The 65,022-nt window shown below is 31.2% G+C and overlaps 5 protein-coding genes across 10 annotated transcripts in view; 1 reads left to right on the top strand and 4 right to left on the bottom strand.

Moving 5' to 3' along the window:
- The window catches only part of LOC114914877 (silicon efflux transporter LSI2), a 4,305-nt gene extending 3,665 nt beyond the window's left edge, over nucleotides 1-640 (bottom strand). Inside the window, exon 1 of one of the 2 annotated variants that reach the window (XM_083060070.1) lies at nucleotides 248-640. The gene's annotated coding sequence lies outside the window, so the exon portion shown is untranslated. The other variant, XM_083060071.1, reaches the window with a different exon arrangement.
- Nucleotides 641-7,688: 7,048 nt separating this feature from the next.
- LOC109793217 (uncharacterized) lies at nucleotides 7,689-11,505 on the bottom strand. Its single transcript, XM_020352683.3, has 2 exons — nucleotides 11,235-11,505; nucleotides 7,689-9,459 (listed from the first exon to the last, which is right to left on the bottom strand). The coding sequence occupies exons 1-2, from the start codon at nucleotides 11,424-11,426 to the stop codon at nucleotides 8,065-8,067; spliced, it is 1,587 nt and encodes a 528-aa protein (XP_020208272.1). The 5' UTR covers nucleotides 11,427-11,505; the 3' UTR covers nucleotides 7,689-8,064.
- Nucleotides 11,506-20,183: 8,678 nt separating this feature from the next.
- Nucleotides 20,184-25,165, top strand: HCF106 (Bacterial sec-independent translocation protein mttA/Hcf106). Its single transcript, XM_020368388.3, has 6 exons — nucleotides 20,184-20,600; nucleotides 20,683-20,804; nucleotides 22,673-22,732; nucleotides 22,824-22,956; nucleotides 24,622-24,765; nucleotides 24,861-25,165. Exons 1-6 carry the CDS (start codon nucleotides 20,384-20,386, stop codon nucleotides 24,917-24,919), a joined length of 735 nt encoding a protein of 244 aa, XP_020223977.1. The 5' UTR covers nucleotides 20,184-20,383; the 3' UTR covers nucleotides 24,920-25,165.
- A 308-nt stretch (nucleotides 25,166-25,473) lies between these two features.
- EMB1691 (Methyltransferase MT-A70 family protein) lies at nucleotides 25,474-33,198 on the bottom strand. Of its 2 annotated transcripts, XM_029270530.2 has the most exons (7): nucleotides 32,994-33,198; nucleotides 30,458-32,913; nucleotides 29,942-30,025; nucleotides 29,716-29,820; nucleotides 29,477-29,585; nucleotides 27,064-27,215; nucleotides 25,474-26,151 (listed from the first exon to the last, which is right to left on the bottom strand). In XM_029270530.2, exons 2-7 carry the CDS (start codon nucleotides 32,831-32,833, stop codon nucleotides 25,708-25,710), a joined length of 3,270 nt encoding a protein of 1,089 aa, XP_029126363.1. In that variant the 5' UTR covers nucleotides 32,834-32,913; nucleotides 32,994-33,198; the 3' UTR covers nucleotides 25,474-25,707. The 2 variants fall into 2 exon arrangements, with proteins under 2 accessions (XP_029126363.1, XP_082916195.1); XM_083060069.1 differs by having other exon boundaries at nucleotides 30,458-33,198.
- A 1,767-nt stretch (nucleotides 33,199-34,965) lies between these two features.
- On the bottom strand, nucleotides 34,966-43,747 carry LOC109816322 (protein DETOXIFICATION 35). Of its 4 annotated transcripts, none has more exons than XR_002241248.3 (9): nucleotides 40,667-42,215; nucleotides 39,448-40,073; nucleotides 38,767-38,823; nucleotides 38,327-38,565; nucleotides 38,111-38,229; nucleotides 37,687-37,773; nucleotides 37,215-37,417; nucleotides 36,643-36,759; nucleotides 34,966-35,162 (listed from the first exon to the last, which is right to left on the bottom strand). XR_002241248.3 is itself a non-coding variant. In XM_020381291.3 (9 exons), the coding sequence occupies exons 3-9, from the start codon at nucleotides 40,940-40,942 to the stop codon at nucleotides 37,340-37,342; spliced, it is 1,482 nt and encodes a 493-aa protein (XP_020236880.1). In that variant the 5' UTR covers nucleotides 40,943-41,030; nucleotides 42,947-43,031; nucleotides 43,591-43,743; the 3' UTR covers nucleotides 37,079-37,339. The 4 variants fall into 4 exon arrangements, 3 of the variants coding, with proteins under 3 accessions (XP_020236880.1, XP_020236867.1, XP_082916194.1); XM_020381291.3 differs by lacking the exons at nucleotides 34,966-35,162; nucleotides 36,643-36,759 and adding exons at nucleotides 42,947-43,031; nucleotides 43,591-43,743 and having other exon boundaries at nucleotides 37,079-37,417; nucleotides 40,667-41,030; XM_020381278.3 differs by lacking the exons at nucleotides 34,966-35,162; nucleotides 36,643-36,759 and adding an exon at nucleotides 43,591-43,747 and having other exon boundaries at nucleotides 37,079-37,417; nucleotides 40,667-41,030.
- Between the last annotated feature and the right edge of the window lie 21,275 nt (nucleotides 43,748-65,022).

Raw genomic sequence — 65,022 nt, 5'->3', positions numbered from 1 at the left:
GATAGAATTAAAAAAACGAAGAAAACTTGGCACCATTTAGCAACTCATTCAGCTAAGTTAATTTAAAGAACAAATATCTAAATACTGTACATTTGATCTCAGAAAGATAAATGCAAAATCCAATATCTCTAACATTATTTCGTTTTGTGCCATTAGGATAAATGTTTTATGCAAGTTGTAAGCTAAGGTATCAACTCATACAACACTTTTTTGCAACTAAACACAGACGTGAAACCAGGCATCTTACCTATTAAAGTAAAAGTTTTCATTCATCTGTGGCTAACATGTAAAATACCCGGATTGGCTTTGTGTATGTCTAGCAAGCAACTTGTGTTTGTCTTTCTTATGACACAGTATCTTGGTAGCTATAGATTGGATTACGTTGACAGAATATCTTGGTAGAGAATTGGAGCATCTTCTGTCTTTTCGAGGCACGCTAACGTCAACTCATACTTTATCATACCCACGTGGTGAAACCTTACCCTCTATTCTATTGCTATTAGGCATATTATTTGCACCATAGAGATTAAATCGCAAAACCAACGTTATTAGTAGCTGCTAGTGCTAATACTACCTTCCCAAGCACAATTCTAAGAATCAATAAAATATTCTTTTGTTTTCTCTGGTCGGTCTTCAAACTATAATTCTTTGACACCCTGATTATAGTTTTAACAATCTTGGGCTTCAATAATTTCTCTACTATTATAGTATTACTTAGGAGAAAGTCTTGGTAGGGCACCAACTCAACCCATCATATGATCCATACGTTTATTAGTATAACTTGGCTTTGACTAGAGACAGAAAAAGATAATATATATATTTGGTTGGATAGTTGGATTAAACATGTTTTGTTTAATTAGTGGACATTGTGAGTAGATGCAAAGGCGGTGATAAACAATTTAAAGAGAGCTCCGTGATGGATTGAGCCCTATGATGCACCGATACGATACGCGTATCGGATACGACACGTATCCGATACGGCGATACGATTATTTAAAAATATATTGAATACGATATTTGTAAGATACGTGTTCATCAAGGACCAATAATTCTATGTTTCTATATTAAACATGTTTATATATCTTATTTAGTTATAATGAATATTTTATAATTTTTCAAAAATTTGAACACTTTATTGATACGTATCACTAATAAGTATCGGTGAAGTATCTGAAAGTATCAAAATTGAATACAATTTTTATAATATTTTAAAAAACTAGGATACTTCATTGACACGTATCGGTAAAGTATCCAAGAGTATCGTGTCGAATATGTATCGGATACGGATACGTGAAGCAAATTGAAGTATCCGTGCTTCATAGATCGAGCCTAATGTTTAGTTAGAATATAATACATTGGAAAGTTGTGATGTGCAGTGTGTGAAAAGATGGACTATAAGCGTCTGAGTGTAGACCATACAACATGTCGTTTTCATATCATTATCACGATTCATGGCCAGAGATTTTAACTCTATCTGCTTTTCTGGGCTGTCCTTCACCAAATTTTGGATGCTTGGAGTTAATAAAGCAGAAGCTTTATGCATAGTCATCGTCAGCTAGGAGAGGACATTTTTAATGGCTTCAATTAAGTAAACCTGTATCTACCATCGTTTCATAAACAATAGAAACTCCACTTTCACATATTTTTGGGTATTCGGGAGTGATCATATGATTTTTTTTCCTCAACTTTTTGGGTTAATGGAATGAATCAGTCTCTTATTAGGGCGTTATTCTTTTTTTTTTTTTATTTAAAATTTATCAAAAGAAAGGCAACGTATTCATGAAACGATATAAAATCTAAAGTTCAAGCACTACGAGCAGTGGGTGCTTGGTGCAGCTGATTAAGTAACAGATAACATTCTATACACTGACAACATAAAAATGTTTTATTATCTAATCATAAATTGTTGTTTTATAAAGTTCACTTTAAAGTTATTATATGATATGCGATTGGTTTATCAGCACATATTCATTAAACTTATTCTTTTAAACTATAAAACATGGTTTTAATAATTAAATATGGTTAACTTTTTCGTCTCGTATTTAATTCTTCGTAAATTTAAAGATTTTATAAATAATTTTCATCACTATTGACACGAGTCAATGCTACTTTAGAATATACCCATCGATGTGATAAAATTAGATGTCTATTATTTCGAATTTTTTACTGGAATAATATTTTTTTAAAAAAAATTTACAAGAATGATCACTGTGCAGGATTATTTACCAAGATAGAATCATTTACTGTTCAAGCTCAGAATTCGGTTCCCTAGGAACCGAATTCTGAGCATCAAAATGTAATTTTTTTTGTTTTTTCAACTCAGAATTCGGTTCCCGGGGAACCGAATTCTGAGTTGGTTTTAATTTTATTTTTTTTTTTCGTGTCTGGGTAAATGTGGACTGATGTGGGAAGCGGAACGGCCCGTTCCAAAAGCAGAACGGGCCGTTCTGCTTAAAGAAACAGAGTGCAAATTCTGAATGTGAAACGGCCCGTTCTGCTTTTGGAACGGGCCGTTCCGCTTCCCACATCAGCCCACATTTGCCCCATACACGAAAAAAAAAAAAAAATTAAAACCAACTCAGAATTCGGTTCCCCGGGAACCGAATTCTGAGTTGAAAAAACAAAAAAATTTACATTTTGATGCTCAGAATTCGGTTCCCGGGGAACCGAATTCTGAGCCCGGGGAACCGAATTCTGAGCTTGAACAGTAAATGGTTCTATCTTGGTAAATAATCCTGCACAGTGATCATTCTTGTAATATTTTTTTAAAAAAATATTATTCCAGTAAAAAATTCCTATTATTTCAACAACAAAAAATAGATGTCTATAGTTGTCACCGTTTTAATAGGAATTATTTTAAAAAATTTATAAGTAAAACAAAATAAATTAGAAGACTAATCAAATTTAACTATATTTAGAATAAAAATAAATTTAATTATTTTTAACTTTGAAATATATTTAAAGATTTTTATACTGTTATTTATTTATGAATTATCATATATAATAATATTAATTTTTATAATAACTATTTTAGATGTCATATTTAAAGTAATTTTTAATTAGTTGATAATGTAAACAAATTTACACTAATATTTTTTTAAATTACTTTTTTTTTTCTTTTTCAGCCATTCCAATATTTAAAACTACTAAACCAACTAACACATTTACTATATTTGAAGTCATATATATATATATATATATATATATATATATATATATTAAAAAATATTAAAAGGAATAAAGTTACTTCAAGAATCTTCATATTTTAAAAGAATATAAATTACTCTCCAATGGATACCATACCACTAGCTTAAAAATCAAACAAATGATAAATTACTAAAAGAAAAGGAATTTTGAAGATTAACAAATTTGATTAGGTAGGCATTAGATTTAACTTATTTTAAAGAAATAAAAAGAAGACGAGTAGCGAATGCAATTTAAGATGACTTGAAGAGAAGTGCTTGAGATAAAATGGAGTGTTGAAACTTGAAAATGATGGTGAAGCATGGTAAATATCCATGAAGTAAAGAAACAAACAGAACCAAAGACAAAAGATTCAGTTCATTAATTTATTTATGAATGCAGTCATTTGATCCATTGAATTTATATATACCAAAATGATAATACAGGGAAAATGTGAGAAAGGAGAGAATTGGATTGAAGCTTACCTCACCCATGCACAAGTGCAAAACCAATGAATCTGGATTACTTTTTTCGTATTCTTCTTCTTTCTTTTCTCTAATGTGCGTGTGTGTCAGAAGCTAAATAGTGTGGGATAAGTAGAAGGTGCCAAAGTTCAATAGTGATTGGCGTACTGTTCTCACTGCACTAAAGACTGCAATAGTCAACAAAGCAATTTAATGCACTGTTGTATAGCCTGGTAGACTGAGATTCACAATACATAATCAGAATACACAATGAGATCAAAATGTGGTTTTTTTACTAATATAATTCTTTTATAAAAAAAAACCAAAATAGATCCCCAATTTATTTATACAGAATTCATTACTTTTTCCGTTCGAAATTCAATTTTCCGACCGAATTCTATATTGTTATTTTTTTTACATAAAAATTATTTTATTAATTATATAAATTTATATATAAAATAATTTATAATTATAAAATTTAATATATTAATAATTTATAATATTATAAAGTAATAAATTTAATAATTTATAATTTTAATAAATTATAATTTTATATATAAAATAATTTATAATTATAAAAATTAATATATTATTAATTTATACTTTTATAAAGTAATAAATTTAATAATTTATAGTTTTAATAAATTTAATAATTTATAATTTTAATAAGTTATAATATTAATAATTTATAATTTCAATAAGTTATAATATTAATAATTTATATTTTCAATAAGTTATAATTTTAATAATTTATAAATTTAAAAAAAGGGTCTTGTTTTTATATTTTATAAAAAATAAAAATTATATTTTATTTATTATATAATTTTAAAATAAAATATTATTATTATAAATAAAAAATCTGTATATAAAATAAGGTATAATTGATGGTTTTGCTTTCTGCAAATCAATTGTTCAAATGGATAAAACATTTTTATATAGCAAATACAATGGGATGCTATTGGTGGCAGTTGAGCAAGACGAGCGCAACATAATTCTCATTGCGTTTGCTGTTGTTGAAGGTGAGACAAGCAACGTATAATTTTTTTTTTCAAAAATTTAAGGCGGTATATAACATTGCAAGACAAGTTGTGCCTCATTTCGAATCGTAACGAGGCTATTAGAAGTGCATACTCCAGAAATAGAAGTGGTTGGACAGAAAACAATTTTGTCCATGTCTATTGCATTAGACATATTGTACAAAACTTCATGCGACAATTCAAAAATGCAGCACTAAAGAAAGATGTCGTTAACATGGATAATTTTATTTTTTCCTGTACTCTATATTATCATTAATATTCTTAAAACTTTCTTACTTAGTTTTCATAATTTAATTTAATAATTTTTCTTGGAGCATATAGAATGATTGAACCTATATTATTTTATTATTACAATATAATAATAGAAAATAATGCTGAAGCAGCACAATGATTGGACTGCAACCCAAGGGAAAAATGGACGCTGGCATGTGATAGTGGACGACGCTGGGGACACATGACAACAAACCTAACAAAGTCTATTAATTTATTCTTGAAGAAAATAAGAAACCTGTCAATTTGTTCCATGGTAATAACAACATACACTCGTTGTAACAAGTTCTTCGTCGAGAGAGGCAAGTAGGTGGATGCAATGATTAATGTTAGACATGTCTACTCGGAGATTGCAACTAAAACCATTCAAGATGCACAATCAAAGACAAACATTCATAGAGTCATCACCTTTGACAAATCAAGCACTAGATTTTTAGTGGAAGAAACACAACATCCGAGAGAAGTTTGACCCGCTGGGAGATTTACAGTAAGGCTAGATGAAATGTGATGTAATTGTAGCAAGTTCTAGAAAGTTCATATCCCTTGCTTACATGTATTTGTTTCATGCTTACATGTACTTGTTTCATGCTTACATGCATGCCACGACTTCGAAAGCAGCATATCTCCCATATATACCTTACAACAAGTTTCAAAGGTATAAGAAAGACAAATTGGAGAGTTCCGACACAAAGATTATTGACCTACTTACATTGACTCAACTTTGTGGCCAAATCCGGAACTCAAAAGAACTTTCAAGGATTGGCCCAAGTCTACCAGGATTAGAATAGAGATGGATATTAGAAAATAACATAATTGTGTAAAAAATTGTTCCTATTATCACACCCCTGATCACACTAGGAAGACATGTCTAAATATTGGTTATGCATTTAGTTCCCGCCACCATTATTTTTTTGTTGTTGTTGTTGTAATGAGTTTTAAGTTTGATAAATGTCATTGTTTAATTTTAATATTAACAAATATATTTAATATTAACTAACTTATTAAATTTTATCAATTCTATTTAAAAAAATTATATAAGCATAAAATTATTATTATTTTATTTAATTTATAACAATATTATTTTTCATCTTCTAACTTATAAAAATTACATAAAAATATAAATTTTATATACATAATAATATTATTTTTCATTTATAACTTATTAAAATTATAAAATTTTAATATTTTAACTTATTAAAATTTAAATTTATAAAATTATTTATTATTAAAATTATAATTAAAAATTATTAAATTATAACTTATTAAAATTATAAAATTTTAATTTTATAACTTATTAAAATTTAAGTTTATAAAATTATTTATTATTAAATTTATAACTTATTAAAATTATAAATTATTAAATTCATTAAAATTATAAATTATTAAATTTATCACTTTATATAAGTATAAATTATTATTACTATAAATTATTAATATATTAACTTTTATAATTATAAATTATTTTATATATAAATTTATAACTTTATAATATTATAAATTTATATAATTAATAAAATAATATATATATATATATATATATATATATATATATATATATATATATATATTCCGTTCGAAATTTGATTTCCGGAAAATCAAATTCCGAACGGAAACAATAATCAGTTCCATATGAGTAAATAATTTGGGAGGGGGCTCTGTTTTGGTTTTTTTTGTAAAAAAAAATTATATTAGTAAAAATTTTTCAAAATGTAGACTAAGCACTTTTGTGACTTTAGAATCCTTTTAATAATTCTCAATTTTATAAAACATTGTCTACTTCCTATAAGTATATGTGAGCATGAATAATTCACGAATCTAAATTAACTCGAACGGATTATATATTTTTTATCCATAATCCAATCCAACCTGATCACATATAAGAATAATAACAAAATCACTTTTAAACTCTTCCAACTAAAATCTAACCATGTACTTATCATTGGCGATACAATCATGTGCATGTAAAAAAGCCCGTCTTGAACAGGTTAGTTAAGTTCTTGTTTTCTTCGTGTACAGTATACTGTAACTGAATATGATATTTGGGTTGTTTTAACAGTCAGCAGAGCTTAACAGTGCTTGTTGCTTGAACTGCATACTGTTTAAGCTACAAATAAGGCTATTCACAACCATCGGAGATAAACTCAACAGAGAAGTTAAATTCTGTAGGTTGTAGAAAGCACACAGGCAACCACCTCTCATTTTGGCAATGAAAGCGTAACATTTTTCCAGTAGTAGGGAACACTATTTTTGGACCAAGAAAGAGACTACAAAACAAGGAGAAACAACAAAGACAAGTCCAACATCTAGTACATAGGCATGGCACCACAAAGGGGTCCCCTCACTCGTGCCATCAGATAAAACCACCTCATTTTCCTTTTCTTGGGGTTTACAAGAGAAATCAATTTGGAGTTTGAAGTTTGAACTAACCACCAAATGATGAGCCTGAACAACTTGTTGCAGCCTTTCAGCAGCACATTGGTTCATCGAGGCCATGCTCTAATTAGTGGCAGATGCGTACCATACTGTTCTTTTTCTTCCTCATGTCCTCTATATCTTTTCGGGTGCAAATTGTGTTAGCTGAAAGTCGAACTTCTCCATCCCACCATTAATTAACGGGTACAAATATTTTGGGTAAACATGTAGAAACAGCTGTATGTGGGGAAACTGCACATGAAACTATTGCAGAGCATGCAACTAGGACCTCCACAAAAATGCTAGTTTTCAATAACCTCAGTGCAAAAGAAATTATTTTTATATTATTATTGAATATTAAATGTCAAAACAATCCACAATACAAATACCTGTACCTCACTATTTCTGTATACTTGCAACTAAGGTAATGCTCTATCAGAATTTAGAATCCATTTTACTTGTCCCTTCCAACTTTGCCCCTTAAATAATCTACTTTGGATTTTAAGGGACTAATACAACGGTTGTCTCACCTATGTCCCTCACTTACCTATGCATTTACTGCCATTTTCCCCATGGCTTAATAAACTGCACTAAGAAAGGTGTCTTAAGATATTCATTTAGTATGCTAATGGTTCTGCAATGGAAAGCCTTCTGTTCCAAACCATACAGGTCAAGTTGTAATGCAATGAACTAAATCTTTAAATGATTTCTGACTGTAGCATTGGGAAGAAAGCCCAACTGTTGCTTGATCTACCTTCCTTACCAACAATCTTCTTGTTAGTCCACCATTCGGAGCTATTGGTAGGATTATCAGAAACAACACCTTTTCTGTTGTCAAAGTTAAATTCTTTGGAAGAATTAAAAGAGTGATGCCTTCGACAGCACTGCTCCTCTCCTTCTCCAGGAGAATTGCTAGGCTTATCATTTGAATTTTTCCTTGAACACAAATCGCAACAACTACTGCAGTTCTTTTGTATCCATTCTCTGTCAACAGGGTCTTCAGCCAGTGTACCCTGAGAAGACCCTGACATGTTTCCATGCAATGAAGACCCTGATTTATTTGCAAGACATCGTGCAACATCCTCCCCAGTTAATTCGAATGAAACTCTGTGATTGACTAATGCTGCATTTGGTTGACATTCATTCTCTGAATTCGCAACAGATATCTGTTTTCCAACATAGATGTCATTTCTAGCAGGTGGCGCCATACCATCTGGTGTCAAAGACCCAGAACCCAACCTTGAGTCTTGACACAAACCATCAGGTGTCAAACACCCAGAGCCTGGTTGCGAAGCTAACTTATTAGCATCAGGTGTCAAAGATCCTGAGCCAAGTCTTGAACCTTGACCTGCACTGTCTGGTGTCAAAGATCCAGATCCAAGCCTTGAATTCCATTTACGTGTCAAGAAGTGTTCAAATCCCAAGAGCTTTGATGCTTCCCCTTTGTGGAATTCAAGAACTGGGTGTCTGTCAGGGAAAGGAGTAGAACTGCCAGAAGTGGAAATGATTGATCCAGGTGATATGAGTTGAGTGCCAGGACTTCCTGGATACTGTTGGTATAGCTGAAACTCGTAATTGGATAATGGAAACTTCTGATTTGTACCGTTATTTTTACAATCCCGGTCTAGAGAAGATGCCAACAATTGAGCAAATGGCACCTCAGGGGATGAAGGTGTAGTCAGCTGCAAAGATTCAGGAGGTGGAGTGAAAGGAGTAGATGGTTCAGTTGTGAAGTTAGAAAATACAGGTGGTGAGACTAACTGGGTCTCATAGGCATAAGGGCCTATGGCAAAAATGGATGAAGGTCCACCAGAAGCACTGACGGTGAGAGAACTGAGAGAGAATAATCCAACAGGTGATTGTGTAGCAGATGGAGGATCAGACTGGAGAAAAGATGCAGGTGAAGAGGGAGGGACAATGAATGGCATTACAATGGCAGTTGAAGGATTTGGTGCAACAGTAGCAGGATGAGATCCAACTGGGACTATTGGCTCAACAGGTTCAGGAACAAGGACAGCGTTGCTAATTCTCTTGCTGTTTTTATGAGGTCCAAAACACCAATATAAGCTCCAGCAGCTTCCCCAACGTTTTTTCTGCAGTTAATGAAGAAACAAAATTAGAAGTTGAAACCAAATAAAAACACTAATTCATTTGTCAATAGGATAATGTAATCTAAATTTTTAAACAGGGCTAAGATACATTCTTTTGCTGTTAAATGTTGATTTTTTTCATTAAACATCGAGTTTGAAAAACTTGTATCGTTCCAAGTTAAATGATCCTTTCATGAAAGGTCTTTCCTTTAAATATAGACCCTAGGTGAAATGACTCCAATCCATTGCAAGTTAAAGAAGAGTTTTTTTTTTTTATAAAAAAAGGATACTTTAGAAACACAATTAAAAATAGTACCTAAATAACAAAAGAGAAGACATTGCACAGATAAAGAAATATCAAAAAAAAAAAAATAATTTTATGATAGCAAACCAACATACACTAGAGTAATCTAAAACTTGTCACAATGTCACCTTCTACACATTGCTATAGTACCTAAATGCATATCACTAAAACATTGTAAGAAAAACCATGGGAATATGTTCTTTTCCCTATGTCCGTCAAAGTATCAAGCATATTGACTAATAAATACCAGGCATTGCATATACACCAGTATCAAAGGATCAATAAGCATCCCAAACCCAGGTGTGAACAACCATCTTCTGACAGTATATCAGTAAAACATCAGCAGATGTTAGAAGGAAAAAGGGATAAATAGCACGGGGAAAAGCATGGCTTGAAGCCTTGAATAAAAAGAACATCCCCATATCAGCCAATGACAACCGTAAATTTCATCCCATCCCATTCTGCGATGCTAAATAACCTAAATTCAAACCCATTTTAAAGCACCACAAGGAAGACTATGACTGCCAATTTCAAATATAAACTCAATTCACCTATCTCTATTGGTTTTCCAAACGTAAGTTTCAGAGAACTAACAAGAAACCACAGCCATAAGGCTGAGAAAGCTTACTGGATGTGCATCAAAGGCTTAAACATGTATAGATAGCACATAGCAGTCAGTCCCAAGTAATCACTATTGACCATGGTTTTATAATCTGTCTTAAAATAAAGAACTTGTTTAGATACAAGTTTATAAATGTTTTTAAAATCTTCTCTATCAGAAAATACTCTTTATTTCTAATAAAATGCACTTTTGTATCTAAACATGTTCTAAGTCATATTCATGACACAATCTCCAAAATTAAATTCAAAATCTTCAGCAAAGGCAAGGTAAAAAAAACTCGTGGAAGTAATTTTATACGTTTATACTTTATACTACCAAGTTGCAGATCAAAAGGTCACAGTGTCAAATCAACTTCAAGCAGAGCACAAGTCATAACAATACTAAGTACCAATTGAACTAAACAGAGATACTACAATTATGTAAGATACATGTGGCAAACTAACTAGATTGAGGTCCTCCTCAAACACATTGAAAAACCAAGCTGTTCAAAGTGAAATTAAAGTTACCAGGATTCATAATTAGATGGCAAAAAAGGCACACATTAATATCCTACTTTTTGAGAAGCACAAAGAAAGAAAAAAAAAAACTACAAAACTTAAAAAAAGAAAAAAGGTAAATAAAATTTCGACGCCAGCACCAAGTCAACGAAGACTAAACGTTCCTTCGGTTGATTCACCAGTATGGAAATTGGAAAGTGAAAAAAGAGAACACAAAGCCCAAGATCTCAATTTGCACGCCATTTCTCGGTAACCGAACTAGGCAGAAAAATGAAACGCGAAACAAAACAAATTAGCAACGTGCACTTAATACACAGGATGCACGTGTGAGGAGAATAGTAAGAGAGAGAGAGACCGGCACGGTGGTGGTGGGTTGGATTCTGGATTCGGCGTTGACGATGGCGGAGGCGGCGGCATTGACGGTGTCGACGGTGTTGATAAGGGTTCCCATGGGAAATGGAAGTTCCGGCGAAGGGGTTTTGGAGAAATAAGAAGTAATGTAATGATGCCAATGCCATGGAATGGAACATCCAACTCTCTCTTTCATCGGATCGAATAATGGTTAATGGACACCACGTCCATTCTGCGTCATAAATTCTCCATAAATTAATTCATTTTCATTTTTCACCTATCAAATTCTATTCTCAAATCTCATTTAATTCTAACTCACCACCATTCAGATATACCAGGGACAAAATTTAAACTATTATTTATAATATTTCTTAATTTTAAATTTTTATTAATAGTAATTTTTTATTCATCCAAAATGTATTTTTTTTATATTATTAGTGTATAATTAAAAATTATAATAAATAAATATTTTAAGCATGTAAATTATATATTAAATAATACAAATGATTTTTTTAGTTTCTTTATTGTAAAATGTTATATTATTAAATATTACAGTGACAGGACAATATTAAAATTTAGTAATGACTGATATATTTTTTATTTTAAAATAAATGATCAAAATTACATATTAATAAAAATAAAATATAACTTAATTGTTATTTGTTTTACGTGAAAGAAAGTTGGCCATTGGTGATGATTGAGAATTGAGATAGAGTGAGAATCTTTCTTTATATTTTGAATCTAGGTAGTGGCTAAGTATGAAGAAAAACATCTTAGGTGATGTTTGAAAGAAAAAGAAAATGTCTATCTCCAATCTCCATTAAAATGACAGAAAGGGTCCTTAGGTGAGTGCACGTGTGCAGGTCCACTTGTATTTTTTGTGACAATTAAATAGGAATGGGTTTTCATACTTTGCCCTCGTGTGAGTGTGTGAGATTGTGACCCACCCTTAAAGCATATCCCTTTATTTTTAGCTTCACTTCTTTCTTTCATCTTTATCATCTAATCTTCCCCCACTCCCTTTTCTTCTTCTTTCTTTTCTCTCTATCTCTAAACTCAATATTTACTACAAGCAGCAACTTTTACTAACATAATCTCCGACGTCAAAAAGGTTATGGACTATAATTCAACTTATCATATTATATATTCATGCATATGATTAGCCTCAAGTTATCATCGGTAAATAGACAGATGAAAAGGTGTTTAAAAGAAAAGGAATGATCTCTTAAGTTCCTGTGTTTTTTTTTTTTGTTCTTCACTTTTATCTATGATTTTATGAGATTTTTTTATTTTTAGTTTTGTGAAATTATGATAAACTTTTATTTGATACGTCATTTCATACTTGTAATTAAACAGTGTACAAATAAAATAATTTGAACATATATAACTACCTACATGCTTAATCAATATTATATGTGTAAATATAAAAGTAATATGAATTATTATGTGTATATAGTGACTATTTTTTAATATTAAAATAATATTTGATTAATAAAAAATATATTTTGTATATAACATAAATTAATTCTTAATTATTAATTTTAAAACACTATGTGAATCATGTTTAAGATAATATATATATATATATATATATATTAAAATTTATATTAACAGAAATTTCTTATTATTTAATTTTATAGTTTTTTATTCTAGTAATGTATGATCATTACGTTTTTATAAAATACAGAGAATAAAATTAAAATATAAGAAACCATAGAAAATTTTAGGTTAATTGTTTGTCCATCCCTTCTAATAATAACTTTTTGACCTCTTTCTGATATATTTTTTTGTTTTCACATAAAGATGGGGAGTAATAAATTCCATTTTATATGCTTCACTTTATAGATTTGCTTTTGAAGTGATAAAAGGAAGAGAAAGGAAGGAAAAAGATGAAGAGGAAAAGCTACCTTTATTCACTAAGCGGTTTCGCTGATTCGTGGGTCCGTTAGGAGATGGAAACTACCCATTACTCCACGAAATGCTTCTCGTATAATGTGATTGCACTATCTAAAGCTGTGAAAATGGACCGAGGCTTGTGAGCTAATTTGGTCCACCTCAAAAATGAGTTAGATTAGATAAAAAATAAATAAAAAATTTATAGTAAGTAGGTATATTTAAATTCGGCTCATTTTTATCTGGCTCACCACGGGTCAGCCCGGGTAGGTCGAGCAGCCCACCAATTTTTTTTCTTGTAATGAAAATTTAATTATGATTTGTAGTTAATTTTGTATGATAGGATATTAAAAAAAATTATTTTGAACTTTTATCATAATTTGTATTTAAGTTTGTATGATGAGTTATGACTTATGACTATTAATAATGTTAATTTTATGACTATTATGTTAATTTATAATTAATTTTAAATTTTAAATTTTGTTGATAATATTTTAAAATTTTTGGTAAGTTGGCTCGTATAACCCACCAACTCGTGGTGGGCTGGGTCGGGTCATAAAAATTTTGAAAAAATTAAAAGTGGGCAAGACTGGGTTGACCCGGTTTTAAAATAGGTCAAGGTGAGTCATCTCACATGGCCGAACTGACCCGTTTTGACAGCTCTAGGCTTCTATAAAAGTTAAGTTCCTTCGAAAGTTAACCAAATATCAAAACTTGTTGTAATAAGTAATTCAATGATTGTATTTTTTTAACTAAGGAATGAGTTTAATTTTTATATATATATATAAAATCATGTCTACAAGTATTATTTTAGTTTTGGTAGAAGAGGATTATGTCTCCTAATTGTTAAAAAAAAAAGGTTATAATTTGGTAATGGTTCATCTAAACATTTGAATATGCCAAAGAAAACCATTCTAGGCAATGGAGAATTAAATATTTGTTTCTACAATCAATATCGGTCCTTTAATGCACGTAGGCTTTTTGCCATCATTATATAAACACACGTGCATAATTAATAAGATTAAGTTAATGGGCATAAAGTAAAGATCACTATTAAAAAAATTAAATTAAAAGAATAAGATATGACTTAATATAAAAGACTAAGTCAATCAAATTAAATTAAGTAAAATATTTTTTATTTAATAAAACTAAAATAATTTTTAAAATTTAATTAAATAAATATATTATTTTGAAATATAAAATGGTATATACAAGAAGTGTTATAGAGTAATAGATTTGACATACATGAACCTAAATCCTCTATTAGAATGTATATGGAGTTTCTTTAGATATAGGCTAAAAGTATTATTTTTATTAAAAAATTTCAAAAATACTTTTATGTTGGTATTCAAACAAACTTACTTATATATATATATATATACTATATAACACCTCTGCATTGTATAGGTATATATATAAATGAATTATTATTAATTAATATATCTATTTTATTGCTTATATATATAATTAAAAAAATTGATTTTGTTATAAAATAATGTGATGTAAGTACTTTATGTGTTTTCTTTATGAAATGATTAATTTAATTAATATAAATAAATATTTATGAGTTAATATAAATAATCTAAAATATCACATAAGAAGTAATTTATTGTATAACTTTTAATTAAGAAAATAATGTGTTTCAAAAAATTTATTTAGATTTATATATAGATGGGAATATAACAAATAATAAATGAATAATTTGTCTAAACAATGTTTTTAGACACCAATATAATTTCTTGATTGGTAAAATAGTTGGAGTATTTAAATATTGGAATCTTATATCAAACATCTAAAGAATTTTTCTTTTCCATCAATATTTTTAGAATTAGAGAAACAGAAAGAAAGAGTTATTTGGAGAAAAGTTCGTTGTTATTAATCATTCATTTAAAAAATGTTGAAATATTATTGTTATCAATCTCCGTTTTTATTTAATAACAAACTTGTGTTAAAACCTTCCCACATCCCACTCTTAAAGCGACATGATATATGAAAATATAACAATATGAAAACAACTTAAATGATTGCAATTATTTTTTGAGAAGTTCAAAAACATAGTCTATAATACTTCATTTTTCAAAAGATAGATATCTAGGTTGGACATTCCGGATTTTGCAAAATCACCCTTTTTGTAAAGTTTCTCCCCAACATCACCCAAAACATAAAATACTTCATTCTTTCTTGATTGTTCTTTCCATCTTCCTCAACTAACATTCCATGTATCCATAATTTTCCAGCTCCCGTCGTTAAACCCTTCAGTTTTCTCACACACCGTATGTTTACCCTAAACTGTGTATATATAAGGAATTTCCCCACCACATGTGAAAACAATTTCAAATTCAAAATTTAAATCTCACCGCATGCATACAGTACAATGTACATACACTTTCTTTATCCAAAAAAATTCCATTATGGTGGTCCAAAATGGGAATTGTAGATTTGCAACCATATCCTATGCTTTCCCTTATGTAATTTTGGTTTGTAGAAGCAACAAAAGTTATTCACCTACGGCTACTTGGTCTGGGGACCAAACAACACTAAACTTCCCATTTTGCATGTCAACCAAAATGTAAACAGCGATACAGAAAATCAAACAAGTAAAAACCACTTTTTTTATGTTTAAAATTTAAATCCAAAGTGTCTGCTGAGGAGGCATAATGCATATGGGGAAGCATAAAATCCAATTGGGTAGACCCATTTGTTTTCACATGTTTAACGATTTGAACTTGGATTTGTGAAGATCCTCTTTTTTTTCTTTCCAACAAAAAACACAGTTAATAATTTTTTTAATGTAATATGCTATAAATGGTTCACTTGTAAAAGTTGATTTTTGGTTGGGTTGTTACTGTAATTACACGTGTTAAATCGTTAAAATTTATTTTATTTAATAACTTTAATTTTATATTAAATTTTAACAATTTAATTATTAAATTAAAGTTTCTTAATACATAGATCAAGTTTACAAATTTTAAAAAAATATTTAATATTTTATTTTATTAATCAAACTGAAGAATGAAAATAAAAATATTTTATACATTGATTTGAATTAATGAAATGGTGTAGCAATTACTTTTAAATTTTTTTATAAAATTTTATAGACTTGATATATGTATTAAAAATATTTAACTTAATAATTAAATCGTTGAGATTTATATAGAAATTAAATTATTAAATAAAATAAATTTAAGTAAATTTACTCTATAAGTAAATAGATCTTTTCTCAAATATATATATATATATATATATATATTAATTATTATTTTCCTCTTATTATTTCATAAGGTTTGAAAAATTGTTGAAACACATCAAACGATCATTCAACGTGAAAATTCTAATTTTTTCCTTCTCTATTTAATGTTTTAGGACAAGTAAATTGTAATCTGAGATGCTTCAAATGGATTCTCAAACATGCTAATAATCTATCTCTTAAAAAAAAAATCCTTTCATTATTTTTTCCTTTTCAATATTTGTTTCTACATTTATTTTGTGTGTTAGAGAAGAGAATAAGATTTAATTTAGAAAATGAGGATGAAGAAAGATAAATCATCCGCTAACGAGATTTAGTTTAATTAATTAAACTGCATATAAGTTATTGTAAGATAAATCCTATACCAAAGAGATTTAATTTAATTAGTTGAACAATATATAAGTTATTATAGTTTTTATATTATCAAATTTCATTAGATATGTGTGTGTCAAATTTGGAAATAATATATACACATTAGATATAACATAATGCAAAATCAAATGCACTTTCACACATTTATAATGATTGCGTTTAGGTTTTGCGTAATCCAACAAAAAAAATTTTGTATGGTTTATGTTTAAGAATATTACATATTCATAATTCTTGGCAATTTTTGTATGGCAGGTAGTCATACATTTTAATTTGCTTAAGTTGATAAAAATTAATTGTATGTGATATTAAGATTAATTAATCAACATTCATTGATTCAATTAGTGTTATTATTAGTCATTAAGTCTTAATGTTTTGAGTTTGAATTTTAGATTTGATAAAAAAATAATGTTGAAAGAGATAATCTTAATATAATCAAAATTTTGAAAGAGATTAATCCAAATGAAGCTTGAAGATACTCTCATTAATTCCATAGTAAAAAAGAAATATTAAGATTGAGCAAAATAATCATAAAATAATTTCTCTTACCCAGTGATCTTGGATATTTTTGTTTGTCATGCTTATTCTGTAACATATTCAATTATTGTTTATTTGGTCTTATGAGCATCACCTTTGATCAGTTGATGTATCAAAAAACTGCGCAAATCGGAAGTGATGGGCCTTCAAAGCCATGTTTAGCAGCCCAATCTTCAGCGTGGATCAGGTTGAGAAGACATGTTCGCCCATAAGGCCCAAGACTGCGTTGAGTCATAGTAAAAAAGAAGGTTAAAAACCTCTTTTGGTCCTTGATAATATATATTTTTTTAATTTAGTCTTACTTTAATTTTAGGTCTCAATTTGGTCTCTAATAATTTAAATCATTGCAATTTGAAACTTCCGTCTAAATGATTTAAACGGGATTAACTCTTGCTGACGTGGATGTTAGGTAGATACATAGGTGGATGTCAAATGTCATGAATACACCTGGAACCAGAACGGCCCGTTTTGAAACCAGAACAGCCCGTTCTGAATGCACATATTATGTGTTAATTTTACAACTGGAATACGCCGTTCCAAATGCAAATTTAACACAACATGAGTGCAGCAGAACGGCCCGTTCTGGTTTCAGAACGGGTCGTTCTGCTGTTAGAACAGACCGTTCTGCATTCAGAATGGCCCGTTCTAGAACGTCAATTTCATGCTTTTTATTGTATTTTTTTTATTATACCTATATTAATAAAAATATAATAAATAAAAAATACAATAAAATAATATTCATTTGTGAATAAAATTAAAAAAAAAAATCAAATAAGATAAGACCTTCCAAAATCCTTATTTGATTTGAACTTATCCAGTTCAAAATCTTGACTAAAATGGCGCAATGTGATTCAAAAATTGAAAATAAAAATTCATAATATACCATAAATTCAAAGACAGAAACATGGTTCAGAAATTGAAAACAAAAATTCAGAACATAACATATACTAAAAAAGTTCAAAGAAATTATTGAGAAAGGAAATCATCTGGGTAACGCTAAAGGAAAACCCTAAACCACAAAAATTCAGGTTGTACCTCCTCAAGAACATGTTGTTATTGTTGGGGTACATCGTTAATGACTTCAAGGGGAAATACCGTTTCGTTTCATCCTTGACTGTATAGCCCAAATGTTTAGTAATTGAAGTTATCAATCCCCATTAACAATATTACCAAATCTAGTATTTGAAATGCTTGTACTTTGATTTTTTTTTCACGAAAATCTGGAACCAGAACGAGCCGTTCTGGTTCCAGGTGTATTCAAGTATTTTGGGATCCACCTACGTAGCATTTACGTGGCATCCACGTGGTCACCAGTTAACTCCGTTTAAATCATTTAGACGGAAGTCCCAAATTACATTGATTTAAATTATTGAGGACCAAATTGAGACCTAAAATTAAAGTGAGACTAAATTAAAAAATATATATATTATAAGGAATCAAAAGAGGTATCTAACAAAAAAAAAAAGAAGAACTATTTGATTAAAATTATTAAAAAGAAAATTGTAAATAGTATCCTCTGACATTTGATTGGAGTATTATTTGCTGACATTTATAAATAAAAAAATCACAAATTAGCATGCGTGTTTGTTTTGGAAATTAAAACATTAGTTGCGAGCAAGTTTTGTGAGAAAAACATTTTTCCTTTTTCTCTTAAAGACTCAATTTTAAATGACATAATTTAGTTTAAAAGTATTTTATTTTAGTCAGAAAAAGTTGCGAATGTCAAGATTTAGCTAAATATAAACACTTAAATTTTATCTTCTAGCTAATTTAAATATATAATTGAATAATATAAATTATATTTTTGAATGAAACTATACTTTGCCAATCAAAATTGTCTTGTAAATGCAATTTTATTTAATCTTTCATTTGACTTGCTCTTGCATTTTCTACTTATATACACACACCCGTAAAAGAAAAACTAACATCGAATATCAAATTTAATCCCTGTATAATTTTAACATTCTATAAATTCTAAATTTTGTTAATCTAACTACTATATTGAAATTTCCCATGAAGTAAATTAAGGACGTATTTAGATAAATAAATTAATTTAATACTAATAGAATATTATTCGTCATTTTTTTTTCTTCTCGTAAGTTCAATTTTGAAACTTATTAAAATAAATTAAAACAATTAAGATTGTCATAAGTTACTTTTATGAGTTCAAATAAAATTTTCCAAACACTTCTTTCATATACATCACACCCACATATATAATTTTCAAACTTTTCCAAAATTATAGAGAAAGAAGGTAGAATATTTTTTTTTCAAATAGTTAATAAATATTTATTTAAAAAATTATACTACTATTTGTAAATATATGTAAGATATAAAATAATATTCTATTAATGAAAAACAAGTATAGAGAAAAAGTAATTTTAAGAAAATGGTAAATTGTGATAACAAAGAAAAATTTAAAAAAATAAAAGAATTTTTTATTAAAAAATTAAGATGTACAAAGACTTTTAAGTTTTTCAATTTTTAAATATTATAACTAATTTAGTTATAAGATATTATTTCAATAATAATTGATAAACGTTGATGGAAAAATTAAGCCTTGATCAGATTAATTGAAGAGATGAAATATTTTCTTTAATTAAAGATAAAAAAAACTAATAATTTAATTAATATAAAAGTTTATAACTCCCTGTATTAAAATGAAGAAAGACATGTTATTAAATGATAAAGAAAATACATTTTGACTTGATTTTCTTTTTGAAATAAAAACCAAATTTACAATATAAAAAACGAATATTTTCTTAAATCCTTGCAGCAAAAATAAGATAATCTTCTTTACATAGACAAGATTTTAGGAAAAAGTAGAAGAAAATCTCCAAATTAATAAGCTCAATTGATAACACTGAGTGTGAGAAATTTTATGAATTCATGCAGCGAAAATTAGATATTTTTCATTACAAAGACAAGATTTTGGGAAAATTAGAAAGAAAACCCCCAAATTGATAAACCCCAGTTGATAACAAGAACACTTTTGATTTGACCATTGAATTGGAGATAGGATTGTTTGTGCGGGCCAAGGTTGAGGCATTCATCTTTCCATATTCATCAAAGTCTTCAAAAAAAAAAAAAATTACACTGTCTTAGAAATGACACGATCCTTGGCAATGGCTTCTTCATCAATGTTATGTCCGAGGCTGGGGAATTGTGCAGTGTCACCATCCTCTTCTATTACTTCACATACAAAAATCCAATCTTTTCAGCTCTCTCCAATGTTCTCTCCACTGGGTCGAGGCCTTTTCTCACCTTGGAGTGGTTTAAAGCATCTGGGCATCTCAACTAGACCAAAGCCCCTTTTTCCCATAGGTAACTAAACAATCAATGTCTCGTGTAGGGCTGTTTACTCATTTTGGATTTTCATGGTTGAGCTCATTATGGTCGTTTGCAGATAGAAAGGGAGGGTGTAAGGGTAAAGTGGTTTATGCTTCTCTCTTTGGAGTTGGAGCCCCTGAAGCTCTGGTCATTGGGGTCGTTGCTTTGTTGGTTTTTGGTCCTAAAGGTCTTGCTGAGGTGAGTTTGATTGATGTGTGTCTATGCAACTCTTGCTCTATGTCATTCTTGTGTTCAAAGAATTTTGCATGCCTTTTGCGTAGGCTATTGTCGAGATAAAAACACTTTGCAACCACGATTTTGGTCGAAATGTCCAGGTTTCTAGGGTTTCTGTGACTACATCAACCACATTTGTCTGCAATTTTCTACAAATAGCGAGAATCGTGACAAAACTGCGACCACAACAATAATTTAAAACCATGATTCTCGTTTGATGTGTTTTGCAGTATGCCAACTTGTAAAAAGTATGACTATTATGATTAAGTAAATTTTTTAAATGAATTTCTATCATCTTATTTTTTATGTTAATTATTTCTTATTGTTATGGAATTAGTGTGGTTCTAATTGCTTCAGCTGTTGAATGGATGCTGAAGAATAGTTTTAATAAAGGCTTGGAGGGTGGATAAACTAAAAGCTGTCTAGAATGGTTTTAAACACATCAAGCTCATATCTTTACTTGAAATAGACGTTGGAAAGTCTACCAATTTTAGAGTGTCTAAACTCCAAACTGACAAAACATTAATAGTTAGTGAACTTCTGAAAGAAGTTTTTCTTTGGCTTATCAAATGTCGATACTCTGAATCAACACAGACAGAAACATTGATTATTTTTCTAGTTGATTATTTTTATATCAAAGTTGCATTCTTGTGCTAGAGAAATAATAATATATTGGTAACTTTTGTTCAGACTAGTACATTGATATTTACTGCTTCTGTGGTTTACACAAGAGTTTCTTACGTAGGTTTAAGTGATCAAGAATCAACCCTCCAGTTATTTAGGAATTTGTCTTGTTATATACTACATATTAATTCTTAAGTACAAGAGCTAAACCTCAAAGAAGCCAAATATTAGCTAGATGGTGATGGAAATAATCACCTGTAACATTCATCTAATCTGCTTGAAGTTAATGTTTTTCACGTTTATATTTGAATCAAACTACTTAATTTCTTTTTCTTATCATTGAGCATCAGAGAAAGGGGATGCATGATTACGAACCTGCTCTAGTTTTTTATTCATCTTAAACATCATTCAGTTGAACTAATGGGAGATAGATGTACTTAAGCTCAATCTTTGTTGATAATATTTATAACACATGTTCTGCAATGCAGATAGCCAAAAGTTTTTTTTTTCAAAAGTAGTTCATCATTGTGAATACAATAGCATATAGAGGACTTGAAGAATCCTGTAGTCTCGTGTTTTGTAATTGGAGGTTAACATTGGCCACTGCACCATACCTATCAATTAAAACGTGCACAAAGTTGATAATAATTGAGCTATCTGTCGGCGTCTGTGGTGCCCTTGTTTCTTGAATAAAAAGTGTCCAAGTTACTAATCAGTAGAAAGGGGTTTACATAAGTAGAATAGTCAAGAAATGCATGACAGTACTATTCCAGATGATGATATTTCCCAAGGTCCGACATTCCTTTGTCCAAGTTACTGGAGATGTCTACACCTTTGTGTTTTGACTTTATGGGACAGAACAGGCATCCTTCTCATGTAGTTAACAAGAACTGTGGAGTTTACAATAAAAGATAATATGTTGCACCACATACTTGCCTTGCTTGAGAAAATTTCACAGGAAAGCTGTTTAAGTTCCCTGCCACTCAAGTTACAAAAATTGTCTACATTTGAATACATATTTGAATGAAATTAACTTCAGACAGTTGGAGTTCTGTTATTCACTGGAGAGGCACTCTGAGCCTTATGAGATACATTATTTATGATATTTTGCAAAATCTTTGTTGTTGTTCGTGATGATGGTGATCTTTTTTCATTTTTTCCTTTTCTTTTCTTGACATCCTGCTCCTTGATTGAGTTCCTGAATGCAGGTTGCTCGAAATCTGGGAAAAACATTGCGTACATTTCAACCCACCATTAGAGAGCTTCAGGTAGGTGATAAATACTTGAGAGCAAATTTTTTATGCCGAATCCACTACATAGATGCTTTGACGTTATTGCTTTCCATTTTCCCTCCTTTAGGATGTTTCAAGGGAATTTAAGAGTACACTTGAACGGGAGATTGGTCTTGATGACAATTTAAGTCCAACCCAGAATCCATACAATTCCAACAATCGCAATAGCACATCAACTTCATCATCCACTGTTGACCCAAGTGAGTAATCCAGTATCACTTATTTATTTATTTATTTAAATTTTACTTGCTATGCAATTTAGAAGTATCAAATCTGGACAGGTTATTTTAACCTTATACAATGTCGGATTTGGTCTAATTGGAGTCCCATCTTATGCATTTGCTATCAATTAAAATCACTTAACTATGACTACAATTATGTTAATCTACCAGATCAGCTATCGAAGGAGATTTTGGAAATTAATAGGAACAAGAAAATATAATTGATGCAAGTGAATAAAAAACCAGAGAACCTGGATGTGCATATTCTGGAATTTTCTTTGAATACAAGAACTGAAATGAAAATTGCAAGAAAAAATAATAAAACTCCACCCACCCTACCTTATGAGAGGCCTACCCCAATTCTTCACTCATTTATCTCACTCCCTGTGTATCCTAGGTGACACTATTCACCTATGCTCTTTCTCCATGAGATTCATGTGACATAGGATGTTAGCTAGTGCTGTTGCTACTCATGTAGCTTCTTCCTAATAGGCGGGTTGCTATCAGCATTCCTCAGTAAAAGGCAAATTACTGTATGCATAGTCTGTTCTTCACAAGAATAAATATTCTTCTCATAAAAGAAAAATGAAAAAAGGGAACTTGCTCTTGCATGCAAAGTGGAACAATTAAATAGCTGAATTGGTATCTGCTCTAGCCTTTGCCAAGGGGCTGTAGCTACAGGGTTCAATCTCTTGCACCCACTTTCCCCATTTCCCTTAGGACCATTAGGAAGCAAAATCATGCAACTAACAGTTCTAAATGAAGAAATCAGATCTTAATAGTTGACAAAATGTTTCAGCAACTTACTGTGGACTGTCAACTTAAAGTTTATATAGCATTTGGGTCCTCCCTTTGTTAACTATAATACTAGATCATTTGAATTGTTAACACAATGATTCCTGAAGTTAGAGCAGCTGTTTTAAACGAATGTGTGTCTGGAAGGTTTATGATTGTCTAGGTAGGTTTGAGATTATCTCCCTTTTAGATTCTTAACGTCAACTTCAGTATAGGTAACACTACTGTAGCACGGTAAAAATAGCTTTCCCTTTAGATTCATGTTAGTCAGTGAGTATAGACAAAGAAGAAGATTAACAGAATCTGTTTGTGAACTTCAGTTAGTCTGCTGATATTTACTTTTGGACTGTCAGATTGCATCTTTTACAAACTTCTGTCACCGCTAGCATGGTCCAAAATGCTGGCACATATAGACTCATTTCTTAGATGGAATATTCACATTTATAGGTTCTCTAATTGATTAGCATTAATCTGGGAGAGCGAACTATTACTCTGTAGTCTGTAGTCCATACAGTAGCTAAATTTTCTTGTTCAAAAATTTCTTTCTGAGAAAAAACTGCACTTTGTTAGTAAGATCCTGCATGTATTTTTTAATAAATATAACTTCCGGGAAGCAAATGAAGCATTGTGATAATCGCATAAACACGGAGAAGAGTTTTGTCAGAAGACGTGTTATGCCAAGTATTAATTCATCGGTTTAGCCACATCACCTGCAATGTTAATAAATGATAATTATTTCTGCCCTTAGTGAAGGCATTCTATCTCATGGTTGCTTTTATAGTATTGTCAAATTGCCAATATACATGCTAGATGTCACATCAGAATTTGATCATATCTCTGATAATGCAGATGGTACGCCGGATCCAATTAAAGCATACAGCTCTGAGGACTATCTTAAGATTACAGAGGAGCAACTTAAGGCATCTGCTGCACAACAGCAAGGGCAAACACCTCCTAAGGAAGGCGAGATTGAACCTCAAATCCAGCCTCCTGGTTAGTATTTTTGTTGGAACTTTTCTTTGTTTTTCTCTCCCTCTTTTCACCCTCCTTTTTCTTCCCTTTACTTGGCTTACTATTGATGTCAACAGCTACTACTGTGCCTCCACCTCAGAAGCCAGAAAGTGAGAATTTGCCTCTGGATTCATAGGGATAGGGAGTTGAAAGTCACTTGTCCAATAGCACTTCAATGCTCGGAATGTGGGCACTACTATTGGCATAAGTTATGGGAATGGTCACGCAATTTTGTAACCGGGTAGTCATTAGAATTATGTAAAAAGTAAAGAAGAAAACCAACACGTATTGTGTTCCTAAATTTGTTGTAGTTAATGATTTATTGATGCTGATTATCTGCCCTCCTTTTACATCAATAAATATGATCATCTGCATTCAGGAATTGCTACGGTACACGTTAGTCGTTTAATTAATGAGTAGCTATGGTTTCTGACAAGTTATCGGGCATTTATTTGCCCAAGGAATTTCCCATTACCCATCAGAACCGTAATTTAACCAGTATGCTTTTGAGCTGTTTTGTTAATAATTCCGACACCTTATTGGCGGTTCTGTTTTGAAATTGATTCATTTTACACAACGTATTACGGTTCAATCTACCGTTTATTACCCTCTAAAAAACCCTCCAGTTTACTAATTCATCAGTTTAGTTTTAGACTTCCAAATGGATAACCTTGCGATTATGCTCCATCATTACCACCGGAAATATACGAATTGAAATTATATTCTAGGCATTCGACAAAATAATACATGAAATGTAGCTAATTTTACAGTAATCCGACGCCGCCTTTTATTCCCCTGGTTAAGCAATGCAATCGCCAATGCTACCCAAAAGAATGAATAGACAAAATGAGAATAATTTTCTTCCCATTTATATTGGCGGGGAAAAAAATTACACAAAAAGTCATGCAACTTTAACCAGTTATGCTACAACATATTCATTTGTCTGTATGAATCAAAATCTAGATAGCTTGCTGCCGCTGGTCCGTGAAACCCGTACATATCCATTACTTTATCATCTGTAGGCAGTACAGAGCCTTCACGTCCCTTGAAACCCTCCATAGGTGAAGCCCAATGGGCTGGTGTAGAAGGGTTTGAGCTAGATGCGTCTTGATTGATGCCGAGCGCAGTTGGGTTCTGCGGGGAATTCCCGGCAGGCCTTCTGTTTGATGCGCTAGGAGTCGTCAAAGAAATGGTTACTGATTGCTGCTGCTGCTGCATTTGTTGCTGGTTCTTCATTGGTGACTTTGGCCTAAGAGCCTCTATATCAGGAGTAGTCACCACCAGATGAGGTGCCTCCGGAGGTGGATTTCTTCCCCCACCTCCCTGCCAAACTTTCCCATCTTTGTCAGCAAAACTTTTCACATATGCCTGAATTTATCCAAATCCAATCAATATGTCAGGTGGGCACAGATAATCAGAGCATCAATAAACGGAGAAAATATCGAGTACAAACTTTTCTATTGGAGCCAACAGATTGTATACCCAACCAAGATAGAATAAAAATCTTAAAGGCTGAAGGAAATAAAAGCAAGATAACAAACGCATTATTATCAGACAGGCTTCAAAAACTTCTATTATCGAACCCCGAGTGTTTGGTCAGAAAGTAGGCTAGAAGAATGCTTAAGATATGAGCTTAAGCATAACGGATAGCATCCAACGACAAAAAACAACGTGGTTAAGTTTATTAAAAAAAATTACTCAGTAATTGGCTACTAGACTCTGGTTAATTAAATGAATGTTTGCTGACCAATTCTGATCTGTATGTTATAATGGTACAACTCCACCTGTGCCACAATGGCAGCTAATGTGGGAGAAAATTTCCCAAGAATTTAATTCTATTAGAACCTTATTTTTTCTTCAACTCTTTCAAATTTGGTGCATGATAAAACCTCATTCTCGGCTACTTCAGACACAGAAAAATGGTATAGGGATAAAGTTTCTGATATGCACCTACCAGCCACTAAGCCAATGTTTTCAATGGGATAGAGCCACGGCCAAAATAACCAAATTAAAAATGGAGGACTAACTGCTCTAATATATTTTCTAGAATTTAGCCTGTGATGAGAAAACTGTTCTCAGAATACATTGTCATAATATCCTACAAGGAACAAAGAAGATGCTGCCAAATTTACTCAACTTCTAAAGAAAGAAAAATACATGAAAGTAGTGTATTAACATAAATTAAAGGGTTGGTTAAAAAAAAAACATAAATTAAAGGGAGATAAGATTCAACTTTGATGTCATATAGGCATACTTATACTAGCATTTCAAATTTCTTACCTCTTTATTAAAATTTGAAGATGACAATTCTTTACCAACAGTAAGCCAACCGGCTCGAATATTATGGTCTTCACCAAACAGTTCTAGTCTCCTCCTTCCAAGGGCAAAGTGCTCAATAATCCTATACATATCTTCAGGCTTTTGTGTTGAACCTGCAAGATTTAAGCAAGAATTTGAAGATACATTTTATTCTTGGTATGAAAACACAACAATTTTATAACAGCTATAAGAAGCCCAAGCATTTTATATTCTTAATCAGCTTTTACATCATTCTGGTTTTCCAGTTTATGGGTGCATTTGGAAGAACTTATTTGGGCTTATCTTATGACATAAACATGTGTGCAAGTGTGTGGAAAAACTTAAAAAAATAGCTTATGATGTCCATAGGATGTGGGGGGTGTTAGATGAGGAAGTGGATTCAGAAAAATATCCAATGCCGAGTAACAAGAAAAAATGAAGGGCACTGCTTCAAGTGTAATGAGAAATTCGGCCTAAAACATGTATGCAAGTACGAATAATTTAATTTGATGGAGGTGGAGACTGAGGAACCATATGAAGAACAAGGAGAGGAGCTCCAAGATGGCGAGAAAGAGGTTGCGGATAAACCCCTACATCTATCCCTTCAAAGCATCATGGAAATGACATCCAAGAAGACCTTAAAATTATGGGGTCCTTTGAAAGATAAGCAAGTGGTGGTGCATCCAAAAATTTTAATACAGCAGGGTTGGTGCAAAAAGTTGAATTACAAGTAACTGATACTCGTGAATATTGGGTGGAGGTAGGGGATGGATGAGCATAAGATCAAGTGTATAGGGGTTATTATGCAGATACAGGGCAAGCAGATTGTGCCGGAATTCTTTCTATTCAGCTAGGGAGGAACAGTCATGATCCTTGGGCTACATTGGTTGGAAGGGTCGGGGCAAGGGAAATTTGGGTGAATTTTAGAGAGCTAACCATGAAGATTCAGGTGGCAAGTCTAAGTGTCATTCTTAAGGCAGATTCTTCCTTATGTTGATCAGCAGCATCTTTAAAACATGTATAACATCCTACAAGATGAAGGACAAGGGTTCTATGTGGAGTACAATCTTGTGACAAAAATACCAAACGAAGAGCATACAGTGCAGTCTAAACTAGAAGAGGTTTAGCACCTATTTGAAGAGATTCTCTGAAAACACCAGAGGCTGCCACCAAAGAGAAGACATGATCATGCCATTCTATTGAAAGAGGGAGACTCAATTCATACTGTCCAACCCTACAGGTATAAATTTTTAATCACTATAAAACACAATGGGGTTATAAATTTTTAAAATCCCTAAAATGAGCAAATTTTTGTTTTAGCTCTAAATAAATTTCTTTAATTTTCAACCTCCAAAATTTGATATTGCTTTTTTGGTTCCCTTTAAAATAAGCAAATTTTGGTATAGGTCCTAACAAATTTTTTTCTTTGGTTTCCATCCCTTCAAAATTTGAAATCATTGTTTTTATTCCATAGCATTGATTTTGGGACAAATAAATGACATTATTTTAGGAATCAATTTTTTTAGTCACGAGTTGCATGTTGACACAACACATGCACTATTGTGTGCCATTTGGGAATCAGGATGACTACATGATTGAATACATAAGCAGTTTAACTGATGTCATATGACGGTAGGGAAAAAAGTATTGATTTTAGATTTTAAACAGTTGAAAACCAAAAGAAAAACTTATATTGAAACCAAACCAAAATTTGTTGATTTTACAAAGACCAAAAACATATTTAACCCAAAAAAAAAGGAGATGGTAAAAATTGTGAAGGAAATGTTGAGTGATATAATTATTACACCAAACATCAATCCCAAAAAACACAAGTCAGAGAAAAAGATGGAGGATGGAGATTCTACACTGATTATATAGCCCAAACCAAGGCCAAGGTACCCAACAAATTCCCAATTACAACAATAGATGAATTATTGGATTGTCGGAGGAGCCACTATTTTTTCTTTCAAATCTGGATTTCACCAGATCAGAATGCAGGAGGGAGACATCTACAAAACAGCATTCAGGGGGTGGAGACCATGTGCTAAGGAGACCAATATAACTCACAGTAATGAGTTGAGCAAACAGAGGACAGTGCCCAAAAAATAGTTGAAAACTTGGTTTTTGACTAAACTGTTGTTTCATCCTCATCTATATAGTCAACCACACCTAATGAGTAAATGATTTTATTCTTACCTATTTCATTCTTTTGTAGCTTATACCTATTTCATCTTTAGATTAAATATCAACAATAACAAAAGCATTGTACTAATAAATGAGGACAATAAATATTAAGCCCCATAAAGAGAATAGCACGTGTGTGAGTGTGGAGAGGAAATTAAAGTATTAAGATATTAAGATTGTTTATTTTATCAGCAAAATTGATAATACTAACCATAAGGAGGTTCTTCAGCAATAATGACATCAGTGTCAATATTGGCATGAATTATATGGCCATCAGTACTTCGACGAACAGTTCCTTTTATGCCCATCAAGCAGTGTTCCTTCAACATTAAATAAAAAGTTTAATGAAGGGGTTACATTTACTTAATATCAAAATAACTATATATAAATAAGCTCAGATGTTGAAATGAAGCTGTGCACTGCTTGTACATGAGACAAATTTTAACTTACCTTTGAATGTTGAAATAAAGTGTGTGAATCATGCCGCAGGCCTGGAGTTGCATTACTTTTGTTTGTCTTTACCCAACATATATCTTCACACCTGCGAAATCCCCACTGTAGAAACCCAGCCCCAACCCCATAAAGAGAAAAGCAGACAAAAATAGGATATGATAAGAACCATAACCAACTATTAAAGCTAAATCCCATAGGAAAAATCAATATACAGATAGAATACCTTTTTCAGGCATTGACGACCTTGTTCAAGACCTACACCGTCACCCACCCAAAGGAAGATGAAAGAAGGCGTATCTGCTATAGCCTTACAAAAGAAGCCAAACAAATGAGATGACTAATTCAAAAGATAACAATACTATGCACTTATACAAGGAAAGCAAAACGAAGAAAACATTATATAGTAATATATAACACAAACTAATATATGCAACTAACTTTTAAAGTGGCTCTGATGAGGATAGATCATTATATGATGAGAACCACTAGAAAAAATGCCCTTTATTAGGTAAGCAAAGGCTTTAATACCAAACATACCCTTGCTGCTTCACCACTTTTAATCTTATCCTTTATTAAACCATAGGCCATAGGGTACTCAAATAATTTGTAATTAGCCCAACCAGTTTACTCATAACCATAAAGGCTTTAATTTTCATTTGAAACCTAAGCAGGATGGAAATTCTTAGAGTGAAACAAGTCTAACAAAACAATGGGCGGCACAAACAGAATAATAGCTTACCTCAATCTTGAGATTCATTATTTCTTCAAATGTCCAGTACTCCATGTGGTCAGCAACGCCAGGGGCACGGTGCACATATTCCTCCCATGGGGGATCTACAAGAATCACATCAAATTTCGTTCCAAAGAACTCTGGAGATAGTTCAAACTCTTTCAGGTCACACTTATAATACATGGGAGCAGATGCAGAATTTGCCACAATCTCATCCTTTTTCTGTATAAGCTCTCGAAGCTTAGGGTAATCCTCTACAACATTTGTGAGCTCAAGCTCCCTAATGAAATTCTGTGGCCGCATACCAGTGTCAACAAAATTTTGAGAATAATCATTCTGTTCACCTCTGGAAGGAGCTTTACCAAGAGCTCCACTTTTAGGAGGAACCCATCCCCCTTGAGTTTTATCAGGTGGGGCTCCTCGAGTCATTGATCCTGTGGGATTAAAACCAGGAGTAGAAATGTTGGGGGGAATTCCCCTTCCAGAGCCTGATTGGTTATAATACATTGCAGGATTTGGTGGGTTCCCTATATTAGCAGCATTAAATCTTGGACCTGAAGGACCTGGGGGTACAGGAGACACTGCAGGCGGAACACCTATCATATTCATATCAACTCCTCGAGCTCCAGGCCAGACAGCTGGATTAAATGGTGACATGAAGACCCCAGGGGAAATTGGTGGACCGGGAGCAGGTGACATGCCATGTGAAAGAGGCTGCATTGGCCCAGGCGGCGGCATCCCAAGAGGTCCATAGGGTGATCCCATCATTGGCATTGGCATTGCAACCTGCTGATTGTCTCTCCCAGTGGGCCTCATCCTTCCTCCTCTACCAACCCTGTTCCCTTTAATTCCTTGTGGACCAGCTCTATTAAAGGAACCGGAGTCCAGGTTTCCATATTGAGGTTGTGAGCCTCCACTACTAGAACTTTGGCCACCAGTACTGCGAGCAGATGCAGCACCTTTCTGACCTCTTCCTCTTCCACCATAAAAATCATAGTCATCATCAGCATATCTCTCCTTCAGATCATCACCAGGTGTCCCAGACCCAGATAAATCACTCTTCCTTGTTCTTTCCTCCTGATGATATGCCCATTCTTCATCATTAGCACCTGACTTAGTATTGTACTGCTGATGAGCTTCAGTTCTCTTGGGATGGTTGGACATAGATTCCGATTTCCCATAGTCATAAAACTTGGTCTGGATTTCTATCACATCATAATTGTCATTCGAAATCCCATACTTTGTGGATGTTTTAACAGCTTCCCCCCTGCTGACGTCTTTTCTACCACCAAACCGTCCATGAGGCCTTTCATTGTCCATCCTCTCATAACCATGCCTAGGCAACTCCCAATCTCTGCTGTCATCAAAAGCACTCTCCTCATTTTTTGAATCTTTGTCGGCATTACCCGGCTGCCTCCTTTTCCAGCTTTCTTTAGAACTTTCCCTATCCTTCCTCCTGTCATTCCAAGTATCATCTTTTCCTTTGGATCTATCATCCTTATATCCATCACTTTCATTCTCCTTCCTCTTAAAGCTACCACTTCTTTCATAATCCATCTCAGAGTTCTCCAAATCTTGATGGCGTTTTCCACTCCTCTCCGGCGTCCTCGACCTGTTCGAGTTCCCAGTTTCCCTAGCACTCTTATCCCTAACCCGCACATGTCCATCCTCCTCCACATTCGAGGACCTATCCCAGGTTTCAGCCACATCATAACCAGCAGCATTCCTGTGGTGCCTGGGCTTCTCAACCCGATCCTCACGACCAACATCCCCCACCGACTCCGACTTACCCTTACTCTTCCCTCTCTCAGAATCACCTCTTCTATCATCCTTACTATTAGACTTCACAACTCTATCACCACCAGAGGCCTTACTCTCCCCATGCTCACTCCTAGCAGATCCACTCTTCTCCCTATCCCTAGAACTGTCGCGCTTATCCTGCGCCCTCCTCACACTAACAGCATCAACCTCATCCCACTTCCTCCTCGAACTCCTGGCCGGCTCACCCTTGTCCCGGCCACCACCGCCTTCGCCCTTACCATCATCCTTGCCGGCGACACTCGCGCCGTGCAAATCGGCGTCGCCGTCACGCTTCCTCGCAATCTTATCGGAACCATCCAATTCCCCATCCTCGTACCAACTGCTCAACTTCTCCAGCGTGCTCTCCTCCTGCCTCTTCTTCGCCCCCTGCTTGGAGCGCGAATCGTAATCGTCGCTATCGGTTCTGCTGGAACGCTTCCTCCTGGCGCTTCCGTCGGAACCCTCGCCCTCGTCCCCATTGCTGCCGAACTTTCTAGACCTATCTTTCCTCTTGTCGCTAAACTCCCAATCCTCGTCGTCCCTCTCGCGTTTGGAGAAACCGCGACCACTGTCGCTCGAATCCATTGCAAACTACTGAAACCTAACCTCAATGCGATTCTCTAGAAGGTTCTCGAGGGCGCGAATGAATTGGCCCAAACTACTGACTGATTTGTATGGGGACACGGAAGGAAATATGAGTTTAGTTATTTGAAGAAAATTGAGATGGGAAAAACGAAGGGATTACCGGCGAAGGAGAATGGAGTGTATTGACAGTGGGTGGCGAGCAGAGAGGAGAGAGGGAAAGAAGAAGAGGCTCTTTTCACTTCCTCTTTACCAACGATTCGGCGTCGGAGGCTCTTCGCGGAATCTGAAAATTGCAAAACTGCTTTGGGTTGGGCCGGCCCGGGCCTAGTACCCTAAACTCACGCTTTTCTACCCGGCTTTTGCATCAAGAGCATGCTCCTTTTCTTTTTAGCATTTCTGTAATTGTTAAATACATCTCCCTAAACTCCCAAGCATACTCTCCATTTATTTTTTTCGAAAATGTCTCTTATAACAAATTAATGGCTTGTTTGTTTAAAATTTATTTTCTCATAAAATTATTTTTTAACAAAATAAATAAATTTATTTTTTATGTATTTGTCTAAATTTGTTTCTAAATAAATATTTTTTTATTTTTTACTAAACAACTCTTATTTACTTTTTATAGGAGTACTTTTTTATAAACATTTTTTAAGTTTAAATAAATAACTTAATATCCAAATTAAATATTTTTTGTTTCCTACCTTATTTAATAGATTCAATTTTATTTTTTTATATCTCAAAATAATATTATATAGTCTTTTTTATCTAATTGAAACTAATAACATTAATTATTTTGCCACAATGAAAAAATATATGTATTTTTATGTGACACGTGTGCACAAATTCAAAGTTGTTAGTCTCAATTAAATGAGGAAAAAAAATCATATTGCACCTCTCTTATGTTATTCTCATTAGTGCAAGACAAAGTTGTGAAATATTTTTAAAAAGGTCATATTTTTCAAATTCATATTTTTAGGTTAGTTATTTTATCTATAATTATATTTTATCTTTAATCATATTCTTCACATTATGTATTTGATAGAATATTTGTATTGTTCATATGATTGTAAATTTATTTAAATATAATTGATCTTAAAGACAAAAATCAAGAAAATAAATTATAAGAATATTTTTACAATAATATAGAAGACATTATTAGATAAACAAACTTTTTCCTCACCAGAAGTAGAAAAATAGTGTAACAATGAAAACAAAATAATACTTTTCTCACTAGAAGTGAGAAAATGGTACAAGAAGTGAAAAAATTATTTGAAAATTGAAAAAGAAAATAATAGATAAAGTAATAAATGTGATATAAATATACTATATTATGTTTGGTCCTTCAATATAAATAAAAGCTCTACTAAAAGTGAAATAATTTTGTCAAGATTATATTTATAATGTTGAATGATATTTGGTATAAGAATTGTATATAGTGAAGTGATCCTTAAACTTATTTAGGTTTTTGTGTGATTTCTTAAAAGAATTATGAGTACTCTTACTTTTTAATTTGATATTTTTAATATACTATATATTATGTTTAGTCCTTCGATATGAATAAGAGAACCACCAGAATTGAAATAATTTTGTTAATATCATAATTATAATGTTTAATGATACTTGTGATAAGGATTGTGCACATTGAAGTGATCCATAAACCTATTTAGATTTTTGTGTAATTTTTTTGAAAAGGTTATGAGTACTCTTACATTTTTAATTTGATATTATTCATAATTAAATCGATTGAAATTAATAATTAACTTGTTATATAATTGAATTCTTTTATTATGTTATTAAATCTTAAAGTATTTGGCATTAAATATCGATAGATATAATACTATTTGTTTTGATAATATTATACGTCTATTATTTAAAATAATAGGAATCAATGCATATCAATCATAATCATCCAATTAATATTTGATTATATATGATTTGTATAATAATAATAAAATTTAATAAAAATATGACTAGTTTTTATTTCCTTTGTTAGATACAACTTTTACAGAAGAATAATTTCCTTGATTTTTTAGCATTTTTCCCCTTAAAGTTAGTGACTTTATCCATAAATCTCCTATGTAACGACCCGGCTGGTCACTATACCCGGCACAACACACTAGAAACACCGCACAGAAAAGAACAACTGTATACATATAGAGTCTAGAATATACATATACATGATCCAATATGAAACAGAGTTAAAGTGTACCAAAAAGAAATACAATCATATGCTAGTGTCCCAAGTAGCTCAACAACAAAAGAATCATAACAGAGATCAGCTCCACCGGTCTGCTGAAGACTCACCACAAGACTCCCACTTATCCCTGCTCTGCTCCCATACATAGTATGATCATTGCAGTCCAAACATCATGGAAACAACACAAGGGTAAGCTAGTGTAATTAAAAATCAACATGCAAATATATATCAATATGATAAACAACCGCTACAGCTATCAGCACACCTGTACAGCTTATACCACTCACAGCACGCAACAATGTCAGCACCGTAATGCGACAATATCAGCACTGCTCAACAGCAATAACAACACCACTCAAGTGGCTATAACAGCACCGCAAAGCGGCAACAACATCACCGACTTAGCGGTTATCACAGCACCACATATGTGGCTAATAACAGCACCGAATTAACGGCTATAATATCACACCACTCAGCACAACACAACACAACACAGCACATCACAACACAGCACAACACAGCAATTCAACATACTTATTTTCACGATTCAGCCCAACACTCTATATAGTTCCACCATACTATAAAGTTTTACATTTTAATTCATCAGTTCCAGCTCAACAATATATCCCTATTACAGTCTCGCATCATTTTCTCAGTACTATCACCTAGTCATCACAGCATGTTCATCAAATATAACGTAGTTCAACATATAACATCATTGACTAACAATCTCAGCACAATTCAACAGCCAACATCATATATCTCAATAGCTCCTTTCGCGCTCGGCGCACTCGAGGTCGCGCCCAGCGCAGCTCAACCCGAGAGCACCAGGGGCCATTGCGCCCAGCGCCAGAGTACTCGCGCCCGGCGAGACTCAACCCGAGAGTCCAAGGCTCTCACGCGCCTGACGCAATTCCAAATTGCGCCCAGCGCCTGCCAGACAGAGACTCTAAGGAGTCTCATGCGCTTAGCGAGGCCTAACCCGCGCCCAGCGTGGGAAAGGTAGAGACCTACCAAGGTCTCGCGCCCGGCGCAATTCGCATTGCGCCCAGCGCCCTCTTGGCAGAGACCCCCAAGGAGCCTCCGCGCCCAGCGAGTCCAAACGCGCGCCTAGCGCGGCACCATAGTACCCCAAACATGTCACCATTGATATCGCGCTCGGCGCAGCCCAAGTCTCGCCCAGCGCGAGCCAACCAGAGACTCCCATTTGCAAGCTCGCCCGGCGCACACAGCTTTGCACCCGGCGGGCTTGCCTAAATAGAGTCTCCTGGTGGTCGCGTGCCCGGCGCGAAGAACAGCGCCCAGCGCGAACTCATCAGTAACTCTTCCCAAGTTCAAAAAATTTCCAAAATCTGCAAAACTTAACATCAAATTCACATGCAAACGGTTCAAAGTGTCACATTTTCATCAAGGAATTCGAAAGTACCAACTTTATGTGCATGCAACAACAAATCAAAGAAAATCCCAAATTTTTGACTCACAACCCCACAAAACCCAAAACCCCCAAATTTCAGCAACTCAACCAAGCAAAATCTAACACCAGCAGCCAAATGAGGTTCTAAACTCCCCTTTTTCTAGCCAAAAACACAGCAAGATTACTAACTTCCCTTACCTCGGTTTGAAGATCCGAGCTTCGGGAAGGAAAATGAAGAAGAAGACGAAGAAGAGCTTGAACGGGAAAAAAAAGAACGCCCACACCTCAGCAACTCCAAACTCTAAGAATCAACACCTTCAAACCAAGGTCACCACAAGGAATCAGGAATTGATGGGGAAGAAGAGTGTAAGAGAGTGAGAATGAGTTGAGAGTTGAGAGGAAGAAATGAGATATCAGCCACGGGTCTCACATCCTAACTATAAATTTTTGACTTACAAAAAATTAAATCTCTGATTTACAAGAAAAATTTGAATCCCTTAAATATTTCAACAATTATTTTATGCTAGAAATAATTTTAATTATCTACTCTAGTCGTGCATACATGTATAAGTTCATCTCCAATTCTTGGTCCTTTAATACAATAATATCGAATAAAAAAATGCACCCACAAAAGTAGAAGAAATGGATGTTTTTCATTTTTCACTAAGATGTTCGATAAGTATAAAAAATAAAAAAATAAAAAAAAACATGAAAAGCTAATTGGGAAAAAAAAAACTAAGTCTTTTCATCTTTGCTTAATTGAAACATACCAAAATTACAGTGCAATATAAACCGAATGAATTTGTGAGACCACTGGCCATAATTTCACCAAGAACTAAAAAAAAAAAAAAACGAATTTGAGGATTTGACTCAAGGAGGTGGATGGTATGTAAGATTATGTAGAATCCCCCATCTTATCAATATTAATGTCTTGTCCACCCCATATTCGCATGCGTTCAGATGTTTGTTCCACCTACAATGGAGAAGAGTAAAATGACTAAGAGCAACTACAATATATGAATTCATTCAAAACTTATTAATACATAAATGCAAAGCATGGAACACCCTCCACGACAATTTTTTTTTTCTTGCAATTAAATTATTATCAACTGCACTAAAAAAAATTATGTTTTTCCTTTTAATATTTTAAAAAGTTATTGTGAATGCAAAATATCACTTTTCTATGGTACTAGAAGTAACATGCCTACAAAGATTTCAGAAAGAATGATAAGCATTGCCTACCTCTTTATTCCAATTGGTTTTGTAAAGTATGACCAACAGCATCGAGGTCTGGAGAAAAATTCCACATATCATACCACCCCAAAGTCCCTAAATGGGAAAAAAAATCATAATCATTAGGGAGAATTGTCCTTTCTCTCTTTCTCTCCTTTATATTTGCATTTCCTTTTTTTTTCTATCTATAGAACAATTAATGAGTATTGGAAAAGATTCAATTATCAAAAACAAAAATTTAAAGAAGTATCAACATACACATACAGTTTTTTACTCAACAGTAAACAGTTATACATCAAAAAGCATTTTTTATTATTTTCCTTGTCTAATTTTTACATATCAAAATAGAAATAAGTTGACAATTTTTACTAAATATATCAATTTTATGAAAGGAGAATTTAATGGAAATACAAATAGAGTAGTAGTATATTACCTCAACTCCCAAATTTTCTGTATAACCAAGAATGAACCCTAGTGGAAGCCCAAATAAGTAATAACAACCTATGTTGATATAGGCCACCAGGGCCTGCCACCCACCTCCAACTGCAACACCTGTAGGAACGATTTCAAAGTTGTTAATAGGACAAGGAAAATGGATGAATTGTTACCTTTCATAAAGTAGACAAGGAAAATGATAATCAATTTGTACCTGAGATTACAGGTTGAACACTGTTAAGAACCATTGTCACAGCAAGGAGGAATCCTAGTTTGGAAACGGCCTCATGCAAAACCTTGCTGTTTGTAAAAATGATGGCAAAATAGTCTTTAGTCACCAAAACAATAGCCATGAAAATGATTCCCAAAAGAAGTGACTGAAACACTATCACGTAGACAGAGTATTTGGCAGCTCTTGGACGTCCAAGCCCAAGTTCATTGGAAACTCTGACACTGAAAATAAGAAGAAAAACATAAATGAACCATACAATAGCAGAAAAGCTGCAGTGCAACTAACCAATACTAACAATGTGAAGTTGTCAACATATTTTCTAAAGTAGACGCACAAAAATCAAACCCAATACAAGCAACTTTTATATTTATTAATCAAAAAATGGGATAAACAATAACAAGACATTAATTTTGGATCCATACCTGACAGCTGCATTTACTCCAATAAAGATCATGCTTTCCCACCCGTTGATATTCATGCTATAAAACATCATTGAATGTATTAGCAAAAAGGTTACCATACATACATTATATGAATAAATTAAATACAAATGCATAACTATGGACTATTAATCAGATGGAAGAATGAATTACAAGGTTGTGTGAATTACTAGTATAATCAATACATCTAGCAAAATCACTAAAGAGGTATTGTAATTGAGTTTATTCCCTTTATTATATTCCTTGGTTTTAATTTTGACCTTACTCAACTCACTCACTTTATCACTATTTGATGTCAATATGAAAATTGTTTTAGGAAAATGACAGTGACAGATACAAAGTTGCCTGGGAATAAACTCGTTAGTTATTTAACTTGATATTAATTGCATGATAGAATGTACTTTTGTTCCCTCGATAATCTCAAACTCTTGGATGCAAGGAATTACACAAAGTGAAATGATTTTAAGATTTCTTATTTCATTTAAACCATATACTTGGATTTATATCTATGCAAACCACTGATAAAAAATAATCTATGCAAAGTTCATTTAACATATCCTTTTATGTATATCAATGCAAAATGCAACATACACATGTCACTCTAATTAGTTGGGACTACTTGGCCTTTTTTACTTGTGTATGGGGATGAAAGTATGATCATACCATATAGAGAGAGAATCAACAGCAATCACTGCATTATTAAGGTGGCCAGCAAGAACAATGACGCTCATCATATACCAAACTTCAAGACAAAGCATCACAGCTGATGCAAGAGAAAGCCTAACAAAGGCCCAAATATCCTTGAAAGCCAACCATGTCAATCCATTCCATCCATCCTTACACCAGAACACAACATAAACAAGTTGAGATATTGTAATCCCCCAACTTGTTATATCAAATGCCAAAGCTGCACCAGTTAAGCCTAAACCCAACACATAGATTAAGACCCATAGCATCCCAATGTGCAAAATTAAAGCCACCAACCCAATCCATGCAATGACGTTAACCTTGCTCTGAGCTTGAAGGAACTTTTGTGTTGGAAAGTTGAAGGGAAGGGAAAGAAATTGCGGAATTACTAAAACAGAGAAACTCCCAGCAAGATCAGCTATATCCGCTTGTTGACCAATAAGCTTCAAAATGGGAGCAGCAAAAATGTATATTGGCAAGAGCAAAATACTGGTCATGAATAAAATTACCCACGAGCGTTGCATATAAACACCAAGCAAATGAATCTGCCCAGCTCCATAAGCTTGGCCGCAAAGCGTCTCAGTTGCACTCCCCATCCCAAGCTACATGTTTTTTTAAATACCATTAGATTATGTTCAAACATTATATTAAAAAGTACAATTTGGCTTTCATAGCACAAGCAAGTTTTCTTGCAATATCCTTTCAGATATACACAACACAAAACCACTTTTTTCTTGCTTATATTACAAAAATAAAACAATTAAAACTCAAAAACCCATAACCCCTAGAATAAATCTTTATCCATAAGATTAAAATAGTAACAAACATTTGCCTAGTTTCACCTTAAATTTTTTTAAGAAAGTATATTTGAGTATAATTCAATCTTACAAAATCAGTTTATAAGATGAATTATACTTTGTTCTACATTTTTACATACATCACTAGGCACCAGAAATCTCTACCAAAACCCCCTTTTTTTTTTCTTTTTTCTTTTTTTTCTGTATGAGACTGCATGTATCTTTTTATAGGAGGTCATTCTTGCTCAAGTTGGGTGTCACAATCTAGATAGTGATTTTGATAGAAAAAGAGAGGAAATGAAAAACAATTGAAAGTGTAAGTCATGAATAAACATGAGAGTAGCAAAAGAACATAAATAGACAGATGGGGTGAGAAGTTTTGTAGAGAAGAGACAAACCATGAAGCCAAAAGCAAAAGTGCCGATGACAGAGTTAATAAGAGAGACAGCAGAGAGCTCAATGTCGCCGAGGTGGCCAACGAAGATGTTGGTGACGGAGTTGACACCGAATTGGCACCAAATGTTGAAAACAATGGGCAACGCAATCTCCCACATTCTCTTGGTTTCAATCCAGAAAACCTCCCTCGCCTCCTTCCACTCTTTCACCGCCGGGTAGTCCTTGTTCTCCGTCGTCCCTGCGCCTCCTAGCAGGGGAGCGTCCATCTCAACCACCATACACGTGGAAGCCTCTAAGGGCTGTTAATTAGTTGCACACACTCTCACGATCTCAAATCTCACACACTCGTGCCTACACCTCCAAAATCTATTGTACACAAATTATTAACATTGCAAAAATTAATCAAGTTCAGGACTCTCGTGGATTTTTTTTAGTCTTGGTATAAAAATATCGCAGCGTCCTCGGATTAACTTTCGGGGAAACTTGAGGTTATCTTTTTCCAACCATTGTATTTTACAATTTTGTAACATAACATCTAATTCTTTTCATCTAAACAAGTACTTTACTCCAAAGTCGATTTTTATTTTTTTAAGGTAAAGGGACGATGTTTCAGTTTAATACAAAAAGAGTCTATCAATTAAAAAAGGTGTTTAAAGAAAACTCGCAGGTGTTATCAAGTACCAACACACTTTTTTTATCATTTTCTTTTTAACATACTTTTTTTAAAGAGTATAAATTCATGGACTTAAAAAATAAAAAATATATGAGTACCCTGTCTAACAAATTTTAGGTTTGGAGTGATTATTTATTTATTTATTTAAGTTTTAAACTCACATAATTAATTAATTCTTTATTTTACTTTTAATTCTAAACAATAAAATTGTTAATTAAATTTAATAACTAAGAAATTTTATCATCTCACTCAGTGATAATCTTCAATCGGTATTTTGTAACATTGTTACAAATTTAATCTAAAAATTTAATTTTAAAAACATTTATAGAAATTGTTAAACCTTCAAAATGATTAATCTTAACTTTAATTTTGTAACTACAAGCAAATAAAAAAAAAAGAGATTATTATTTTTATAATATTATTATATTATTTTATAATACATTACAAATTTATATTAATTTAAATTATTTTAAATATTAGTTTAACGAGTCAGTTGATAAGCCTACAAACCAGTTCGATCTGAGTCTATTTGCCCTATTAGACTTCATAAGACAGACTAAAATAATCTCATTCAATTTAGGTCATCCTTAACACCTAACATATCCTAGTTTTTTAATTGACGAGGCCAATCCATTGAACATGACCTAAATCGATAGGTCTACATATAATTTCACATACTAGTAAATTAATTATTAAAATATAATAAATATATTACTTAATTATTTTAAAAATATATAAATAAAATATTAACATGGTCAAAGTTAAGACATCGACCTTATTAATTTTTTCCCAACCATGGGATTGGATGAGATTCACATATTTATTATAATTAGTATTTTAGTTTGTATATTTTACGAATAAAGTATTTATTATATATAACTAAACTTTACAACAAATTATACATACAAATAATATATTTAAATTATTAAAATTTAATTTTTAAATAAATATGATAAAAAAAATAAATTAGAAAAAAAAATTATAGAAATCTCTAGATCTAAAAATACTTCCAAATAATTCTTAAAATGTTGGTTGTATTTAATATATAGAAATTAAATTATATTATTTTTATTTAATAAAATAGATTACGTGGGAAAGAGAATATTAAAAAGTTTATTACTAATATTTCTTTACTTTTACTTCATTAATGGAAGTTGAAATATGTAATTGTGAGATTTGCTTGCAATTATTGATTTGTGGTTCCTTTTTTCTTATTTAATTATTTATTTTGTCTAATTTTGAAAAGAAGGAAAAGATACAAAACATTATCTTTAACTATCAATCACTTGGGTGTGACGTTTTATCCTTCAAAAAGTGGATATGGTTTAAAAGTTTATATAGTTTTATATTTCAGAAATAGTATATCTAAACTATTAGCTTTTGAGACGTAATAAAATTGTATTTAATATTCTTATTTTACTTTTTTTTTAACATAAACGTGTGATAAGTATTTGAGTAATATATACAAGATATTTAAATTAGAATTATTTTATCGTTATTGTATTTTCTATGAATAAAATAAATATATTTTCATTAAATATCATTAAACATGAAATTATCGATCTCTCAACGTCTCGGGCTACCCCACTGTGCCGTGCGAATGTATTACCTAGCACCAAATCCTTCGATCAATATGGGTAGTTGGGGAGGTTGAAAGGTGGGTTTGAAAACTTAATCGGAGAAAAAATTGGTATCTGAAAGATGAAAATTTATATTATGTGTTAACACGAGATATTTCTAGAGGTATAAAAATAATTATGTCAATTCAAGAGCTGGGATAAAGGTGGTTAACGGATCAAGATAGTACTTCCAATTCATCTGAATTAATTGTAATGAAAATTGAATTATACGATTTTTTCTGAATTAATAATGAGATTAGCCAAAGAAAATAAATAATAATTATTTAAACGAATATACCATTAACAAATTTTAATTAAAATACATCACCCCTTTAATTAGGTTTTCTTTTTATGAATATAGAAAATATTATAAAACGACAACAACGAAGATGAAATTTAAATTCTTATATTCATGTTAATTAACTTCACCTTCAAACTGATCCCAGTTGTTTACCCTTTATGATAAAAAAAATTCAGATACGGCAATTTGCTTGAAAGATGGCTAATGACATAAGATAAAGGAATTGTTGAAGCACGTACGAAAATTTACTCATTGACAAACTGTTAGAAAGCATTTTATTAATGGGAGAATAGGGTGATGGTTCAATAAAAAAGAAAGTCAGAAAATACATACATGATGAAGTAGGTGTTGGCAACTTTCCGGCAACTAACAACAATCTTTCAGGCATGCAGCAAATAAAAAGTAGCAGATAGAGTTAGGGTAATGAAAAACACACAGAGAGAGAGAGAGAAATTCAAGAATGAAGGTAACGTGATGTGTGTGGCAGATTTAAACCCTGGGAAAGGAAAAGAGTCTAGTTTGGTAAAATGAACGATCTAAGATATGCCACGTCATTTTTGTACCTTCTTTATTCATTATTAAATACCAAGATATTTTGTGTCTCTAATAGTTACACACGTACAAATATTAAAAGTTATATATAATTATTTAAAAAATATAAGAAATGTTTTTTTATTTTTTATTTTAAGAAATATAATGATCAACTAAAAAAATGGAAACCAAAAAAGTAATTATCAAAATATATCTTTTTATAATAGATATAAATTATAAAAAATATTTTTTATTATAAAAAATATATTTTTTAAATATAAACAAATTTTAACTATTTCTATTTCATTCAATAATATTTTTTTAGCACATAATTTTTCAATTATAGTACTTCTCTTAATATTTATAATAAAAATAATTTTAAAAAAATTATAAAATTAGTAAAATTTAATCCGAATAACTAGTTTTGTTGATATAGAATGGAGAACAGGATTGGTCCGGCATGATTGGAATTGATAAGTCCTTTTCTTCAATCAAAAGTTAGATGTAAGCTTACCTTGTCCTTTTCAATTCCATTAAGCGCGGTTCACAATTATTTGTTGAAAAAGTTTACAAAATTATAAAAAAAAATAAAAAAAAATCAAACATAAACTTTCAGAATTGAAGTAGAATACTATTATTTTTATTTTTCAATTATTTGATTAATGTTTTATAACATTATTTTTTTAATACATTAAGAATAAATTCAAATTTTTAGGAATGATTTATAAAATATCAAAATAATTATAATAATTAATAAAATTTATTATCTTCCATTATCAATATCTTAAGTAATAAAAAGATAAAAGTAAAAAAGTTATACGTGTAGTAAAAGAGGGTAAAAAAAATTAAAAATCTGCATAATGAGTAGAAAAAGATAAACAGAATTATATCTTGTATAGCAAATAGTCAAAATAAATTTTCAGTAAATACATGAAAAACAATTCAATTTCAGCATGTGTTTATTTTAATAATATATCTAGTAATAACCTTATACAGGTGAGAGACTTTTTTTTTTTTCATCACCCAATAATTCACCAAATTCTATATAATTATTTGTAACAAAACATCTTTCTTCTCTATCTACACTCGTTGTGTTATATATATATATATATATATATATATATATATATATATATATATATATATATATATATTCTCTAATTTAATCTACTTTATTATTTTAATGCATTGTGTAGAAAGTAAATTTGATTTTTATCAGTAAATATTATAAAAATAATAATATAGTTTCAACATAAAACGTAATACATATATTAGAGTGTTTTTAAATTTGATTTTCGTCAATATTAAAATAATGCTTAACTAATAAAAGTTTCAATTCCTAAGTGTATATTAATATTTGATTGTCAACTTTAGAATGATGTGTGAATAATATTTATAAATAAAAAAATATAGTATCATTTCAATTTTATTGTTAGTTCAATTGTAATGGTTAAAACAATTTTAGTATTTTAAAAAATTAGAATTGATAGTGTACTTATTGGAAAAAGTATTCATCCAAAGTTTTCAATCCTTGACCTTTAGATGATGGTTATACCCAAAAAGGATTATGATGCTTATGTTAGCGGATGTATAGAGTGTATCTTATAATTTCAAGAATAAATGTACCTTATGAAGGTGAAATATAATGGTATATATAGGGGAAAATGTTACCATTAGTTGATGAGACATTTAAGCACATCCAATATCTTTTATTGTCGCATAATTGTCGAGCGTTACTTTTTGCTAGACTTAATCGTGGAGGAAAGTGTTTGGCATGTCAAGGACTACTTGATTTTAAGAGTAGCAGCTATTCACCCTGCCCATAAGTGTCTGGATACTTACCATGTAGATGACGGAATACCCTCCCATAATTATAGTGAGAACTAACAAGTCCTCGGCAAGGTGGTTTGAGACCTATATAATATATTAGCCCCCTAAGCCTTTAACTCTTTTGGGAAAAATGTTCATTGTCTTCAAGGAGGGAAAATTTTTTCTTTCCCACTTTTGAATTTTGAAATTATTATTTTTCTAGGTATGACATCATGTGGGATATGTAACGTCAAAATCACCTTAGGTGTATAATGATGACCTATTAGTTACTTTAGGAAGGTTTTGGAAACCTAAGTGTGAGGCATTGCAGTAATAGAAAAAAGTTGGTTTCATATCATTTGTTGACCTTTAAGAGATCCAACGGTTCAAAGAGGTGCAACGCCTCATTTCTCGGAGCTCTTCGCATCTATAAATAGGATCCCTTTGCCCTCATAAGGATTTGCCTACAATCTTTATCTTTTGAATACTTTAAGCACTTCTCGTCATCATGTCTCTCTCTTAACAACCAAGAATTGAGTACGTATCAAGTATGCCCCCGTTTCTCCCCTTTTATGAATTCAAGTGATAGAGTAAAATCTTCTATCTTAGGCAGGATAGGCAGGATGAAAGTAAATGTCATTTCTTCTAGTTCTTCATCTGTATCTTATACTCCATTTTCTTCTTCTACCTTGACCACCCTTAATGCCTTAGTTTTTCCCCTTAGGATGAATATGCCTAAGTCGATTGCCAAAGTAAACCAGGCCATTAAAATCGTTTAGGCTGAGAGTAGGGTGGACGATTCGAGGGGATTAGTTATTCCCGAGGATAATTTGGACTGATCATGGATATGGAGGAATACTCAAGCTATATTTTAGATAAGGCTTTTGAGTTCTCCTCTAAGTACGTGGATGAAGCATTGCTTATTTTCTTTCTCTAAAATACCAATAACATACAATTCGAGAAAGAAGACTACATGAAAGCTCAAATATCCTTAGGCAAACTTATTTTATATGTATAAGTGTTTCTTTTGACCTCTCAGTGTTTGAATTCTCTTCAATGACTTCACTATTGGGGTGTTGTCGGTCTTGAACAAGTCCCGACACAACTCCCCCCCTGATATTAGGGTTTTCTTGCAAACATTATGGTTTGTTTGCAAAACTTTGAACATAGAGCCAACTCCACCCATCTTTTTGCATTTTTATGAAACTAGGTCCAACAACATGTGCAATTGGCTATCCTTAATTAGCCACTCACATGTAGATTTATTATCAAAAAGTACTTTTTAAAATAACATATTAATTTTGGAAAAGTCTTTTTTAAAATTGTCTTATTTATATATATAAAATATAGTTATAAAAATATACATGAGAAAAAGCGTAATTGGAAGTGAAGACTCCATCAAAGGTAGTCAACTAAGTTTCCGACAGATATTAGTCATTAACAAAATTGATGAATATTATATATCAATAATATGGTTACCTGAAAAACATAATTGTGAAAAATAAATTTTGGTATCCTTTTGAATTTTCTTTTATCTTGTTATAATTTTATTTTATTTTATTTATCTCGGATATACTTTTAGTGTGCATTTAGTTTAGTTTATATAAAATAAATAATTGGTTATATTTATGGTTTTCCGAGATAGATTTTGAAAAATATTTTTTTTCCATAATTTACAAATATATGCTTAATTTGAATATTAAAAAATCATATAAAAAAAATCTTAGTCAGTCTTAATTTAAATTTGATCAAATTGGATATAAAATTACATTTTAAGCCATATTATTTGGAAAGCTAGAGTTTTCATAAATAGACCAACCAATGGGTCTAATCAAGATTTGGTCAACCTTCAAAACTAATCGGCCAAAGAATCAAAGTAAAATCAAATGGTGATCGGATCCTCTTCATGGGTAGGCCTTTTAAAAGACGACTCACAAGTTTTCTTAAGTAATAAAATTTTGTAGTACTTATAAATTTTAGTTTCCAGAAGTGTGCAAAATTTTAACTCTTTTAAAGTTCAATTTTTATAAAAATGTAAAAACACTTTCAAAAAATAGTTTTCAGAGTTGTTCTTGCAAACTTTTGGAAATTAAATATATTTTTTTTTACAAAGTTTTTAAATTTAATTTCCAAAAAGTTCTATCCAAACACATGTATAAGAATATTATTAAAACTAGCAAGAAAATGACAATTTGTGTCTGCGTTACACAAAAAAAAGTTAGTTATGAATAACTTTAAAAAAATTACAAAATATAAATAGTGGTAAAAATGTCCGGATTAAAATGGACAGGGAAGAGTGATTATCAAATAGTATAAATAAATTCTAAAAGAAAAAAAAAAAGGGAAATGTTCTTAAGAAATTTCCTCACATGTCTGGGTCATTGTTTTGGGCTTTTGCCTCCCAAAAAGTATTTTGTGAGTCATTGTCTTGGGCTTTTGCCATATATTTTGTGAATCTTAAAAAAACCTCACATGTTTTTTTTTTGTTGGGAACAATAATTGGACTAATATCTAGAATCTATAATTTATATCCACATATATAAAGAAAATATCTCTTATAATTATTTTTGTCTTCACTTTCAACTGAATTATTACATCCTTTAATTGTTTAGGAAAAATTAAAAAATGAAAAAAATTTAATGTTTTTTTTCACTAATCTCTTCACACCCTTTTAATAATTACCTATTTCATTATTTTTTCTTATTTTATTTTAATTTATTTAAAAAACTATAATGGATAATTTTTTTTCTTACATTCTCTTGATAACTATCCATTACCAACTTTATTATTCTTTTTTTTTTTTTTTAAATTAAGAGGTACAAAAAGTCTTTCCCTGCGAGTAACGTATAAAGAATATATACATTTTTTTTTTACATATTTATACCTTTTATTAGTTCAAATTTCCCCCCTTATGTGTATCTTTTAAAGATATAATTGAAAAAAAAAATGTACATAAAGCAAGATTACTACTTGTTCTATAATATTAATTACCCATTCTATAATAATAATTGTCCACTTACTTATTTATTGTAATTTTATTTTAGTAGAAGCACTGAGATGATGAAAAAAAAATAAAATGCAATTGAACGCCTTAAACGAATCAAGAATATTTTGATATCCCCTTACCCCTCAATCCTTCAATATAATTATATTAAATATAAAACTATATATTTAAATAAAATACTGTACTATTTTATCATATAAATATATTAAATTCATTGAAGTATTTTGGAGTTAAATATAGTTTTGATCATAGAATTTTTTTTGTTTTTTTGAAAATTTTTATGGTAATCAGTAGTCTCTAATTAAAGTATTTAAAATGCAACATTTATTTGAAATTAAAGTATTTATTTAGTGCAAAACGATTCAATTAGACGTACTTATAATCTTATAATATAAAATAATTAGACTTAAAATAAAATTTAATCAAGTTAAAATATATTTTTTATCTCTTAATATAAGAAGGTTTTGATCTTTGTAAAAAAAAATTATTTTTTAAAATTAAAAATTAGTTTTAATTTTCATTATTATGTGACACTTGTTTATTATTTATATGTCAAACAAGAGGTCAAGTGATTATTTTACAAAGACCTACTAAGACCTACTAGTGCATATATTACTATATTATTATGTGACACCCTTAATTTTTGTTAACTTTTAAAATACTTTAAATAAATGTTATTAAGTTATCTTAAAATGAAAATTGGGAGACTAAAATTAGTAATTTTAGATTTTTGAAGTAATGAAAATAAATAAATATTTTACAAGAATCAAAACCATTTTTTAATTTTATTTTACAAGAATAGAAAACAGTTATTTTAAAATTTAGAGAAAAAAAAAAAGAGAGAAACCAAGATTAAAATTTGTACATTTTACGTATAACAATAACACATTTAATCGTACTTTTAAATTGCATTATCAATTAAATCAAAAACTTAAAAATAAATAAATTCTTTCTTTATTCTCAAAACAAAAGAACAAAAAAAAAGAATAATTAATTTGTTGAGTTGGTTTTAGACTCCAAGTCTGTGAATGGATAAATAAAAACTAAAATCTTGTGAAAACAATACTCTACTCACATCTTTATAACTTATATAACAGGACACTTGTTAAGATCCTATTAGACTTTTGAAGCTTAATATGTAAGGTAACACTTTCAAATCTATAATAACTTAAAATATGATCATATCACCTTTATTTAATATATAGGTTGGTGGGTTAACATCAATTGAAACAAATACTTGTTAACAAAACATAATTTTAATAACTTAAAAAATGTCTTTCTAGATAATTATTACTATGATGAAATGGTTTGTATTTACAGGTCTTGTTTTTTATGTCACGAATTTATGGATATTTCAATGAGAAATTACAGTAATATAGCTATTAACAAAGGATTTAGTTGAAGGTTAACCAGCAACCTATGCCAATTGTTTTTGCATTTGGATATGTTTAGCAATTTTCTAGTCAATCTTCTTGTACAGAGTAGGAAGGGGAGAAGTAGTGGGGTCTCAAACATCCTTTATTATCATTATTAGAATATTTGCATAATTCATTTTCTGTTTTTTTTTTCCTGTTTGATACCTTATCAAATTTACTTAGTTACAAACTTTTATAACCAATAGATGTTATTTGACTGGAAATATTTTTTTTTTTTATTTGATGTAATAAAAGATAATAAAAAAATATACGTCACTCACTTATGCTTGTTTTAAGAAACTAATAGTTAATTATTATAATTAATTTTAAAATTTATCATATCTGAATTTAATTTTATCATTATTTTCGACGATTAGTTTTATAATAAACTGTTATGATTTATGAAAACATTTTATTCTTTATATGTCATCGTTTTATAAGAGTCAAGTACTTAGATTTTTAATTTTTTTATACAATTTTGAAAGTTAAAAAAATCATAATTGTATATAAAGATTAAATAACTTGAAGAAATAATAGTCACTTATTAATTTTTGTTTAGTGGAAGAATTAATGTTTAACTAGTGATAGAAAATATCTTTAGTATAAAAAAAATAAAATAAAAAAAAAGTGGCACGTTGTCACGTTGAGGGGGTTTTATTTTTGGGTGAACACTTAGTTTCCTCTTTGGCTACGCGGCTTCGTGCTCCACGCCACGCGCTTCCTTCACATTTATTAAACGCTACACGGCTCAAGTTAGGAATTTGAGAACAGGTTTATCCAAATTAATTAAACATTTTCTTAACATCTATATCTATATCTTCTATTATAAAAAGATATTATAGTATGTAATTATTTTTATTATTTATTTTTTAGTGAATTATTATACTCTTTTTATGTTAAAAAATGATAAAATTTTATTATTTTTGAATAATCATGATTATTAGAGATATTAAGTGTCTTGAACTTTTTCATTAAAAAAATTAAAATGATTGTTGTTCTATTCAAAAAATTCTTGCTTCAAAATGGGATGTAAAATTTTCATTGCTTTTCTCTTAAAAGTAAAATCTAAACCCACGTATATCGGTAGATAAAATTCATTATAGATAATAAATAAATAATTAAATAACTATTCTCATAATAATAGGATGAACATAAATAATAAAGTTGTATTGCATATATTTACATTTTTAAAATATTAAAGGTAGTCTTAATTATATAAAATAGTTTAATTTAATTTATTTTTACACTAAATATATGTGTCATAATTATTTATTTTTAGTATAAACATATATTATAAAATTAGTTTTTAATATAAATATATATTTTAAAATTATTTACTTTTAATTTTGTTTTATTTCTTATTTTTTTATTTAAATTTTGTACTTTTTCAAATATTCATGAATAGTCGTAATATATAAAAAATTTATAAATACTAAAAAAAAATACTTACATGTATTCTATCCGCATTGCATTATTGCAACATAGCATATATTGTCTTATATAATCCTAAATATTGTAAATTTTATTTTATTCCAATGAAATATATTTCTTAATTTTAATTTAATTGACAACCATGCGAAGATTTTTTCTCTCTCTCAAGCATCTCAAATCACTTTCTTTTTATTTTCATCCTATACTTTTTAATTTTTCATATTTTGTCTATAATTTTCATCTATTTTTAAATTAAAAAAATTAAAGACCTTTACTGTAAGACCCATAATACATCCTTCCCTATTCTTCTCATTTTCCTTTTTTCTTCACTTGCATTTGCTCTTGGTTCCCTAAGGCTCAGATTCTTTCTCTTAGGCTGAGGTGTTGAGCACCAAAGGGATCCATCTTTCCCAACTCACGGACGTTTGAAGTTAGCTTTGAGCGCGGAGCTTTCTTTTCCTCTCTTTTTCCATTCTTCTCTTCCCGGAGCTCGGAATCTTCTTCACCGAGGTAAGAGAAGCTAGTTTTTGTAGATTGTTGGCTGAAGATGAGTTCTAGAAGCTCATTGTTGTTTGATGATGGATGATTTTGGATGAGATTGACGAAAAATGGATTTTTCCGGGGTTTCGAGGTTTGGGTGAAAATTTTGGGATTTTCATTGATCTGAGGTTGCATGTGGAAATGAGATGTTTTTATTGATGTTTGATGGAAATGTAAACTTGTGGATGGTTTGCATGTTGGTTTTATGGTGTTTTTCGCAGATTTTGGTGAAATTTTCGAAGTAGGTGAGGGTTCCTGTTTGAAATTGCGCCGAGCGCAGTTCTTCGCGCCGGGCGTGAGTTGAAATGGAGAATCCCTGGGTGAATCACGCCGGGCGTGGGGAAATAGACCTCTGTAGGTCTCTGGTTGAGAATTGCACCGGGCACGATTTTAATGCGCCGGGCGTGAATTTGATTTTCAGAATTTGACTTTATAGTCTTCATGAAAGTTGTAGCCTTGGATGTTAGCTTTCCAATGGCGCTGGAATCACCCAAAAAGGAGTTTTAGAACTCTAGATATGGCTGTTTTAGTGAAGAGTGGTTGAGCTGCTAGCTTTGTTTATAGCTGTTGTGGTTTTTATCATTTTTAACAAGGTAGATGAAGGACTTAGGTCTTGGTGTCTTCATGAGAATTGTAGGAAATCTTCTTATCTTTCATATGAGATAAGGAAGAGTATGGTAGGAGTAGTATAACTCCTGATGCGCTATTTTCTGTGAAGGTTGCCATTTCACATTTAGTGATTTGGTTAAGTTGAAAGTTGTTTTAGGTGCTTAGGTTGATTGGTGTTGTTTGGGTGGGTAATTTGACAAGATAGATGAGTTGTAAATAAGGTGGATGAGCCGTATTATGTGTTGAATATGTTGTATGTTGTATAAGTTGTTAATGATGAATGTTGTTGAGCTGAGTTGATGAATATAATGTGATGACTTGTGGTTAACGCTACTTGTTGATGTTGAGCTGTATCAGTTGTATACTGTTGTAAGTTGATATGTTGAGCTGTATCAGTTGTATACTGTTGTAAGTTGATATGTTGAGCTGTATCTGTTGTATACTGTTGTAAGTTGATATGTTGAGCTGTATTAGTTGTATATTGTTGTAAGTTGTGTTGTGCTATATGTTGATATGAGTTTTTGTAGGTCGAAAGGCTGAGTTGTTGTAGGCCGAAAGGCTGAGTTATTGTAGGCCGTAAGGCTGAGTTGTTGTATGCTGTTGTAGGCCGTAAGGCTGAGCTGTTGATTACTAAGGCTAGAGGAAATATTTTTCGAAACTTCCTCATCCCATTGTGTGGATTGAGTGGCTGTGGTGCTCTTGGAGCCCAATTTGTTGAAGACCCTCCCTGGAAAGCTGACCCTTGGAGTGGTAACTTGCTGTTCTCCTCTAAGTCTTAGTGGTCCCGTGTGTGGGCAAGGTCGAGGCACACGTGTACAAAGCGACCACGGTATAGGAGCCAGGTCGAGCTATACCGATTACAAGTGACCAATACTAACTTATTTGCGTGACGACGCATTGTATGTTTTATTGCTGTTATGATGTATGACTAATGAATTGTATGTTGATGATGTGAGATGTGTGTTGTTATTGCTGAATGTTGTGGTATTTTAAGTTGATGTTGTTAAGCTGGTTGATGTGCTGATAACTGTAGCTGTTTTCTATTCACATATTTATATATGTATGTTGTTTCCTTTCACTAGCTTACCCTTTGTTGTTTCCATGTGGTTTGGACAGCGATGATCATATTATGTATGGGAGCAGAGCAGGGATAGGTTGGTGGCTAGTGGTGAGTCTACAGCTGGCAGGCGGAGCTGATCCTTGTTGATGTTTTGTTGTTTCAGCTACTTGATGTAGTAGCTTTGGATGTATTTTTGTACATTTTGAATCTAGTCAGACTTGGACATGTATATATGTATATTCTAGACATTATATGTATACGCTTGTTCCTTTCTGTCCGGTTTTCAGGTGTACTATGTAGTGTGTAGTGACCAGGCGGGTCGTTACATTTACTCAACTGGAGTATTTTCATTTATTTTTAAGATTTTTTTAAAAATCTATATAAATTACTATAATTATATTAAATGAAAGCATTCACAAAGATCATCCTTCAATAAGAACCTTTTTAGTTATTTCTCTTTAATTATATATTTTTATAATTTTTAAATATTTTATCTTTTTATTATGCCATTTTTATTTATAAATTAAGGTTTAATAAATTTTAAAGTATCAATGATTAAAAATAATTTTATATTATAATGTAAAAACCTTTAAGAGTTCGTAAGCATTCTTTAGTCACTTGTTTAGGTTTTTTTTGTTAGTATGGTTTATATAACAACCACGCGCAATCTCCACGCTGCCCATCATTTTTTTGATTACGTTCTTTTGAAAATACTATTGTCTGGCACCGATAATTCATCATTGTTTAACTGTTTGCAAGAATCAAGTAGTTTTTTTTTTTTTTTTTAAGAGTTTGTACATGTAATTAAGGTTTTTTTCTTCTTCTTTTATAAAGATTAATTATGAATAAAATTAATAAATAAATTTTTATGAAGTTAATTAAATAAGTAACAAGTATAGTTAAATAAGAATTAATGTTGACGCCATCTAATTAAATATATATAAAAGTTATTAATATTAAAAAGTATTTATATTTATCTTTCCATATATAATCTATATCTATTATAAAGGGCATATAGGGACATGTAATCACTTTTGGTCTTACTTTTTAGTAGATCATTATACTCCTTAAATATATAAAAAAAAAATTTATATATTTTTTTGAATAATTACAAATAACTTTTTAATATTTTATTTATCTATAATTATTAGAGGCAGAAATAAAATGGGGTGGGCATACATGTGATGGAAGGTGTAAGTTGAAATTAATAGCCTGGGACGAATTCGGGCATGAGCTCGTGGGGTTGCACTTTACCTTTATTGACCATGAAAACCCTTTTTGGCAAAACAATCTCTTCAGAACGTGGCCTACGTTCGTAATACTAATCCATATTTAGCACTGTCTCATCACAACCATCAGTTTAATCAATTGCATAATTCCCAAGAGTGTGCCTCTCAACCGCTGCAGAGGGCCCAACACAGGATATCATTAATTTTCTTAAACTTAATCCCACTAACCTTTTCTTTTCTTCAAATTTAAAACAATATCAACAAAACAAGCATCTTTTCCAAACCCCTTCTTTCCTTGTTTTTTTTTTTTTTTTGATATAATTTGGAGATTCTAATAGACATCCTTTATTAAAAGTCTATTCCTCAATGCACAGCTTGGTATAGTTAAGATTTTAATTAATTTATGTACATTTAATGCAAAATAATTTTACAGAATTTTCCTATTCTTTAATCCGATACAATGATAGAGTATTTTTTTATTAGATATTTATATAAAAATATTTTACACAGATTGGATATATAAATTAAGCTTTATTGTACATCGGGATGAGGAAGCTACTATAATTAAATATAAAATAAGATTTGAAAATTTTTTGTATTGAATTTTTTTTATAAGATTGTTGAATATTTAGACTCACAGGTCAGAATAATAATAATATCCAGAGGCATCTCATCAAACAGAATTCTTTAGGTTTAATTACATTCGTATCTTTTTAATTTAAATTATGTGTAGGTTTCATTTTTTTAAGTCGATTAATTAAGTTTTTATTAGTCACGTCACGTGTTTCATATACGATCTATTATTATAATTTAGGCAAATTGGTATATGAGAAATACAATTTATTTATTATAAAATGAATTTACGCATGAGAACATGTCTTACTTGTATTCTTTCCTCTCTCTCTCTAAGTTGGAATTTGGAGTATTCATTTTGGAAAAAGAAAAGAAGAAAAATGGTATATTACGCATGGAGGATATTAGATTTAGGTTGGGGTAGGCACGATACAAGTGGCATATTGTGCATGTGCCACGTGGCACCCTTAGTGTCCAATATTCTATGCCGAGAAAAATAGAAGGGTGATGAAGTGGCAGTTCAGATGGGTTCAGCTTTTGCCAACCAATTTCTTAAATTTTTCCCTTTACGCAATGCACTTCTCAATTTCTCAATCTCTAAACCCTAAATTGCACGGTTGTTAAATTAAGCATTTCCGTAACGGAATAGAATCAAATCATATATTAAATTGGAAAAATCAAATAAGTTTCATTACATTTTATTATTTCTGGATTGTTATATAGAAATTATATTTTTCCTTATTGTTTTTTTTTACTATTTTCTTAATTTATGTGGATCTCACCTTTTATCTAATAGTTATAAGACTTATCTTAGATATATGAAAAGTCAACTTAATATATCTCACTAGTATCAATTCTCATTAGTGTTAAAATAAAATTTGTCTAATGAAAATATATTTTGTAAGTGTAAATTCATTTTAAATTATCATATTTGAAACATTACGTGAATTATATTTATTGATAGAAAAAAATAATTACATAAACTATGGATTGAATTTTTTTTTTATTTAATTCGGCATTTTCAAATATTTAAAGTGTTCCTTTGGCTTAATTCAGTAATTATTAATTAATAGAAGAAAATTATTTAATTGTCAACATAAAAAATGTCTGGTTTTTAATTAGGACTTTTTGACTTTAAAGATTGAATTTAATCAAACCGTGAAAATTCTAATGTAAGTAAAACTATGGTGGTAATAACTTGTAATCCACATGACATCATTAAGTCTTTGACGTTCAATATAATGATGTGTGATAAAGATTTAATATTTTGTCATGCAATTTATTTTCATTTATTACTTGTAACTTACAACAACAATACATGGGAGTAAAATTAGAACCTAAATTTAGTGCGCATAGGAGTTTGATTTTAAGTATAAATCATTAATGTCAGAAAAATTGGCCACACGAACATCCTTTTGAAAAAACTGCAAATACCCAAACAGTACTATTTCATTGTTAATAGGTTATTGTTGTTAATTTATATTTGTATTTTTATATTATTTAATTCATAATTTTAGTCTCTTAAATTTTATTTTTGAAAAATATATTTTTTAATTTCATAAGATTTATAATTTTTTTTACTTCTAAAATTTTATTCGTTGGTCTTAATTTTAATTTAAATAAATGACATGAAAATTAATATTAGAAATATTTAAATTAAATTAAATTTTTAGTTTTTTATTTTCATTTTTATTTTCTTGTTATTTTTATAAGATAAAAATAGAAAATAAAAATATAATTTAACCTAAATATTATCTTAACATCCTTAATATTAGGTTATGGTTAACATTACAATTTTAACAGTCACACAATAAATATGTATCGATAAAATCAAAGTTACATATTTTATAAAATTAAATAACAAAAATAACTAAATAGAAAATTAAGGGATAAAAATTATGAATTTAATATTATAGAAGACTCAAAGTCCAATTTAACCTAATTTATATATAAAGTTTATAAGTTTATTTTTTGTGCACCACTAATGTAAAAAAAAAAAAAAAAAAAAAAGTTGCATTATTAACCAATGAGATTTAAGTTAGTTGTTGTAATTAAGTTCCCTGCTAATCTGTAAAGATTGAAAAAATAAATCAATAGATGAACCTTCGCGAAGTCAGAGAGAGAATTTTCTGAATCTATGTTCTTATTCTTTCAAAATACGAAAAGTTACAACTTGTATGGCTTTATATGCTTCTCAACAGAATTCTGAGTGTGAACGATGACTTCACAGAACTTTAGTCTATGTGGGAAGAATTAGAAAATTATCTACCAGTGACGGGATTCACATGTGTGTTGAAGTGTCAATGTGATTCAATGAAGAACATAAAGATGTATAGAGAGCAAGATCAGGTAATGCGTTTTTTAATGGGACTTAATGATGCTTATGCAATGGTGAGGTCTCAGATCTTGATGATGGAACCTTTTCCTTCATTCAGCAAAGTTTTTTCTTTGGTCGTACAACAAGAAAGACAAAATGGTTTAAATGTGTTAGATGATGGACAAGTTTCTGTGAACATGGCTGAAAGGACAAACTTTTACAACCAAGAAAAGTTAGCAAGCACCCACAAGTACTGCACATATTGTGGAAGAATTGGCCATACAGTGGAAACTTGTCAAGGAACATGGTTTTCCACCGGGATCAAAGCCAAAGGGGTATAATTCAGCAAACAATGTCTCATGTGATGAAGATAATGGAAGAAATGAAGACACTGTTTCTGATCAAGAACAAATACTCTTGAAGAACATAAAGTGTTGTTTAGATGTTCAATTGCCAAATGGAAGTTTTGTGCTACCTGAAATAGCAGGAATATTTAAAGTCTCAAATTCATTGATGCTGAATGATGCTCTGTATTTTCCTTCTTTAATTTTAGCACAAATCTGATTTCAATTTCCAAGTTAACCCAAAACCAAGAATGGTCAAGTCAAGTGGAAAGAAAGCATCAACATGTGCTTAATGTAGCTCGGGCACTTCCTATGCAATCACAACTCCCTAAAATATATTGCAATTATGCAATCAATTGTTTTTCTCATAAATAGAGTCCTTACACAACTACTGAAGGAGCAAAGTCCATACCAACTTTTGTATGGTCAACTACCTGACATAGAAGAGGTGAAGGTTTTTGAATGTCTATGTTACATTTCAACACTTACTGCTATCAGATCAAAGTTTGATCCTAAGGCCCGAAAGTGTGTTTTTGGTTATAAGTCTGGAATCAAGGGTTGTGTTGCACTAGAGATCTTGATACACGAAGCCTACAGGTATCTAGAAATGCAATCTTCTATGCACATATATTCCTATATGCTATATGCTAATCAAACTACTCCTATCTATCAACATCCAATTCGACATGAATCTATAGACCAATCATTGTCTACCACTACTTGTTCATCCACTTTAGATCCTATAGAATCACCTCTTATACCTTGCACCCATCAACTCATTTCATCCTCACCTTCTCAAATACATCTTGAACCTGATCCTACACATGAGATATATCCATTTTACCTTCCCAACCACACCCTGAATCCATACCCGCAATTGAACTTATCCCTAGCTCTGATACCATAAAAGATTGGGAAATGAAATCGATAGATGAGCCTCCGCAAAGTCAGAGAGGGTATTTTCTAATTCTGTATTCTTATTCTTTCAAAATATGAAAAGTTACAACTTGTATGCCTCTATATAGTAGGCTTGTATACACATGAGAAGTTAGTTATCAGTTACAACAATTAACTAGTCATAATTGTCACTAGATATATGAAAATATAAACTGTGAAGCACTAAATTTGATTCTAATACATAAAAAAATAGATAAATATGACTTTTAACTGCCTTTTAAAAAAGTTAACAAACTTATGTATAATCGATTCCTATATATTAAATGTATATAATTATCTTATGCGAAATCATTTTAAAATTTTTTAGAAATTTTTTAAAAAATTTATTTAATTTAATTTTTGTATTTATTATATTTATTTATGATTAAATTATAAAATTTTTAAAATAAATTATTAATAATTAAAATAATCTTTACATCTATATAAATTATTTATCTTAAATTTAAAATATAATTTATGTAACACTGTATGTTTTAAATGTTATAATTTAATTATATGATTAATTATTGCTTTGTTGTTTATGAATGTTGTTTTAGAATTCTAGCGTTAAAAGATCATAAGATCTAATTAAATTGTCTTTAAGATAGTTTTAAACAGAATTAAGTTGGTTTAACTCTAGAAAAGTTATATAAGACTCTTTTAAAAGTCAAAATTTTATAAATTTTAAGTTTTAAGAAAAAATAAGGAGAAGTTAGAAAGAAGTTATCTGGAATGTAAATTTTTCTTCTCCCGTTTTCCCACTAAAAACTTTTTTTGACTCTTCCTTATAACTGAATCAAGATGATGAAGTTGGTGATTTAAAACTTGCAAAATTAAGAATCTTAAGTCAAAATCTAATGAAGTTTTTCTTCTCCTTCTTCTCTTTTACTTGGTCAATTTAAGAATACTTAAACTATATATGTATGTACTTGTACTATGATAAACGGATTTTAATTAACCACACTAATTATATATATAATCATGCCTTTGTTATCTAGGTTGCTTCCTTTAATTTAATTATTACTTTTGTTAGTCGTGCCATTCCAATTAGGGTTGGTACCATTCTTGTAGTTTTTCAATCAAAATAACAGAATATTCTGCTCAGCAGGTGAACAAAACATCTAGAAGGTAAAGAGTTAGAAAAATGGACCAGGCTTGTATGTGGTCAAATACTTGATGCAAGACTTATTATGGGGGAGTTTTTAATTAGAGGAAGAAACTCAATTAAAATCGATAACCACATAATCTATGAATATACATATACGGCAATGGCTTAGACGTTAAGCCAGATTGCATGGTGTATGGACAAATAATTAATTGCGGATTTCCCACATTCCAATATATTGCTTAGATTGTAAATTTGGAGAGAGAGAGAGAGAGATAACACAAGAAAAAAAATGATTTCATTCTCTAAATAAATATTCAATAAAGGAGAAGTCATTCTCAAGAAACGAACCACCAATCATATGGGAAAAACTCATGGTCCAGGGAGTAGAAAGAAATTGACATATTCTTAAAAAACTGAACAAATAAACTAAGTTTTCTTTTGTACTATGGCTTTCATTTCATATATTTCCTTTTTCTTTTTCTCAATCAGAAAATGTTTTCTTCAACTTGGTTAAACGACAATAGTAAATTACAGTGATCAATTTCTCCACTTACACACAATGACGTAATATTAAGACCTAATGTCTAATTTATATCTAAAACACAATTGTTGCAATTTTATAAAAAAATTAAATCATTTAAGAATCTATGTTTCACCGTTACATCATCTTTTATTGTTGAAAGGTTATCATGGCATTTCTCAACGCCTGATTTGATCGAATATCGCTTTTATGTCATTGGAATATGATATGAAAATATTAATCATATTTATGATTCTTTTAATATAATAATCATAATATGAGAAATTGTACTTTTTATACAATAGTATTGTGATGATCTGTTTATTATATAATATTTTCTTTGCGAATTACACTAAAAGATTAATAAATTTTAAAAATAAATGTCACGTTAACTTTTTAAATACAATATTCATTATCTCTTTTTATCTATACTCTTAATACTACTATTTAAAAATAATTTTTTGTGTTGTATTCTTTTTAACAAATAAATTAAGCACAAGATTAGTTTTATAAAATTATTATTCCCTTTCTATTTTTTTTTTCTATATACAATAACTTAAGATGAAAAGGATGGATAAAGTATATTCTAATTCAGAGTCATCATATGCTTTATTTTTTGCTCTAACATGTTTTTGCGCACACACGATATTGGGAAAAACTTGGGCTGGGATGATTTTTCAATTCAAAGTTTTTAAATTTTGAAAAATTTAATTTTTTAGAAGTTTCATATCATGTTAAAATCAATTTAAAGATGCTTTTGTATGGTAGCGGTGGCATTAAGAAAACTCAAGATAAGACTACTAAAATTTAGATTTGAAGTTTTCAAATAAAAAATATTGATTATTATTTTTTATAAAGTAGAAAAATGTTAACATATAACTATCTTATTTAAAGAAAAAAAATCTTTGAACAAAAAATTTGTTGACATGTAATTCTACCACAAAATGCGAGGAATTTTGATTCAGAAGCTTTATACATGTTTTAGTCGGTAGAATTGTCAAAATTCCCCGATTTGATAGTCTAAGTTGTGTTGGACTCTTAAACTATGGAATAAATAAGAACCAAACTAATTTGAACCAGTTTGATATGTCAAATTAGTCATATTGTGTATATGAATGTCAGGCAAAACAAATACGTACTATTTGGCTTAATGCTATTTTTTAATTTTAAAATTCATAAAGTTTTTGTTAAAAAAGATAATCTAATTTAGCCTAATTTGATTGGTTAACAAACAAACCAATAAAAATGTAGTCTATACAAAAGTTGGGTCATCTGATTATAATTAGAGAGACATTTTGTTTCATGAATTACAAGTTTCTTTTCGAAAATGTAAGTATAAAAATATAATTTTTATATATTTATTATAAGCTAGAAAATCATTCTCTAGTATTATTTATTTTCGGAAAAGTTCTTCTACCATTTTTTTTTTTACATTTTTCTTCTCATGTTAAGGGAGTGAAAAAAATGTTATTTGTGAGACCCGTGGAGTGGACCCTTCCCCATTTTCTCTTCCTCACTCAACTCTTTTTCACTCTCAACTCTCACTCACTCTTATTCTTCTTCCTTTTCTAAATTCCTTGTGGTTGATTCCATTTCCTTGTAGCTGGAGCCATGAGTGATCTTGGAGGTCCTTTATCGCAATCTTGAAGCGGAACTAGCCATGTGCGGAGTTCTTCTTCTTCTCTCCATTTTCTTCATCCCGAAATTCGGAATCTTCTACCGAGGTAAGGGAAGTTAGTAATCTTTGCTGTGTTTTTGGCTGGAAAAAGGGAGTTTAGAAACTCATTTGGCTGCTGGTGTTAGATTGTGCTTGGCTGAGTTGCTGAAATTGGGGTTTTGGGTTTGTGGGGTTGTGAGTCAAAAATTTGGGATTTTCTTTGATTTGTTGTTGCATGCACATAAAGCTGGTAATTTCGAATTCCTTGATGAAAATATGACATTTTGAACCGTTTGCATGTGGATTTTCTGTTAAGTTTTGCAGGTTTTGGAAATTTTTCGAACATGGGAAGAGTTACTGATGAGTTCGCGCTGGGCACTGTTCTTCGTGCCGGGCGCACGACCACCAGGAGACTCTGTTTAGGCAAGCCCGCCGGGCGCAAAGCTGTGTGCGCTAGGTGAGCTTGCAAATGGGAGTCTCTGGTTGGCCCGCGCCGGACGTGACTTGGGCTGCGCCGGGCGCGATATCAATGGTGACATGTTTTGGGTACTCTGGTGCCGCGCTAGGCGCGCATTTGGACTCGCTGGGCGTGGAGGCTCCTTGGGAGTCTCTGCCAAGAGGCGTTGGGCGCAATGCGAATTGCGCCGGGCGCGAGACCTTGGTAGGTCTCTGCCTTCCCCACGCTAGGCGCGGGTTAGGCCACGTTGAGCGCACGAGACTCCTTAGAGTCTCTGTCTGGCAGGCGCTAGGCGCAATTGGAATTGCGCCAGGCGCGTGAGAGCCTTGGACTCTCGGATTGAGTCTCGCCGGGCGCGAGTACTCTTGCGCTGGGCGCGCTGGCCCCTGATGCTCTCGGGTTGAGCCGCGCTGGGCACAAAAGGAGATATTGAAATATATGTTGTTGGCTGTTGAATTGTGCTGAGATTGTTAATCAATGTTGTTATATGCTGAACTAAGTTGTATTTGATGAATATGTTATGATGACTAGGTGATAGTGCTGAGAAAATAATGTGTAGCTGTATTAGAGGTATATTGTTGAGCTGAAATCGATGAATTAAAATGTAAAATTTTATAGTATAGTGGAACTATAGAAGGTTGGGCTGAATTGTGAAAAAAATAAGTGTGTTGAATTATTGTGTTGTGCTGTGCTGAGTTGCGTGATATTATAGCCGCTAAGTCGGTGCTGTTATTAGCCACATATGTGGTGCTGTTATAGCCGCTAAGTCGGTGATGTCGTTGCCACTTTGCGGTGCTGTTATAACCACTTGAGTGATGTTGTTATTGCTGCTAAGCAGTGCTGATATTGCCGCATTGCGGTGCTGATATTGTTGAGTGATATAAGTTGTACAGGTGTGCTGATAACTGTAGCTGTTGTTTATCATATTGCTATATTTGTATGTTGATTTTAATTACACTAGCTTACCCTTTGTTGTTTCCATGATGTTTGAACTGCAATGATCATACTATGTATGGGAGCAGGGCAGGGATAGGTGGGTGACTAGTGGTGAGTCTTCAGCGGACCGGCGGAGCTGATTTTCTTTTGTGTCTGTTTTGTTGTTGAGCTACTTGGGATAGTAGCATTTGATTGTAATTTTTGTACACTTTAACTCTGTTCAGATTGGACCATGTATATGTATATTCTAGACTCTATATGTATACAATTGTTCTTTTCTATGCGGTGTTTCTAGTGTGCTGTGCCGTGTGTAGTGACCAGTCGGGTCGTTACAATATTCCCATGAAAATATAAGAAATTATGTTTTAATTCACTTGTAGCTTTTTTATATTTTAATTATTTTCAATTTTAAAAAATTCAAAGAAATATTAAGATGCAACCAAATACATTTCTAAATAATAAATGCACCTGAAAATAACATTTAATTAAAATATTATTGAAAATGTGGTTTGACAATGAACTTATAATCCATGAAGAAAAAAAAAAACTCCTCCTTGTAAGTATGCACTATGAATGACAAATAAACTCGTACCCGTGGGTAATATTTGAACCCATCTCAACTTTAACGGGAAATACCCGATTTGACCGAGTACGGTACAGGTACAGGTAAAACCCGATATATTAAACTGGATATGGATACGGGTATATACATATCTGTCCCGTCCCCGTCCTCGATTTAATTGTGTTAATAAATTTTAATATTTTATTATGTGTAATTATTTATTATAATGTGAAACATTTATAGTTGTTTAATTATTAAGAAGTCTCTTGATTAAAATAAGAGATAGAGAAATAATCTAATTATAAAAAATCTAATTATAATTGTAATATAATGAAAAAATAATTTAAAAATATAGTATTTTTTTTTGCAAAAAAATAATAATTTTTGACGGGTACGGGTATGGATACAGGTATACCCGATACTTGATGGAGACAAAGATGATGACGAAAATTATATATCTAACAAGTACGAGTATGAGTACGAGGATGAGTTTGAGTCGTGAGAACGGAGACGGGTATTATAAAATCCACACTCGACCCAGCCTGTTACCATTCCTAATATGTAAAAGTCTTTCTAGAACTACCAAGATTCACTAGTAGAATGTTGTCATCTAGAGTAGATAACAATAAAAGAAACTTAGTTTAATTATATTAATTGTGAATAAAAAAACATTTATATACAGATATTTAATAAAAATTAACTACTTTATTCATTAATAAAATGTGAG

The sequence above is a fragment of the Cajanus cajan genome, chromosome 7 (assembly GCF_000230855.2).
Source record: "Cajanus cajan strain Asha chromosome 7, NIPB_CcT2T_4, whole genome shotgun sequence".
In the NCBI taxonomy this organism is placed as follows: domain Eukaryota; kingdom Viridiplantae; phylum Streptophyta; class Magnoliopsida; order Fabales; family Fabaceae; genus Cajanus; species Cajanus cajan.
Note: the sequence above shows the minus strand (reverse complement) of the source record. Positions and strands in the feature narration are given on the sequence as shown.

Excerpts from the sequence above, each read along its gene's own strand:
- LOC109793217 (XM_020352683.3), bottom strand. The coding sequence starts at position 11,426 with ATGAAAGAGAGAGTTGGATGTTCCATTCCATGGCATTGGCATCATTAC. Across the intron at positions 9,460-11,234 it reads AACCCACCACCACCGTGCCG|AAAAAACGTTGGGGAAGCTG; the intron begins GTCTCTCTCTCT and ends CATTAACTGCAG.
- LOC109816322 (XM_020381278.3), bottom strand. The coding sequence starts at position 40,942 with ATGGTGGTTGAGATGGACGCTCCCCTGCTAGGAGGCGCAGGGACGACG. Across the intron at positions 40,074-40,666 it reads CTTTTGCTTTTGGCTTCATG|CTTGGGATGGGGAGTGCAAC; the intron begins GTTTGTCTCTTC and ends AAAAACATGTAG. Across the intron at positions 37,418-37,686 it reads AAACCAATTGGAATAAAGAG|GTGGAACAAACATCTGAACG; the intron begins GTAGGCAATGCT and ends TCTCCATTGTAG.
- HCF106 (XM_020368388.3), top strand. The coding sequence starts at position 20,384 with ATGACACGATCCTTGGCAATGGCTTCTTCATCAATGTTATGTCCGAGG. Across the intron at positions 20,601-20,682 it reads AAAGCCCCTTTTTCCCATAG|ATAGAAAGGGAGGGTGTAAG; the intron begins GTAACTAAACAA and ends GGTCGTTTGCAG. Across the intron at positions 22,957-24,621 it reads ATCATCCACTGTTGACCCAA|ATGGTACGCCGGATCCAATT; the intron begins GTGAGTAATCCA and ends CTGATAATGCAG.
- EMB1691 (XM_083060069.1), bottom strand. The coding sequence starts at position 32,833 with ATGGATTCGAGCGACAGTGGTCGCGGTTTCTCCAAACGCGAGAGGGAC. Across the intron at positions 29,586-29,715 it reads CTTTATTTCAACATTCAAAG|GAACACTGCTTGATGGGCAT; the intron begins GTAAGTTAAAAT and ends TTAATGTTGAAG. Across the intron at positions 27,216-29,476 it reads TGCTGAAGAACCTCCTTATG|GTTCAACACAAAAGCCTGAA; the intron begins GTTAGTATTATC and ends TAAATCTTGCAG.